Source organism: Oncorhynchus tshawytscha, linkage group LG07, assembly GCF_018296145.1.
Source record: "Oncorhynchus tshawytscha isolate Ot180627B linkage group LG07, Otsh_v2.0, whole genome shotgun sequence".
NCBI classification, from domain to species: domain Eukaryota; kingdom Metazoa; phylum Chordata; class Actinopteri; order Salmoniformes; family Salmonidae; genus Oncorhynchus; species Oncorhynchus tshawytscha.
The window spans coordinates 69,511,062-69,583,150 of NC_056435.1; the positions used below are offsets into that span (position 1 = coordinate 69,511,062).

A 72,089-nucleotide genomic window follows, 5' to 3' on the forward strand; every position below is an offset into this window, starting at 1 on the left:
CAGACTGTCAGTTTTATTTTGAATGTCAATCATATCGGGTTGAACCGTTTAGAGATTACAGCACTTTTTGTACATAATAAAAATATTTTGACAAATTGACTTGTAATATGTATTAAAGAAGTAAAAAGTTAAGTATTTGATCCCATATTAGCACGCAATCATCAATCATCTCACTTGTAACACATTTGTTGAATGCATTTTCTGTTTGATTTGACTGTTTTAGATTATTTTCTGTTTGATTTGACTGTTTTAGATTATTTTCTGTTTGATTTGACTGTTTTAGATTATTTTCTGTTTGATTTGACTGTTTTAGATTATTTTCTGTTTGATTTGACTGTTTTAGATTATTTTCTGTTTGATTTGACTGTTTTAGATTATTTTCTGTTTGATTTGACTGTTTTAGATTATTTTCTGTTTGATTTGACTGTTTTAGATTATTTTCTGTTTGATTTGACTGTTTTAGATTATTTTCTGTTTGATTTGACTGTTTTAGATTATTTTCTGTTTGATTTGACTGTTTTAGATTATTTTCTGTTTGATTTGACTGTTTTAGATTATTTTCTGCACAGTAGAAATGTTAAATATTGTATTGTGCCATTTGAAGTCCCTTTTTATTTTTAAGAATATGATATTTTTCTAAACATATATTAATGTGGATGCTACCATGATTACGGATAATCCTGAATGAATTGTGAATGAAGTATGAGTGAGAAAGTTTGTGACGACAGATGTTCAGGTCGAATACCTGAGGAGAATTCCTGGTGTAGTTGGTACCCGACGTTTCCGTGTTTCAAATGTGTGCAGAAGGACAGAGTATATTGACAAACTGTGTGTAGAAGAACGACGGTGTTGTAATTGTGGTGGGGATCATGATCCTGGGTTCCTGGAGTGCCCTGTAAGAGTGAAGGAGATTGAGGAGGCAAAAGTTAGGGCGGTCAATGGAAGCTCCTATGCGGAGACGATCAAAACTAATTGAGAAAACAAGTGATGGTAGCGGATGGATGCACCACAGCTTGTAGTAAATGTTTGCTGCCAGTCAAAAGATACCCTGTTTGTTAAAATGGTTGATAATGTGATGTTTATTGTCACATTTATTAACTTAGCTGCACAAGTCTCAAAGAAGTCTAAGAAACTAGACTTTATTGTGGTTGTCGTAGAAACGTTCTTGGAACTCAAGGATTTTACATCTGAAGACTTGCCAGACGTACTGGAAGACCAGCCCTCCCAGGTTCCCCTTGAGCCAGTTAATTTTTTTAAATAGAAAAGTTGTTTGATTTAGTTTCGTTTTTTTTTTTTTTTTTTTAAATGGGGGGGGGGGATATTTTGTTCCACGTAAAATAACATTTTTCAACTTCACTTGATTTGCTTTCTTATCTTAACTTTCTACGAATTGCCACTGGCATTCTTGCGATTCTAAACACCATAGTTTCTGTTTTGCAAAAAAAACACAACCATCTGCTCTCCCAAACTTCAAACTGAGATAAATCATATACTTTGCCCAGCACTGTTGAAGTCAGCACGCTGCAAAGTTCAACCATTGTTTCTCGACTATACATTACATGCCTCCCTAATTTGAAAGCCAGCCAACAGCTCCATCCTCAGCGCTGTGCCGCTTAAAATGTGAATTGGAAAGATGAAAATACTTCACTCTATCAGCTTTTTACAGTCCTGTCAGCATGTGCCACACATCAAGAGTACAATGTAACCTGCAACACATCTATCACATCTATGATGGATCGCCAAGAGGGGAGGCAGGTATAAATGGAAAAACACACAACATGGTTTCTGTTCAAAGCAAGGTTAACACCATCCGAGTCCAAGGGCTCATTTCAATCAAACCCACATTGCAGTATTTAATGCAGGAACAATTTTTCCAATGGTCAAATGAACTCACAGACTGGTCACGGGTAACGTATAAAAGCCTACAGTACTACCAGGTGCGACGCCCCTCACAAGTAGTATGCTTTATCTTTTCAGATTTAGAAGTGGACCTGAGATTAATATTGTAAATAAAGGCATAAACATTGCTATGGCAGTTTCAAAAGAATCCGAAACGGCTAATGCCGAAATATTAAAGCAAGAGTTTTTAAATTAGATCATAAATAAATATTAAATTAGATCATACCATAACAATAATAGGTATTTCAAAATACGTTAAATATGAAGGGTAGCTCGGTTCTGCTCTTCACGTTTGGACCAAACATCGGAGTGTGAATGTGTGTTTTGGAGAGGCGTCAGGGCAGATATAGCAGCAGGTGACAGGTCTTAAGCAACAGGCCACCAAGATAAGTGAGGTCGGCGTGAAATATGATTTAAGCACTGCCATTAAAGCACTGCCTTCCATTCGCCTTTATTTTAAAGGAACATGTAGCAAACCATTTATCTTCACAACCCACACACACAGTCAGCTACTTCTGAAGGAAGAAGAAAGGCAGAGAGAAAAAAAGGTAAACAAACTAAAGAAAGAAAATGTCCTCTTCAGCACATCCTAAACTAAAGTATAAAAACACATGTCTGTTTGAATAGATTTGAAGAAATTCTAGAAAAGTGGATTGTAACAATATGTGGTATATTGTAGATTATTAGTGGTTTAGAACCATTAATTGTTTGGCTGACAATGGACTATTTACCAGTCCCACCTAGCCAGGACTGAATAGGGTTGTTCCAGGTCGGCCTTATTGCAGTCCTTATTGAGACCTCAAAACACCTCTTATAATGCAAAGAAAGTACAGAAGTTTCATTACAATAATATAATTTGTAAAGCACATAACAAGCAGATCCGTAATCTTGATCTGACTTGAACTGTTATACTGGCTTCAACTTTAACAGATAAAAAAATCCCAAAAATCAAATAACAACAGGAAGATGATTGGATCATATTGTTTTTGTTTATCATTAATGTCTTTGAACCACTGTTTTAATCTGCTTTGATATAAAAATCCATAAATCAAACCGTCATCTTTCATGGTTTGGAGAATAGTCTGATGCTAATCTGCACATCTATTCACTGGTGGGGTTTCATCAGACATCTCCATTTCTGACCAAGCTTTTAACCCACTGTGTCAGCAGGAATCCACTCTGAGGTAAAAATCCACTCTGAGAATACATCCCAAATGGCACACCTATTCCTTTTGGGCCCTGGTCAAAAGTAGCTCACTACATAAGGAGTAGAATGCCATTTGGTACACAGACTGAGAGTATATATTTCCTGGGTTTAATAGAGTGTTTTACTGGCCCATCTCCTCCTTCCTGCTTCCTGCTCTCTGCTTCTTCCCACGTTGTTGACGTTGACAGACTGTCTAACAACAGGAGGGGTTGGCTGCTGGCAGGCACAGCTAGCTACAACATCTATGGGAACATTAGTTGTTTCTCATACTCATAGAGAATACATGAAGATAACTAATTGGTTGGAATATAAGTACTGTTATACTGTATGTGTCTGCTATGTACAGTGACTTGCGAAAGTATTCACCCCCCTTGGCATTTTGTTGCCTTACAACCTGGATTTAAAATATATTTTGGGGGGGTTTGTATCATTTGATAAACACAACACTTTGAAGTGTTATTGTGAAACAAACAAGAAATAAGTTAAAAAACAGAAAACTTGAGCATGCATAACTATTCACCCTCCCCAAAGTCAATACTTTGTAGAGCCACCTTTTGCAGCATTTATAGCTGCAATTGTCTCTTGGGGTATGTATTTATAAGCTTGGCACATCTAGCCACTGGGATTTTTGCCCATTCAAGGCAAAACTGCTCCAGCTCCTTCATGTTGGAAGGGTTCCGCTGGTGTACAACAATATTTAAGTCATTCCACAGATTCTCAGTTGGATTGAGGTCTGGGCTTTGACTAGGCCATTCCAAGACATTTAAATGTTTCCCCTTAAACCACTCGAGTGTTGCTTTAGCAGTATCCTTAGGGTCATTGTCCTGCTGGAAGGTGAACCTCCATCCCAGTCTCAAATCTCTGGAAGACTGAAACAGGTTTCCCTCAATAAATTTCCTGTGTTTAGCGCCATCCATCATTCCTTCAATTCTGACCAGTTTCCCAGTCCCTGCTTCACTGTGGGAATGGTGTTCTTGGGGTGATAAGAGGTGATAAGAGGTGTTGGGTTTGTGCCAAACATAGTGTTTACCTTGATGGCATAAAAGCTAAATTTTAGTCTCATCTGACCAGAGTACCTTCTTCCATATCTTTGGGGAGTATCCCACATGCCTTTTGGTGAACACCAAAGGTGTTGCCTATTTTTTTCATTAAACAATGTCTTTTTTCTGGCCACTCTTCCTTAAAGCCCAGCTCTGTGGAGTGAACGGCTTAAAGTGGTCCAATCTCCGCTGTGGAGCTTTGCATCTCCTTCAGGGTTATCGTTGGTCTCTTTGTTGCCTCTCTGATTAATTTGCCAGGTCCGTGAGTTCTGCTGGGGGGTCCTCTCTTGGCAGATTGTTGTGGTGCCATATTCTTTCCATTTTTTTAAGAATGGATTTAATGGTGCTCTGTGGGATGTTCAAAGTTTCGGATATCTTTTAATAACCCAACCCTGATCTGTATTTCTGCACAACTTTGTCCGTGGGATGTTCAAAGTTTCAGATATTTTTTTATAACCTAGCCCTGATCTGTACTTCTCCACAACCTTGTCCCTGACCTGTTTGGAGAGCTCTTTGGTGCCGCTTGCTTGGTGGTGTCCCTTGCTTAGGTTTGTTGCAGACTCTGGGGCCTTTCAGAACAGGTGTATATATACTGAGATCGTGTGACACATCATGTGACACGTAGATTGCACACTGTGCACTTTAATGTAATCAATTATGTGACTTCTGAAGGTAATTGGTTGCACCAGATCTTATTTAGGGGGTGAATAGCAAAGGGGGTGAATACATATGCACGCACCACTTTTCCGTTTTTTTTTTGTTACATTTTTTTAAACAAGTTCTATTTTAAATTTCATTTCACCAATTTGGACTATTTGGTGTTTGTCTGCTACATTAAATAAAAATAAAAATGGATTTAAATTACAGGTTGTAATGCAACAAATTTGGAAAAACACCAAGGGTGATGAATACTTTTGCAAGGCACTGTATGTTGTCGTATCACCTGGTTGTTGATTGGCCGTCTTTTGCCCCGCAGTTCCTCCAGGTTTGGGGGAAGGTGTTTACCTCCTGTCCCTGGTATTCACCTCAGACTGGCGATATTCATTTATGTAGAGGGTGTGGAGGTAAAGGGGCTTGTTTGCACAACACCGCTGAATGTAAAGCTGGCGAGTTACTCCAGAGGTCGCTGCATGATCATTTAATGTGGTCACAATGCTGCAGATGTATTATTTATATTTGCTGCAGGATCTTGGAGGCGGGGAAGCCGGCTTCAGATAATCTCCACCAAATCCACGTGACGGCTGATTTTTATGTCTGTTCCACTGAACTATCTTGGCGCCACCTCTGTCCCGGACCAACCGATGTATTTAGATGAGCCATTTTTGCCAAAAAAGGTTGTTTGGCTAAGCTGTGGAGTACTTACAGGCCCGTTTTGAGGAGAAACAAAAACAGGACCAAGCTCTACCCATCCTTTTCCCATGAAAATCCTTTGTGTGGAGGCTCGGCAGTTGCTGAGGCATGAAGGAAAGGGTCCAGGCCAGAGGCGGGTTGCCATGGGCACTGGGGCAGCTTTGAGGTCGGTTTTTGACCATCTTAGGGATTCTGGGCAGCTGCGAACGTCTTGGCACAGGCGCCATGCTCGGCCGTAGGATAGCGGGATGAAAGCAAATTCTTACGCGGCGCAGGGGACGAAGCAGACCTCACGACCTTAGCTTGAGGCCGCGGAGGGGAAGTGTTCTCGACAACCTCATCCCCAAGCATTTACTGTGGCAACGCTGCTCCTAAGTGGCTCGGTCAACGGCCTCAAGTTCCAGAATGAAAAGTATATTGTTTCTACCCAAGGTTCCTCTGTGTTCACAGGTATCGCGAGTGCGGTATCGTCCAAGTGTGGACATAACAAACACAGTTCATTCCCCACATTCAGACATAGGGTTGTCAAGAGTGGGGGATATGAAAACAAACATGACAAAACAAAAATGAATCATCTAAGTCCTCAGGGTGGCTCTCTGCCCCTTCAGGAGATAATGTGTGGGAGACTGGCAACATGCTCTGTCCAATGGTGGGCATGCAAAGTTTCATTATGGGTAATGGGGACGGGGGTGAGGCAGTACGGTCTGCAGTTCATTATGTGTCCTCCTCCTTTTCGTTGTGTCATTACATTAATGGTCCCGAGGTCCTAGCTCCTGTCTTATTTCCTCTCTCCTCCAAAAGCAGGTTACTTTTCAGAAGTACAGAGTGGTTGGTACAGCCAATTCCCATTAGCTTTGTTCCCATTCCCATACAGCTTAGTTTCCATTAGCGCTGGAATGTTGTGTCCCATCCTTGACTTGCTCCTCAAAGTTTGCAAGATTAAAATGCTCCCAGTTTGCTGGCTATTGCAGTCGGTGTGTCCTAGTGATTAGTTCACGCCATAGATCTGAAGGATGCGTATTTTAATGTCGCTGTACATCCTCCCCACAGAATGTTTCCGAGGGTGTGGTTCTTCCTTTCAGACTCTCCCTATCGCCATTCAACTTTTCCATGCTGGTGGGATCAGAGTATTGGCCTATCTGGATGATTGCCCGGCCATAGCGGAGTCGAGGGAACAGGTGGATCTCCACACTCCTAACTGATTTCCCATATTCAGTCTCTGGGGTTCCTAGTGAATCACAAGAAAGGTTTCTGGCTCTCATTCTGGACTCGGTTCTGAATCATGTGTTTTTGTCCCAACAGAGGTGAGTCGTATTCCGGCTCTGTCTGGCACAGTTTCAGCTAGGGCACTCTGTGCTTTTTAGCTTGCACCTGCAGTTATTTTGTCTGATGGCCTCTATGATAGCTGTTGTACCTCTGGGACTTCTGTTGATGCCCCTGTTTCGGTGCTGGGTGATTGTTTAGCGTCTGGACACATCTCATCACTGCTCAAGGTATCCCTGTCATGCCTCAGGGCGTTGACTCCTTCGAGGAACCAGTGACTATTGTTTCAGGGGTTATTAATTTGTCGGGTAGTGTCTCGCAGGGTGATCGCGACAGACGCATCCTCACCGGGATGGGGAGTGCTGTGTCACCCGGATAAGAGGGAATTGGGCAACAGCGCAAAAGTTCACTACATATCAATTACCTAGAGCCACGGACTATTTTGCTAACACTAAGGCATTTCCTTTCGATGTTGGAGGGCCAGCATATGTTGGTAAGGTCCGACAACAGACAGGGGGGTACGCAGTCTATCTCTCTCCTAAACCTGCCTGTTATCTGCTTGTATGGAGCAGTTCGCATTTCCTGTTGCTCAAGGTGACATATCTTCCAGAATCTCTTAAAGTTGGTGCAGATCTACTTTCCAAGAGGGGTTCTATCTCTACAGAGTGAAGACTGTACCCCGAGGTGGTTGGCCAGATATGGGACCGGTTCGGCAGGGCCAACGTAGATCTTTACGCATTGCGAGAAATCACACATTGTCATATGTTGTTCTCAATGAGGGATTTAGGCAACTAGTTGAGAACGGATGCTTTGGACATATCAGTGGCCTCGAACCCTGCACTATGCATTTCCTCTAGGGGACCTTATTCAGAATACTGTGGAGAGGATCCGTCAGGAGGATCTGTTGTTGATTCTGCTCCCCGTTGGCCAAGACAACCCTGATTCCCGGGATCATTTGCATGTTGGTTGAGGACCGGTGGAGGGTTCCGTGTCATCAGAATCTATTGTCGCAGGCACACGGGAGAGTTTGGCACCCACGACCGCAGATATGGGATCTGTGGGTTTGGCCTCTGAAAGGTTGAATTGGATTGGTAGGGGTTTACCTTCAATCGTAATTACGACTATACGGTCGGAGCGTGCACGGTCTCAGAGAAGGTTGCATACATATATATAAGTGCAGTGTGTTTGAGGGTTGGTGTCAGGTTAAATGTATTTCTCCTTTTCAGAGCTCTTTTGTGAAAATGTGGATTTCCTTGCAAGAGATTTTTTTTTTTTTTTTTTTTTTTTTCTTTATCCACATTTAAGGTTTATATGACAGCCATCTCAGCATGCAATGTAGGGATTGACGTCTTTACCCTGGGTTCTCTGGTTGTGCGGTGCCTGACAGACGTGCGTCAGCTCAGACTAGTCTCTAAACCTATGGTACCAACCTGGGACCTGGCGTTTGTCCTGGACACTCTGTGTGAGCCTCCTTTTGAAACCATTGGAGTCTGTGGGCCTGAAGGTCCTTTCCTACAAAACTGGCCTTAGCATCGGCCAAGCATGTTGGGGATCTCCACATGCTATCAGTACACCCTCACTAGAGGTGTGGCAGCTACTTGGGCGTTGTTCAGGGGCCTGACAATTGGGGCAGCGAGTTGGGGTTCCCACATACCTTTGTGAGATTTTATCACTTGAATGTAAGTGTGCCAAGTCTGACTCATAGTGTTCTTATGGCTGGGTCCATGAGAGCGTGTTAGGCAGCGTGCAGGTTGAGCATTTATCCGGGTTACTACAGTTCCCTGTGGGTTTGAGCCTTGGGATGGTTCATTGACTTTGATTGATGCTATGCAGCGTTCCTTTACCAAGTCATGACAGATATTCTGTTGTTTTGGACATGCAGTTTCTTGTATGAGGTCTGACATTTCAGACTCGAAAATATAGTGCATTCAGAAAGTATTCAGACCCCTTGACTTTTTCCACATTTCTTACATTACAGCCATATTCTAAAATTAATTAATTCTTTTTTTTTAATCATCAATCAACACACAATACCCCATAATGTCAAAGCAAAAATAGGTTTTAGACATTTTTTCACATTAAGGGTTCCAAACTTCTTCCATTTAAGAATGATGGAGGCCACTGTGTTCTTGGGGACCTTCAATGCTGCAGAAATGTTTTGGTACCCTTCCCCAGAGCAGTGCCACTACACAATCCTGTCTCCAATCCTGATTTGATCTAATATTCTTCCTTGTGTCTATCATCAGGTACTTTAATTTATTAAATATTGTACTATTGTTGTCATTGTTGTGATGTTTAATTACAAATGTCCAGTCTGATATTGACGTGCAAGCGACAAATCACAAGTCTACTGCACATCTTCAGTTTTCTTCTGGTGATTGGTCATTGACTCCCATAGTATGTAATACCTCGTTCCCTCCTTCAGGGAACAGCAGTTATATTTGGAACTATTTTCCCCTAAAGCTAAACACACATTTGCATCTAAATCTCTACAGTACTCTTGCATAACTGAGGATACTAGGGTAGTATTCACTAGGCATCAAACAGAAGAAAACAGACTGAAAAAGGGGAGGGACATGTGCAATAAGAAACACTAATAACTGTTTTCCGTTGCATGCTAATGAACACGACCCAGGCAATGCTGGCTCCAAAGAGCCAAACCAAACTGCTGGTGAATAGTAGAAAGTTTCTGCCTGTATAGTGTAATGGAATCCCAAGTTCTACAGCTAGGCTAGATAAGCCTCATGCAGCCTGCTCTCTGCTTGCCACAAAACCCTTTCAATTTCAGAAGCCAATATTTCCATATCCAAGGTTTGCAGTATTCTGCAACCTCTGAAACTACTTTGGAAAATTGTAATCTAGCCACAGACAGAAACTGACCTTGTCTAACACAGGGGGTGTCAAAACTAATTTCATGGAGGGCCTAGTGTCTGCGTTTTTTTTCTTATTTCAATGAAGACCTACACAACCAGGTGATAGGAGTTATTTACTAATCAGTGACCTTAATTTATCAACCAAGTACAAGGGAGGATCAAAAACCCGCAAACATTCGGCCCTCCGTGGAGTTTGATACGTGGACTAACAGGACTTCCTCTTTTTTCACTGATTTAAGCCTCGTTCAAATAGCCATTTGACCCGACTGGCTAAGTCTTTTGCTACATGCCATGTGATGTCTACTGTCCAAGCTCTTCTCTGTCCTGGCTGCCCAATGGTGAAATCAGCTGCCCCCATGAAACCAGCACAGCAAAGTTCCTGCCCATCTTCTGAATAACATCTGAAACAATACCTCATCGTATTGTATCTTAAATATTCACCCCCTCCAAAAATAAAAAACACATTTTAACCTTTAGTGAACTAACACTCAAACTTGACTTTTTCCAACCTAACTAGCTAACTGGCTAACTAGACTTTGGTGATAGCTGCTTTAATGAGGAATAATGTACTTACTATGACTGTGCTATGTGGCCATCTTAAGATGAATGCAATAACTGTAAGTCACTCTGGATTAGAGTGTCTGCTATATGACTCAAATGTAAAATTTACTGACCACTGAAGGTCAGGACCTTGGTTGGAACATCTCATCCCAAGGATATTAAAGAGAATATGTTCTCAGTGAAATACTTGTTAGACAATGTTCAATTAATTAATTCTGTAAGCTTTACAGCTACTGAAGTTGTTCTGTTTGTAACATGCAAATGAAAGAACTGAAAATCTTACGTACTTTGGGACATCTTTTTCAAACAAGTTCTCATTTACAATTATCACTGTGTAGATATCAGGTTGACAGACCTGGCCAAGATAAAGCAAAGCAGTTTGACACAAACAACAACACAGAGTTACAGATGGAGTAAAACAAACATACAGTCAATAATAGAAAAATAAGTCTATGTACAATGTGAGCAAATGAGGTGAGATAAGGGAGGTAAAGGCAAGAAAAATATCAGGCTGACATACCATACTACTGTAGATATTAGGTTGACAGACCATATCACTGTATATATCAGGCTGACATACCATACTACTGTAAATATCAGGTGGACAGACCATATCACTATGTAGATATCAGGTTGACAGACCATACTGCTGTAGATATCAGGTTGACAGACCATACTGCTGTAGATATCAGGTTGACAGACCGTACTACTGTAGATATCAGGTTGACAGACCATATCACTATGTAGATATCAGGTTGACAGACTATACTGCTGTAGATATCAGGTTGACAGACCATACTGCTGTAGATATCAGGTTGACAGACCGTACTACTGTAGATATCAGGTTGACAGACCGTACTACTGTAAATATCAGGTGGACAGACCATATCACTATGTAGATATCAGGTTGACAGACCATACTACTGTAGATATCAGGTTGACAGACCATACTGCTGTAGATATCAGGTTGACAGACCGTACTACTGTAGATATCAGGTTGACAGACCATATCACTTCAGATGTCAAGTTGACAGACCATATCACTGTGCAGATGTCAGGTTGACAGACCACACTACTGTAGAGATCAGGCTAACAGACCATACTATTGTAGATATCAGGTTGACAGACCATCTCTCTTCAGATGTCAGCTTGACAGACCATATCACTACTGTAGATATCAGGTTGACAGACCATATCACTGCAGATGTCAGGTTGACAAACCATATCCCTGTGTAGATATCAGGCTGACATACCATACTACTGTATAAATCAGGTTGACAGACCATATCCCTGTACAGATGTCAGGTTGACAGACCATATCCCTGTGCAGATGTCAGGTTGACAGACCATATCACTGTAGATATCAGGTTGACAGACCATTCTACTGTAGATGTCAGGTTGACAGACCACACTACTGTAGATGTCAGGTTGACAGACCATATCCCTGTGCAGATGTCAGGTTGACAGACCATACAACTGTAGATATCAGGTTGACAGACCATATCACTGCAGATGTCAGGTTGACAGACCATATCCCTGTGCAGATGTCAGGTTGACAGACCATATCACTTCAGATGTCAGGTTGACAGACCATATCCCTGTGCAGATGTCAGGTTGACAGACCATATCCCTGTGCAGATGTCAGGTTGACAGACCATATCACTTCAGATGTCAGGTTGACAGACCACACTACAGTAGATATCAGGTTGACAGACCATATCACTGTGTAGATATCAGGTTGACAGACCATATCACTGTGTAGATGCCAGGTTGACCGACCATGCCTCAGGACAGCCCTCTCACTGAACCTTTTATCACTCAGTTATATCCCCAATAGAGTGTTTACATGCTTTATCCTGGAGGATAAGTGTGTGTCACTCTCTCTCCCTCTCAGTTCACTCACCACAGCTAGTCATAATTGAACATTTACTGTATGACAGGCAGACGGGGAGTGAGAAAGAGACGTAAAATCACAGATATATGGAGAACCACAAGAGAGAATCCCATGTTAGCGTACTGTTGGGATGTGAGAAGAGGATACAGGTGAGTGATATAGCCAGAGAATCATATTACCACTCCATGACGGTATGACTATTGGGTAACCTTACATCGAGAACACTGTGGGTGTTCATGTTTTATACAAACACCCGACACTCTTAACTACACCATCTATTTTAGCAAAATTTGTCTGATGCATAAATCTATACAGATTTCATGTACAGGCTGGAAGTGTGTTTTCTGACAGAGACATAGGCCTATGTAACTTTCAATGTCTTCTAATCAAACAGTGTGAGTGGATTTGTCTGTATATTTTTCTCTCCAAGATTGCTACATGTTTTTCTGCACTGCACTAGCCAAGCTAGCCAACAGGGAATCTGTGCTCTACTTGACAGACACGGCGGGGGCCTACTTTGCATTCAAAGCATGGGGATACATCAGATCAAAGTGCCGTGGTCCAAAATATTGGAACTGCTGTTGTCCAGAAATATGCTGCTTCACAGAGGTGCCGGGTTCAGACACACGTCATTTCCATTCAACCCAGTTTTGCATAAGAACCAGCACAATATAGCTAATCTTCTTTTTGTCGTTGTTTTTGTCATAACTTGTTTCTGTTTCCATTTCAACTTCTTCTGCAGTTTAGAATAATTCATATTTTTCATTCAAAGGCTAGTTTTATATTATGAAATTAAAATGTTACTTTTTTGTTATCAAACGTAGGTACAACTCTAAAATATAATTGCTTGCTTGGTATTGTCATTTAAAGGTCAAATGACAATACACCTTTTAAAATGAAGATTTCATTACAATAATGAAGAAATGTATTTATATTTGGGGTCCCGAGTGGTGCAGCAGTCTAAGGCACTGCATCTCAGTGCTAGAGACATTACTACAGATGCTGGTTCGATTCCAGGCTGTATCACAAACGGCCGTGATTGGGAGTCCCATAGGGTGGCGCACAATTTGCCTAGCGTCGGCTGGGGTAGGCAGTCTTTGTAAATAAGAACTTGCTCTTAACTGATTTGCCTATTTAAATTAAATATCATTGTTGAATTTGACATCGAACATGCTTTAAAACATCTTTCAATTAATATAAAAGAAGTCCTATTTTCTATACTCTTCAATGTTACATACTAATAATATCAAACTTTCACCTTTCAACTTTCCAAAAGTTAAATCATACAGATGTAGGGCATTGCAGTCGTTTTGGTGGTGTCGGAGTTGGAACTGCGTTAGAGCTCTCATATCCAAAAGCGTCTCCTGGCTTTATACCTAAAGGCGCTTACAGTCAGGTTGCCGTAAAAAGTCAAAGTGTCATAGACTTCAATGGGAGTAGCATTCGCAAGCAGTTAGCAAGAGGTTGTGAATATTATTCGTTTTTGTATTTTGTATTTTTATTTTATTTAACCTAACCGTCACATGGTTGACCAATGAGCAGAGTTAATCTTATCAAGCAATCAAACAATGGACAACAACCAGGACTGCTGGTCCCTACGCACGGTAGGCTGGTTTTCTTGCTGTTCAGTTGCGTTTGCCTGTCTGTAAGCCCCTTAGAGGGATCATTTGTGATTTTGGCAATGAGGCCAGTTATATACTATGACAGTCAAACGTTGGGACACACCTACTCATTCAAGGCTTTCTCTTAATTTTTTACTGTTTTCTACATTGTAGAATAACAGTGAAGAAATCAACACTCTGAAATAACACATATGGAATCATGTAGTAAACAAAAAACCTGTAAAAAAAATCTAATAAATGTATTTAGATTCTTCAAATTAGCCTTTGCCTTGATGACACCTTCATTACCTTGTAAATGCAGAAAATTGCCAATCAAATTAAGTTCTATCACAGCGAACATGTTATTTTTGGGAATCATATTATTTTCTGAGTTCGGACATATTAGCACACGCACAGAGACAGAGAGAGAGAGATAAAGAGAGAGAGAGAGAGAGAGAGAGAGAGAGAGAGAGAGAGAGAGAGAGAGAGAGAGAGAGAGAAACCTTGAATGGTCGTTCTGTTTGTCTGTTGAAAGAAAATGCCTGATTTAGGGTTGAGCCCTAGCCTTGATCGCATTACTCCTGTCCTTGACACCTTTAGGTAGCAGAGAGCTCCTGGGTTGTGCGGGTTAATGGAATTGAAAGGGATGTGCAGTGAGCACGACCAGATTGTTTGTTTCCCTGCTGAGCGAACTGAGGGGGAGACTAAAAAAATAAATGTCCCAACACATTACAACAACCCACCTCACCTAGCAGCACAGGACAGATAAGAGTAGGTGTGTTCCTGTAGAAAATGTTCAGGACCTCCATCAAATCACAGTCAGCGGTGAATACAATGTTATTCTGTTTTCCTCTGTGCCTGTTGATGGTCTCCATATTGTCCTTTTTACATCCAGTAGACTGATGTAGTGTGTAAATTAACAACACTACAACAATCATTTATTCAAAAATATTTGGTTCATATGAAGTGATTCTCCAAATATTACAACTTGAACAACCAAATGGACAGGATGAGAATGAAACACGATGTAATTAGCATTGTATTATGAAGGGCTCACGGCTTGATTACATTATGAAATAAAAACGTGTCAGAACCCCCCTTGATTGTGGTGTTCATTATGTGTCATCAAACTGTAATAAAATGACGTAAGAAAAATGTCCTCATGTATGCAAAAACAAGAACAAGTGTGTGTGCTTTTGTTATTGTTATTGGGAAGAAAATATCAGAGTCCTCCTAAACTCATTCATAACAAGATGCCCAGATTGTGTCAAGGTCAAGATCAACCTGTGTAATGGGAGTAAGATATGATTTAAATAATTTAGTGGAATAGGAAGCGTCATTTTGCACTATCATTTAGCCATAGTAGGTCAAGATCCTTCTGTTTTGGTAAAAAGCTGAAAGATGGGACTGTAAAAAATGTATCCAGTCTCATATTCACATTGTAGTGGCTTCCTTTCCTCTTTACCATTCTGTCTTTTATACAAATATGTTCAAATCAGCTCTAACACACATCATGGGGGATCTGTAGACTTCTTCTTATTATTATTATTGGTTTATTGGTAGACTATGTTGGGGATGAATCAGAAATAGTTGGGTAACATAGATAAGATGTTTTATTTTCATAATATGCTTGTGAGATACTTGTCATTAGAATGCATCTCTTTGGACTATAGGGTTGGCAGTTTGCAGTTATCCCTTCTCAGCTAGGGCTCAGTCACTTGGGGCCCAGAGAGGGGAGAGGTCAGGTTTGTCTTATCTGTGAATGTGTCTGTAACTATTCCTAAACCATGTGAAGGGATGGCTTGATTAATGGGGAACCAGTTAGTTGGCTCCACAATGTCTGTACGCCAGTCACTCCCTACTTTTCCCATTTGGGGGAGGAGTATGGCAGTGTCTGGAACCATTGTATGTCCCCTCTGATGTTGCCCTTCTCTTGACCTGGTATAAGACCTAGAGGCTCGCTCTCCTCCGTGAGCTTGTACAGGAGGAAGTGTATTTGAAACGGGAGTATCTAGATTTGACAATTGATATATGCCATTGGATTAGGTAATGTTTTGGTAATAGGAAGTATCAAGAACGAGAAGTAGAACCTTGTCTTAGAGAGCAAACTGAACGATAATTTATAGCTAATGCTGTCTGGCTATGGGATACTCCCTGTCAGGTAAAAGTATTCCTTTGTGCAGTTTTCCTAAGACCTGTGGTTTGTCATGTCGACTAGGGGGTGGATCTTTGCTATAAAAGATCTCAGTGGCCATTATGTTGACACTCAGAATTCATTTATAGACACTGAATTGATCTGAGAGTCACAGGGCTATGGTGAAGCTCATATATTATTAAAAGATGAAGTTTAAAATATAACTCTGACTTGTGTGTGGTTTGTATACTCTCTTTTCACTTAGTAATGCAGGAAATTACCACGACAACTACACCCCAAAAAGGTGTATTGCCACCACATTCTGTGTGGGATGAATATAAAAAAAGATCCTACGAAATGGAAACATTGTGTGGTTTGGGGAATAAAAATCCATACAAACTAGCAACACACACAAAAAAATTAAACACTAAACAAAAAACATCCTATTTCTTCTGTTAAAAACAAAATACCCACATCTAATCTCTTCTCAGGCTTAGAGATGACATGAGGTATTCAGCTTCTACTTCCATAGACACCCTGGAGATGGGGGCCCTAGTCCAAAGCAGGGGTTTGAAACAGGGAACAGAACAGAAAACAATAAAATAACTACATTTTTAGAAGAACAGAATCAGAACTTTGTGAACGAAAGTGATCTACACTCAGAAAAAAAATGTCTCTTTAGGGTTCTATGTAGAACCTATCTGAACCTCAAGGGTTATATTCCTACCCGAGCATGTAATGGGAATTTTAGAAATCAACAGCTAATAAAAGCTAACCCAGTCGCATCAAACTCTGAAATGAGAGCTAACATTCACTTAAACAAATTTGAGCTATTTTCCATTGACCATTGTGAATTCCATAAACTTGAATACCCCTCGGTTTTCAAATCACATTGAAGGATTCGGCTGTTGACCGACAGCAACCAAAACCCATGTATGTCTATAACATTCCATCAGTGGTTACTCTGAAAGTAAGTAATATTGCCATTGGCTGTGGCCTAAGGCTAATAGCGAGATACTAAATGGTGCAGTTCTATGCAATCTAATAGCCATAGCAACTATATCAATATTAACCATCAGACAAGGCCTGCATCAGCTTATTGAGCGTAGCTTGTTTGAGTTGGAGATTCAGGTAACTTTAAAAATTGTAAAGGACTTGGGTCGATGCATCGGAACATTAGAAGCTTACTTCCTTAATTGGATTACATCCAGATCTGGCCTTTGCAGACGAATCAAGACGTTCTGGTATTGACTGAAACTTGGATCTCTGGGGACAATCTGGACTCTGATATGACATTTTAAGGGTTATATTGTGTTCAGGGCTGACAGGGTAGAGGTGGTGGAGTGGGCATTTAAAAAAAAAAAATCTGTGTCTTTACTGAAATCCATATCCCTCACCAAAAAATGTAAGCTATTCTCTTTAACCTGGTGAGTGTAGGGGGCAGTATTTGGATGTTTTTGATGAAAAAAGTACCCACTGCCTATTTCTCAGGCCCAGAATATAATTGTCAGATTAGGATAGAAAACTCTAAAGTTTCCAAAACGGTCAAAATATTGTCTGTGAGTAGAACAGAACTGACATTGCAGGCGAAAACCTGAGAAAAATCCAACCAGGAAGTGGCTTCTATTTTGAAAATGCCATGTTCCATAGCCTGCCTTCACTCCATTTAAAGGGATATCAACCAGATTCCCTTTCCTATGGCTTCCCCATGGTGTGAACAGTCTTTAGACATAGTTTCAGGCTTTTATTTTGAAAAATGAGCGAGAAAGATCACATTGCGTAAGTGGATGGCTGGGTGCCAGCAGCTTTTTGCATGAGCAACAGCTTGGAGCTGCCATTTTCTCTCTCTCCTATTGAAGAAACTACAGTCCCGGTTGATATACAGTGGGGAGAACAAGTATTTGATAACCTGCAAAATTGGCAGTGTTTCCTACTTATAAAGCATGTAGAGGTCTGTCATTTTTATCATAGGTACACTTCAACTGTGAGAGACGGAATCTAAAGCAAAAATTCAGAAAATCACATTGTAGGATTTTTAAGTAATTAATTTGCATTTTATTGCATGACATAAGTATTTGAAACATCAGAAAAGCAGAACTTAATATTTCTTACAGAAACCTTTGTTTGCAATTACAGAGATCATACCTTTCCTGTAGTTCTTGACCAGGTTTGCACACACTACAGCAGGGATTTTGGCCCACTCCTTCATACAGACCTTTTCCAGATCCTTCAGATTTCGGGGCTGTCGCTGGGCAACACAGACTTTTAGCTCCCTCCAAAGATGTTCTATTGGGTTCAGGTCTGGAGACTGACTAGGCCACTCCAGGACCTTGAGATGCTTCTTACGGAGCCACTCCTTAGTTGCCCTGGCTGTGTGTTTCGGGTCGTTGTCATGCTGGAAGACCCAGCCACAACCCATCTTCAAAGCTCTTACTGAGGGAAGGAGGTTGGTGGCCAAGATCTCGCGATACATGGCCCCATCCATCCTGCCCTCAATACGGTGCAGTCGTCCTGTCCCCTTTGCAGAAAAGCATCCCCAAAGAATGATGTTTGCACCTCCATGTTTCACGGTTGAGATGGTGTTCTTGGGGTTGTACTAAACCTTCTTCTTCCTCCAAACACGGCGAGTGGAGTTTAGACCAAAAAGCTCTATTTTTGTCTAATCAGACCACATGACCTTCTCCCATTCCTCCTCTGGGTCATCCAGATGGTCATTGGCAAACTTCAGATGGGCCTGGACATGCACTGGCTTGAGCAGGGGGACCTTGCGTGCGCTGCAGGATTTTAATCCATGACGGCGTAGTGTGTTACTAATGGTTTTCTTTGAGACTGTGGTACCAGCTCTCTTCAGGTCATTGACCAGGTCCTGTTGTGTAGTTCTGGGCTGATCCCTCACCTTCCTCATGGTCATTGATGCCCCACGAGGTGAGATCTTGCATGCAGCCTCAGACCGAGGGTGACTGACGGTCATCTTAAACTTCTTCCATTTTCTAATAATTGTGCCAACAGTTGTTGCCTTCTCACCAAGCTGCTTCCATATTGTCCCTGTAGCCCATCCCAGCCTTGTGCATGTCTACAATTTCATCCCTGATGTCCTTACACATCTCCCTGGTCTTGGCCATTTTGGAGAGGTTGGAGTCTGTTTGATTGAGTATGTGGACAGGTGTCTTTTATACAGGTAACGAGTTCAAACAGGTGCAGTTAATACAGGTAATGAGTGGAGAACAGGAGGGCTTCTTAAAGAAAAACTAACGGTGAGAGACGGAATTCTTATTGGTTGGTAGGTGATCAAATACTTGTGTCATGCATAAAAATACAAATTAATTACTTAAAAATCATACAATGTGATTTTCTGGATTTTTTTTTCAGATTTCGTCTCTCACAATTGAAGTGTACCTATAATAAAAAATTTGACCTCTACATGCTTTGTAAGTAGGGAAAACCTGCAAAATCGGCAGTGTATCAAATACTTGTTCTCCCCACTGTATTATTGATCATATATTGTAAAAACAACCTGAGGATTGATTATAAAAAACGTTTGAAATGTTTCTACGAACATTACGATAAGGCAATAAATAGGCCATAGTGGCAAAATAATGACAATATAGCAATTAAACACTGGAGTGATAGATGTGCAGAAGACAAGAGAGCAAGTAGAGATACTGGGGTGCAAAGGAACAAAATAAATAAAATAAATAACAGTATGGGGGATGAGGTAGTTGGATGGGCTATTTACAGATAGGCTATGTACAGGTGCAGTGATAGGTGCGCTGCTCTGACAGCTGGTGCTTAAAGTTAGTGAGGGAGATATGAGTCTCCAGCTTCAGTGATTTTTGCAGGTCGTTCCTTTCATTGGCAGCAGAGAACTGGAAGGAATGGCGGCCAAAGAGGAATTGGCTTTGGGGGTGACCAGTGAAATATACCTGCTGGAGTGAGTGCTATGGGTGGGTGCTGCTATGGTGACCAGTGAGCTGAGAAAGGGCGGGGCTTTACCTAGCAAAGACTTATAGATAATGCCAGTGGGTTTGGCGACGAATATGAAGCGAGTGCCAGCCAACGAGAGCAGACAAATCAAAATCAAATCAAATCAAATTTTATTTGTCACATACACATGGTTAGCAGATGTTAATGCGAGTGTAGCGAAATGCTTGTGCTTCTAGTTCCGACAATGCAGTAATAACGAGCAAGTAATCTAACTAACAATTCCAAAAAAAACTACTGTCATACACAGTGTAAGGGGATAAAGAATATGTACATAAGGATATATGAATGAGTGATGGTACAGAGCAGCATAGGCAAGATACAGTAGATGATATCGAGTACAGTATATACATATGAGATAAGTATGTAAACCAAGTGGCATAGTTAAAGTGGCTAGTGATACATGTATTACATAAGGATGCAGTCGATGATATAGAGTACAGTATCAACGTATGCATATGAGATGAACAATGTAGGGTAAGTAACATTATATAAGGTAGCATTGTTTAAAGTGGCTCGTGATATATTTACATCATTTCCCATCGATTCCCATGATTAAAGTGGCTGGAGTAGAGTCAGTGTCATTGACAGTGTGTTGGCTGTAGCCACTCAATGTTAGTGGTGGCTGTTTAACAGTCTGATGGCCTTGAGATAGAAGCTGTTTTTCAGTCTCTCGGTCCTAGCTTTGATGCACCTGTACTGACCTCGCCTTCTGGATGGCAGCGGGGTGAACAGGCAGTGGCTCGGTGGTTGATGTCCTTGATGATCTTTATGGCCTTCCTGTAGCATCGGGTGGTGTAGGTGTCCTGGAGGGCAGGTAGTTTGCCCCGGTGATGCGTTGTGCAGACCTCAGTACCCTCTGGAGAGCCTTACGGTTGAGGGCGGTGCAGTTGCCATACCAGGCGGTGATACAGCCCGCCAGGATGCTCTCGATTGTGCATCTGTAGAAGTTTGTGTGTGCTTTTGGTGACAAGCCGAATTTCTTCAGCCTCCTGAGGTTGAAGAGGCGCTGCTGCGCCTTCCTCACGATGCTGTCTGTGTGAGTGGACCAATTCAGTTTGTCTGTGATGTGTATGAGGAACTTAAAACTTGCTACCCTCTCCACTACTGTTCCATCGATGTGGATGGGGGTGTTCCCTCTGCTGTTTCCTGAAGTCCACAATCATCTCCTTAGTTTTGTTGACGTTGAGTGTGAGGTTATTTTCCTGACACCACACTCCGAGGGCCCTCACCTCCTCCCTGTAGGCCGTCTCGTCGTTGTTGGTAATCAAGCCTACCACTGTTGTGTCGTCCGCAAACTTGATGATTGAGTTGGAGGCGTGCATGGCCACGCAGTCGTGGGTGAACAGGGAGTACAGGAGAGGGCTCAGAACGCACCCTTGTGGGGCCCCAGTGTTGAGGATCAGCGGGGAGGAGATGTTGTTGCCTACCCTCACCACCTGGGGGCGGCCCGTCAGGAAGTCCAGTACCCAGTTGCTGAGACCCAGGGTCTCGAGCTTGATGACGAGCTTGGAGGGTACTATGGTGTTGAATGCCGAGCTGTAGTCGATAAACAGCATTCTCACATAGGTATTCCTCTTGTCCAGATGGGTTAGGGCAGTGTGCAGTGTGGTTGAGATTGCATCGTCTGTGGACCTATTTGGGCGGTAAGCAAATTGGAGTGGGTCAAGGGTGTCAGGTAGGGTGGAGGTGATATGGTCCTTGACTAGTCTCTCAAAGCACTTCATGATGACGGATGTGAGTGCTACGGGCGGTAGTCGTTTAGCTCAGTTACCTTAGCTTTCTTGGGAACAGGAACAATGGTGGCCCTCTTGAAGCATGTGGGAACAGCAGACTGGTATAGGGATTGATTGAATATGTCCGTAAACACACCGGCCAGCTGGTCTGCGCATGCTCTGAGGGCGCGGCTGGGGATGCCGTCTGGGCCTGCAGCCTTGCGAGGGTTAACACGTTTAAATGTCTTACTCAGGCTGCAGTGAAGGAGAGACCGCATGTTTCCGTTGCAGGCCGTGTCAGTGGCACTGTATTGTCCTCAAAGCGGGCAAAAAGTTATTTAGTCTGCCTGGGAGCAAGACATCCTGGACGCAGTGGTGGGTAGTATATGGGGCTTTGGTGACAAAACGGATGGCACTGTGATAGACTGCATCCAGTTCGCTGAGTAGGGTGTTGGAGGCTATTTTGTAAATGACATCCCTGAAGTCAGGGATTGGTAGGATTGTCAGTTTTACGAGGGTATGTTTGGCAGCATGAGTGAAGGATGCTTTGTTGCGAAACAGGAATCCGATTCCAGATTTAATTGGAGATGATTAATGTGAGTCTGGAAGGAGAGTTTACAGTCTAACCAGACACCAAGGTATTTGTAGTTTTCAACATATTCTAAGTCAGCACCATCCAGAGTAGTGATGCTGGACAGGCAGGCAGGTGTGGGCACCGATCGGTTGAAGAGCATGCATTAAGTTTTACTTCCATTTAAGAGCAAATGGAGGCCACAGAAGGAGAGTTGTAGTATGGCATTGAAGCTCGTCTGGAAGTTAGTTAACACAGTGGCCAAAGAAAGGCCAGAAGTATACAAATTGGTGTTGTCTGCATAGAGGTGTATCAGAGAATCACCAGCAGCAAGAGCGACATCATTGATGTATACAGAGAAAAGAGTTGGCCCGAAAAAAGAACCCTGTGGCACCCCCATAGAGACTGCCAGAGGTCCGGACAACAGGCCCTCCAATTTGACACAATGAACTCTGTCTGAGAAGTAGTTGGTGAACCAGGCGAGTCAGTCATTTGAGGAAACAAGACTTGAATCTGCCAATAAGAATGTGGTGATTGACAGAGTCGAAAGCCTTGGCCAGGTCGATGAATACAGCTGCACAGTATTGTCTCGTATCTATGGCGATTATTATATCGTTTAGGACCTTGAGCGTGGCTGAGGTGCACCCATGACCAGCCGGAAACCAGATTGCATAGCAGAGAAGGTACCGTGGGATTTGAAATGGTCGGTGATCTGTTTGTTTACTTGGCTTTCGAAGTCTTAAAAAGGGCAGGGTAGGATGGATATAGGTCTGTAGCAATTTGGGTCTAGAGTGTCTCCCCCTTTGAAGAGAGGGATGATCGTGGCAGCTTTCCAATCTTTGTGGATCTCTGGCGAAACAAAATAGAGTTTGAACAGGCTAGTCATAGTTGTTGCAACAATTTCTGCGGATAATTTTAGAAAGAGAGGGTCCAGATTGTCAAGCCGAGCTGATTTGTAGGTGTCCAGATTTTGCAGTTCCTTCAGTACATCGTCTATCTGGATTTGGGTGAAAGAGAAACGGGGGAGGCTTGGGCAAGTTGATCTGGGGGGTGTAGGGCTGTTGACAAATGTAGGGTTAGCCAGGTGGAAAGCAAGGCCAGCCGTAGAAAAATGCTTATTGAAATTCTCAATTATCATACATTTATCGGTTGTGACAGTGTTTCCTAGCCTGGGTGCAGTGGGCAGCTGGGGGGGGGGTGCTCTCAATATTGATGGATTTAACAGTGTCCCAGAACTTTTTGGAGTTTGTGCTACATGGATGCAAATTTCTGTTTGAAAAGCTATCCTTAGCTTTCCTAACTGCCTGTGGATTTGGTTCCTAACTTCCTTGAATATTTGCTTATCGCGGGGGCTATCTGATTCTAATGCAGTACGCCACAGGATGTTTTTGTGATGGTCAGTCAGGTCTGGAGTGAAGCAAGGGCTGTATATGTTCCTGGTTCTACATTTTTTGAGTGGGGCATGCTTATTTAAGATGGTGAGGATTGAACTTTTAAAGAATAACCAGGCATTCTCTACTGTTGGAATGAGGTCAATATCCTTCCAGGATATCCGGGTCAGGTCGATTAAAAAGGCCTGCACGCTGAAGTGTTTTCGGCAGCATTTGACAGTGATGAGGGGTGGTCGATTGACCACAGACCCATTACGGACGCAGGCAATGAGACAGTGATCACTGAGATCCTGGTCGAAAACAGCAGAGGTGCATTTGGAGGGCAGGTTGGTTAGGATGATATCTATGAGGGTACCGTGTTTATGGATTTGGGGTTGTACCTGGTAGGTTTGTTGATAATTTGTATGAGATTGAGGGCATCAAGCTTAGATTGTAGGATAGCCGGGGTGCTAACCTCTCTGCGCACGGAACCCACTAGCGGGCTGAAATTCCACAACATATGGCGATCGCTACATAAATAGTCATATTAAACATTCATGAAAATACAAGTGTCTCACATGTATCGAAAGCCTAGAATCTTGCATTAAAATAAATAGTTTACCTTTGACGATCTTCGTCTGTTTGCAATTCCAATGCTCATTGTTACACAATGAATGATCTTTTGTTTGATCTAATCCGTTTTTCTAGCCTAACACAAAACATTTTGTGAACCGCTTGTGTCGTGAATTCCGTCTCATTCCATTTTCGACCACACATTCCAGGCAAATAACCCACACAGAACGTGACTTTTCCAGTCATGTTTGTTTTCACTGCAATCAACTGGTTTGTTTGTAACACAATCAAACCTGATGGGCCATTTCGCGGGACGTATTGACTGAAAGAAATTTGATTCGATTTGAAGATAAGTCATGACATCATTGTGCACCAATGATTTGCCCGCTGTTTTGTTTATTGACTGTCTTTTAACCCATAGAATAAATTGATTGGGAAGGTGAGACAGATTGTTGTAGGATGCTTCTGTGATTGTGGAGGAATATTTTTTGAACGGGAGAGGACAACGTTTTGGACTGGTAAGTTCTTATCATGCTAATGCCCTTGTTTGAAATTAATAATATAAAATATTATTGTGATTTTTTTTCTTTTTCGAAGCAATATATAAACATGTAATGTCATGAAATGTGAGATGCGTGTGTGCCGCCCCACCCCAACCCACATGAAATAGCCTATTTGAGGCTGTTGAGGAGAGGGCAGGACCACAGCAATGGCCAAAGTGAAATGGAGACAGTAGATACAGCTGGTGTTACGGTTTTCTAGTGGTGATGAAGGAGAGTCGGACCAAACTGCAGCGTGTCGATTTAGATTCATGTTTAATCAAACAAAGAAACACGAACACTACACAAAACAATAAACGTAATCGAAACAGCCTATCTAGTGCAAACTAACCGAGAGTACACATAGGACACTAAGGACAATCACCCACGACAAACTCAAAGAATATGGCTGCCTAAATATGGTTCCCAATCAGAGACAACGATAAGCATCTGCCTCTGATTGAGAACCACTCCAGACAGCCATAGACTTTGCTAGATAACCCACTAAGCTACAATCCCAATACCACCACCAAAACCCCAAGACAAACACACCACAATTACAAAAACCCCATGCCACACCCTGGCCTGACCAAATACATAAAGATAAACACAAAATACTTTGACCAGGGCGTGACAGAACCCCCCTAAGGTGCGGACTCCCGAACGCACAACCTAAACCTGTAGGGGAGGGTCTGGGTGGGCATCTGTCCGCGGTGGCGGCTCTGGTGCTGGACGTGGACCCCACTCCATAATTGTCTTAGTCCACCTCCTTAGTGTCCCTTGAGTGGCGACCCTCGCCGCTAACCTTGGCCTAGGAAACCTAACAACGGGCCCCACTGGACTGAGGTAGCTCGGGACCGAGGGGAAGCTCGGGACCGAGGGGAAGCTCGGGACCGAGGGAAGCTCAGGAGTGAGAGGGAAGCTCAGGCAGGTTGATGGATCTACCAGATCCTGGCTGGCTGGTGGTTCCGGCAGATCCTGGCTGACTGGCTCCTCTGGCGGATCCTGGCTGACTGGTGGATCCTGGCAGACTGGCGGATCCTGGCTGACTGGTGGATCCTGGCTGACTGGCGGATCCTGGCAGACTGGCGGATCCTGGCTGAATGGCGGATCTAACTGATCCTGGCTGACTGGCAGATCCTGGCCGACTGGCAGTTCCTGGCGGATCCTGGCTGACTGGCGGATCCTGGCTGACTGGCGGATCCTGGCTGACTGGCGGATCCTGGCAGACTGGCGGATCCTGGCAGACTGGCGGATCCTGGCTGACTGGCACTTCTGGCGGATCCTGGCAGACTGGCGGATCCTGGCAGACTGGCGGATCCTGGCTGACTGGCGGATCCTGGCTGACTGCCGGATCCTGGCAGACTGGCGGATCCTGGCTGAATGGCGGATCTAACTGATCCTGGCAGACTGGCGGATCCTGGCTGACTGGCAGATCCTGGCCGACTGGCAGATCCTGGCCGACTGGCAGATCTGGCGGATCCTGGCAGACTGGCGGATCCTGGCGGATCCTGGCCGACTGGCGTATCCTGGCCGACTGGCGAATGGCGGATCCTGGCCGACTGGCGGATCCTGGCAGACTGGCGGATCCTGGCTGACTGGCGGATCCTGGCAGACTGGCGGATCCTGGCTGACTGGCACTTCTGGCAGATCCTGGCCGACTGGCGGATCCTGGCCGACTGGCGGATCCTGGTCGACTGGCAGTTCTGGCAGATCCCGGCTGACTGGTGGATCTGGAAGAGTCTGGTTGACTGGCAGATCTGGAAGAGTCTGGTTGACTGGCAGATCTGGTGGCGCTGGGCAGACTGGCGGCGCTGGGCAGACTGGCGGCGCTGGGCAGACTGGCGGCGCTGGGCAGACTGGCGATGCTGGGCAGACTGCCGGCGCTGGGCAGACTGGCGGCGCTGGGCAGACTGGCGGCGCTGGGCAGACTGGCGACGCTGGGCAGACTGGCGACGCTGGGCAGACTGGGCAGACGACGCTGGGCAGACTGGCGACGCTGGGCAGACTGGCGACGCTGGGCAGACTGGCGACGCTGGGCAGACTGGCGATGCTGGGCAGACTGGCGATGCTGGGCAGACTGGCGGCGCTGGGCAGACTGGCGGCACTAGCTGCTCCATATAGGCTGACAGCTCTGGCGGCTTCTTACAGACTGACCGCTCTGGCGGCTCCGTGCTGACTGGCAGCTCCTTGCAGACTGGCAGCTCCTTGCAGACTGGCAGCTCCTTGCAGACTGGCAGCTCCTTGCAGACTGGCAGCTCCTTGCAGACTGGCAGCTCCTTGCAGACTGGCAGCTGCATGCAGACTGGCAGCTCCATGCAGACTGGCAGCTCCATGCAGACTGACAGCTCTGGCTGCTTCATGCAGACTGACAGCTCTGGCTGCTTCATGCAGACTGACAGCTCTGGCTGCTCCATGTAGACTGGCTGCTTCATGCAGACTGGCAGCTCTGGCTGCTTCATGTAGACTGGCTGCTTCATGCAGACTGACAGCTCTGGCTGCTTCATGCAGACTGGCAGCTCTGGCTGCGCTGAACAGGCGGGAGACTCCGGCAGCGCTGTAGAGGAGGAAGGCTCTGGCTGCGCTGAACAGGCGGGAGGCTCCGGCAGCGCTGTAGAGGAGAAAGGCTCTGGCTGCGCTAAACAGGCGGGAGACTCCAGCAGCGCAGGAGAGGAGAAAAGCGCTGGCTGCGCTGAACAGGCGAGGCACACTGAAGGCCTGGTGCGTGGTGCTGGAACTGGTGGTACTGGATCGAGGACACGCACAGGAAGCCTGGTGCGGGGAGCTGCTACCGGAGGACTGGAGTGTGAAGGTGGCACAGGATGGGCTAGACCGTGAAGGCGTACTGGAGATCTTGAGAGCAGTGTTGGCACAGGACGTGCAAGGCTAGGGATGTGCACAGGAGGCCTGGTGCGTGAGGCTGGCACCAACTTCACCAGCCGACTAACACGCACCTCAGGAAGAGTATGGAGCGCTAACCCAGGTGCCATCAAATCCCCAACACGTTCCGTCGGGCGAATTCCATGCAAAAAGCACCAACACAGCAACTCCCTCATTTCTCTCTCCTCCAATTTCCCCATTAACTCCTTCACAGTCTCTGTTTCGCTCACCTCCAACACTGGCTCTGGTTCTGGTCTCCTCCTCGGCTCCTCACGATAAACAGGGAGAGTTGGCTCAGGTCTGACTCCTGACTCTGCCACACTCTCCCTGAGCCCCCCAAGAAATTTTTGGGGCTGATTCTCAGGCTTCCATCCGCTACGCCGTGCTGCCTCCTCATATCTGCGCCTCTCAGCTTTCGCCGCCTCCAGTTCTTCCTTGGGGCGGCGATATTCTCCAGGCTGATTCCAGGGTCCTTTACCATCCAGTTCTTCCTCCCATGTCCATTTCTCCAGGTGGTGCAGCCTCTCCCACTGCAGCTGCTGCTGCTCCTGCTGCTGCTGCCTCTGTTGCCTCTCCTGTGGCTCCTGCCTGTTAACACGCTGCTTGGTCCGTTGGTGGTGGGTGATTCTGTTACGGTTTTCTAGTGGTGATGAAGGAGAGTCGGACCAAACTGCAGCGTGTCGATTTAGATTCATGTTTAATCAAACGAAGAAACACGAACACTACACAAAACAATAAACGTAATCGAAACCGACACAGCCTATCTAGTGCAAACTAACCGAGAGTACACATAGGACACTAAGGACAATCACCCACGACAAACTCAAAGAATATGGCTGCCTAAATATGGTTCCCAATCAGAGACAACGATAAGCATCTGCCTCTGATTGAGAACCACTCCAGACAGCCATAGACTTTGCTAGATAACCCACTAAGCTACAATCCCAATACCACCACCAAAACCCCAAGACAAACACACCACAATTACAAAATCCCATGCCACACCCTGGCCTGACCAAATACATAAAGATAAACACAAAATACTTTGACCAGGGCGTGACAGCTGGTCTGTTGTAATATAATAAAGACAGTAGATCTAGCTGGTCTGTCATAATATAAGAGACAGTATATGTAGCTGAAATGTCAATATAATGAGACAGTAGATCTAGCAGGTAATAATAATATAATATATTCACCTTCAACTCTCTATATATATATCGGTTTGTTATACCTGTTGAAACAGGGCTCATATGTGAAACTATTCTAACTGAACATTTTCATTCACAGTGACACTGTCTCCGAATGGGAGTCTTATCCGGTGTCCTGTGTGAATTTAAGTATGCTCTCTCTAATTCTCTCTTTCTCTCTCTCTGAGGACCTGAGCCCTAGGACCATGCGTCAGGACTACCTGGCATGATGACTCCTTGCTGTCCCCAGTCCACTGGCATTGCCGCTGTTCCAATTTCAACTGTTCTGCCTGCGGCAATGGAACCCTAAACTGTTCATTTTTACTCGAGGTGCTGTCCTGTTGCACCCTCTACAACCACTGTGATCTCCACCCAGCACAGCCAGAAGAGGACTGGCCACCCCTCATAGCCTGGTTCCTCTCTAGGTTTCTTCCTAGGTTTTTGCTTTTCTAGGGAGTTTTTCCTAGCCACCGTGCTTCTACACCTGCATTGCTTGATGTTTGGGGTTTTAGGCTGGGGCTATATAAATAGATTTGATTTGATAGAGGGTCTTCCAAATATTGAAAGTGTGTAAATAGTTACCCATGTTATTTTGTATATGTATATACACTGCTCCAAAAAAATTAAGGGAACACTTAAACAACACAATGTAACTCCAAGTCAATCACACTTCTGTGAAATCAAACTGTCCACTTAGGAAGCAACACTGATTGACAATACATTTCCCATGCTGTTGTGCAAATGGAATAGACAACAGGTGGAAATTATAGGCAATTAGCAACACACCCCCAATAAAGGAGTGGTTCTGCAGGTGGGGACCACAGACCACTTATCAGTTCCTATGCTTCTTGGCTGATGTTTTGGTCTCTTTTGAATGCTGGCGGTGCTTTCACTCTAGCGGTAGCATGAGACGGAGTCTACAACCCACACAAGTGGCTCAGGTAGTGCAGCTCATCCAGGATGGCACATCATTGCGAGCTGTGGCAAGAAGGTTTGCTGTGTCTGCCAGCGTAGTGTCCAGAGCATGGAGGCGCTACCAGGAGACAGGCCAGTACATCAGGAGAAGTGGAGGAGAACGTAGGAGGGCAACAACCCAGCAGCAGGACCGCTACCTCTGCCTTTGTGCAAGGCGGAGCAGGAGGAGCACTGCCAGAGCCCTGCAAAATGACATCCAGCAGGCCACAAATGTGCATGTGTCTGCTCAAACGGTCAGAAACAGACTCCATGAGGGTGGTATGAGGACCCGACGTCCACAGGTGGGGGTTGTGCTTACAGCCCAACACCGTGCAGGATGTTTTTCATTTGCAGGAGAACACCAAGATTGGCAAATTCGTCACTGGAGCCCTGTGCTCTTCACAGATGAAAGCAGGTTCACACTGAGCACATGTGACATACGTGACAGTCTGGAGATGCCGTGGAGAACGTTCTGCTGCCTACAACATCCTCCAGCATGACCGGTTTGGCGGTGGGTCAGTCATGGTGTGGGGTGGCATTTCTTTGTGGGGCCGCACAGCCCTCCATGTGCTCGCCAGAGGTAGCCTGAGTGCCATTAGGTACCGAGATGAGATCCTCAGACCACTTGTGAGACCATATGCTGGTGCGATTGGCCCTGGGTTCCACCACCTCATCAGGAGCATGCCCAGGCGTTGTAGGGAGGTCATACAGGCATCTGGAGGCCACACACACTACTGAGCCTCATTTTGACTTGTTTTAAGGACATTACATCAAAGTTGGATCAGCCTGTAGTGTGGTTTTCCACTTTAATTTTGTGTGACTCCAAATCCAGACCTCCATGGGTTGATAAATTTGATTTCCATTGATAATTTTTGTGTGATTTTGTTGTCAGCACATTCAACTATGTAAAGAAAAAAGTATTTAATAAGAATATTTCATTCATTCAGATCTAGGATGTGTTATTTCAGTGTTCCCTTTATTTTTTTGAGCAGTGTATATATATTTTTTTCATATTTTTGAATCAATAATTTAAAAAATCATTTTTTTTTCTTTTTTTTGGGGGGGGGGTGTTAGAATACCATTTTGCTATTTTGTATATAGTTATTTGTTTCAAAATGTATACATTCACCAATTTGGCCACTTGGGTACATTTGGGCTACTTGTGTGGGACACCTGGGTGACTTCATGATAAATGTCATGTAGCACACTCGTTTTGGAAGTTATCATTCACAAACTAGTACTGTTGCCCTCTGATATTTTTCACTAAAATTGTCCCCATCATCCTATCTGAATGTTTGTTTTATCTTGTTCATTTTAAAGATGATGATTCAAAAATAAAAATATCTAAACCAGATCTATTGTGTTATATTCTCCTACATTCAATTCACATATACACAAACTTCAGCGTGTTTTCTTTCAAATGGTACCAAGAATATGCATATCCTTGGTTCTGTGCCTGAGCTACAGGCTGTTAGATTTGGGTATGTCTTCAGGCGGAAAATGCACAAAGTAGGGTTGGAGCTGTGAGAGGCTAACCATGTCCCAGTTTAGGTCACCTAACAGCACGAGCTCTGAAGATAGATTGGGCAATCAATTCATATATGGTGTCAAGGGCACAGCTGGGGACAGAGGGTGGTCTGTAGCAAGTGGCAACGGTGAGAGACTTGTTTCTGGAAAGGAGGATTTTTAAAAGTAGAAGCTCAAATTATTTGGGCACAGACCTGGATAGTTAGACAGAACTCTGCAGGCTGTCTCTGCAGTAGATAGAACATCCAAAGGGGGCGGAGTTTCAGTCTGTTAGAAAATGTTATAGTTAAAAATGGACATTTCAGGGTTCTCGGAAATATTCCTAAGTCAGGATTCAGACACGGCTAGGACATCCGGGTTGACAGAGTGTGCTAAAGCAGTGAATAAAACAAACTTAGGGAGGAGGCTTCGAATGTTAACATGCATGAAACCAAGGTTTGACGGTTACAGAAGTCAACAAATGAGTGGGGAATGGGAGTGGAGCTAGCCACAGCAGGGCCTGGGTTAACCTCTACATCACCAGAGGAGGAGTAGGATAAGGGTACGGATAAGTGCTATAAGAACTGGTTGTCTAGTACGTTCGGAACAGAGAGTAAAAGGAGCAGGTTTCTGGGCACGGTAGAATAGATTCAAGGCATAATGTACAGACAAAGGTATAGCAGTATGTGAATAGAGTGGAGGTAAACCTATGCATTGAGTGACGATGAGAGAGATATTGTCTCTAGAAACATAATTTAAATCAGATGAGGTCGCCACATGTGTGGGAGGTGGAACTAAAGGGTTAGCTAAGGCATATTGAGCAGGGCTAGAGGCTCTACAATGAAATAAGGCAATAATTACCAATCAAAACAGCACTGGACAAGGCATATTGACATTAGGGAGAGACATGCGTAGCCGAGTGATCATTGGGTCCATTGAGTAGCTGGGCGAGCTGGAGGCACAGTGATTCAGACTGCTTGCGGGCCTGGGCTTGCAGGCTAGCAGAAGGGCCTTAGAGGGACTTTGCGATGGACGAAGTCATTTGTAGCCCCTTCGTGCGGTTACGTCGGCAGATCAGTCATGATGGATCAGCAGGACTCCATGTAGAAAAAGGGTCCTGGCCAATTGTCAAAAAATGTATAGTAGCCCCCAGACGGGCCGACCTCGGGTGTGAACGTAGGCAACAACACATCCGCCACTCTGATCCTCAAGACTGTGGAACAACAAGGGTGTGATCTAAGCTTCCTCCTGTCCTCCCTGTTCACCCACGACTGAGTGGCAACTCAATAATCAAGTTTGTTGACAACAGTGGTAGGCCTTATTGCCATAGATGGCTATTTTAAAATGTTGGAAGACCTCAATGGCAATGTTCATGCCAACATGGATTTCATCCATCTAGAGTCCTCTATCTAACTCCATGAGACTCCATGAGACTGACTCAATAGCCAGGTTTTGACGAGCAAACACTGGCCCCTAATTGCAATGAGGTGCACCTGGAGACAAATAGATGCACCTGGGTAAATTAAGACATGTCACATAACATAAATACCAGGTATATTGGATCTTGTTATCATCAGTTGCATTTTTTCTGTTAGTACCACTCCTGTACCTGGCATCATGCGCATGTTGAGACTGACGGTGGTCACATGAGTAAAATCTGTATCTGATGCAGATTATAATTGAAATATATATGACCAAATGTTTGTATTTGTGAGTAAAAAGAAGTACATGTAATATGATTTGAGGGACTTTCAGTTCCTTTTCGGCAAAAAGGTATTCAAAGCATGGAATATGAGACCAAATGCTGAACTTGACTACAATACACTTAGTATTAACTGAAATGCTTGAGTATAGAGACCAATGCTGAGTTGTAGCTTCATGGTCCAAGTGCATATGATGTTGAATGTTGCTGAACTAGCTGTGTGATGTTGTTTCAGTGCTGGCTACAGCTTGCTGCACACTAACAGATGGAGGTACTGTTATGTAATAATGATGATACTACTTAACCAAGCTAATGTGAGTGGTGTTTAATTCCTGTTTATTTGTCCTGGCAGCAATCAGCATCACATGTGAAGGCTCTGATGCTTGGCTGCAATGTGGTAAGCTAGTCCACACTGCTGAACAGTATACTCACCGACCACCTATGATTGTTTATTCTGTAGATTAGCGTCACTAGCCCACACTATAGAGACCCATACTTGGCTCTCCTTCGTGCCTCACTGTTCTCCATCTCCCTCAGTTGGAGGTAAGATCCATATCAAGCGTGCGAACTACGGTCGTCGTCAACACGATGTTTGTTCTATTGGGCGCCCTGATAACCAACTCACTGACACCAACTGCCTCAGCCAATCCTCCACCAAATACAGGAGTATTTGGTGTCCAGGGACTTATAAGTCCCGACACAGGGGTCTCCAAAAACGAAATTGGATGCAGGGACAATACACTCGCTCTTTCCACCGCATCTGTGTGTTTCAAAGACAGGTTGAGGTCATGAGTTCATACAGGTAAACACAACATGTTCCAGCACATTTCTGCCATCTTGCTGGTGGTGGTTTACACTACCGCCAAGGAGTTACAGGTTCTAGTACCTTTCTGCCATCTTGCTGGTGGAGGATTGGCTGAGGCAGTTGGTGTCGGTGAGTTGGTTATCAGGGCGCCCAATAGAACACACATCGTGTTGACGACGACCGTAGTTCGCACGCTTGATATGGATCTTACCTCCATCTGAGGGAGATGGAGAAGAGAGAAAAGGAAAACAGTGAGGCACGAAGGAGAGCCAAGTATGGGTCTCTATAGTGTGGGCTAGTGACGCTAATCTACAGAATAAACAATCATAGGTGGTCGGTGAGTATACTGTTCAGCAGTGTGGACTAGCTTACCACATTGCAGTAAAGCATCAGAGCCTTCACATGTGATGCTGATTGCTGCCAGGACAAATAAAACAGGAATTACACACCACTCACATTAACTTGGTTAAGTAGTATCGTCATTATTACATACAGTACCTCCATCTGTTAGTGTGCAGCAAGCTGTAGCCAGCACTGAAACAACATCAAGCAGCTCATTCAGCAACATATGCACTTGGACCATGAAGCTACAACTCATGCTTTGTATACCTTTTTGCCCAAAAGGAACTGAATGTACCTCAAATCTTATTACATGTATTTCTTTTTACTTAAAAATACAAACATTTGGTCATATACATTTAAATTCTAATCTGCATCAGATACAGATTTTGTATACTCACATGTGACCACCGTCAGTCTCAAAATGCGCATGATGCCATGTAAAGGAGTGGTACTAACAGAGATACAACTGATGATAACAAGATCCAATACACCTGGTATTTATGTTATGTGACAAGTTTTAATTTACCCAGGAGTATCTATTTGTCTCCAGGTGCACCTCATTGCAATTAGGGGCCGGCGTTTGCCGGTCAAAACCTGGCTATTGAGTCAGTCTAATGGAGTTAGATAGAGGACTCTAGATGGATGAAATCCATTTTGGCATGAACATTGCCATTGAGGTCTTCCAACATTTTAAAGTAGCCATCTATGGCAATCAGGCCTACCACTGTTGTCAACAAACTTAATTATTGAGTTGCCAATCAGCCATGGGTGAACAGGGAGGACAGGAGGAGGCTTAGATCACACCCTTGTTGTTCCACAGTCTTGAGGATCAGCGTGGCGGATGTGTTGTTGCCTACCTTCACTCCCGAGGTCGGCCCATCTGGGGGCTACTATACATTTTTTGCAAGTGGCCTGGACCCTTTTACTACACGGAGTCCTGCTGATCCATCATGACTGATTTGCCGACGTAACCGCACGAAGGGGCTACAAATGACTTTGTCCATCGCAAAGTCCCTCTAAGGCCCTTCTGCTAGCCTGCAAGCCCAGGCCCGCAAGCTGTCTGAATCGCTGTGCCTCCAGCTCGCCCAGCTACTCAATGGACCCAATGATCACTCGGCTACGCATGCCTCTCCCTAATGTCAATATGCCTTGTCCAGTGCTGTTTTGATTGGTAATTATTGCCTTATTTCATTGTAGAGCCTCTAGCCCTGCTCAATACGCCTTAGCTAACCCTTTAGTTCCACCTCCCACACATGCGGTGACCTCATCTGGTTAAATTATGTTTCTAGGGACAATATCTCTCTCATCGTCACTCAATGCACAGTTTTACCTCCACTGTATTCACATATTGCTATACCTTTGTCTGTACATTATGCCTTGAACCTATTCTACCGTGCCCAGGAACCTGCTCCTTTTACTCTCTGTTCCGAACGTACTAGACGACCAGTTCTTATAGCACTTTTCCGTACCCTTATCCTACTCCTCCTCTGTTCCTCTGGTGATGTAGAGGTTAACCCAGGCCCTGCTGTGGCTAGCTCCACTCCCATTCCCCAGTCACTCTCATTTGTTGACTTCTGTAACCGTCAAAGCCTCGGTTTCATGCATGTTAACATTGGAAGCCTCCTCCCTAAGTTTGTTTTATTCACTGCTTTAGCACACTCTGTCAACCCGGATGTCCTAGCCGTGTCTGAATCCTGACTTAGGAATACTTCCAAAAACCCTGAAATGTCCATCTTTAACTATAACATTTTCTAACAGACTGAAACTCCGCCCCCTTTGGATGTTCTATCTACTGCAGAGACAGCCTGCAGAGTTCTGTCTAACTATCCAGGTCTGTGCCCAAATAATTTTAACTTCTACTTTTAAAAATCCACCTTTCCAGAAACAAGTCTCTCACCGTTGCCACTTGCTACAGACCACCTTCTGTCCCCAGCTGTGCCCTTGACACCATATATGAATTGATTGCCCCATCTATCTTCAGAGCTAGTGCTGTTAGGTGACCTAAACTGGGACATGGTTAAAACCTCTTACAGCTCCCCCCCTACTTTTTGCATTTTCCGGCTGAAGACATACCCAAATCTAACAGCCTGTAGCTCAGGCACAGAACCAAGGATATGCATATTCTACTCTGAAGTTTGTGTACATGTGAATTGAATGTAGGAGAATATAACACAATAGATCTGGTTTAGATATTTTTATATCATCATCTTTAAAATGAACAAGATAAAACAAACATTCAGATAGGATGATGGGGTCAATTTTAGTGAAAAATATAAGAGGGCAACAGTACTTGTGCAAAGTTTCAGAATGATAACTTCCAAAATGAGTGTGCTACATGACATTTGTCATGAAGTCACCCAGGTGTCCCACACAAGTAGCCCAAATGTACCCAAGTGGCCAAATTGGTGAAGGTATACATTTTGAAACAAATAACTATATACAAAATACCAAAATGGTATTCTAACACACCCCCCCCCCAAAAAAATGGAGATTTTTTTTTTTTAATGATTTTTTAAAATTATTGATAAAAAAATATGAAAACAAATATATACACTGCTCAAAAAAATAAAGGGAACACTGAAATGACACATCCTAGATCTGAATGAATGAAATATTCTTATTAAATACTTTTTTCTTTACATAGTTGAATGTGCTGACAACAAAATCAATGGAAATCAAATGTATCAACCCATGGAGGTCTGGATTTGGAGTCACACAAAATTAAAGTGGAAAACCACACTACAGGCTGATCCAACTTTCATGTAATGTCCTTAAAACAAGTCAAAATGAGCCTCAGTAGTGTCTGTGGCCTCCACATGCCTGTATGACCTCCCTACAATGCCTGGGCATGCTCCTGATGAGGTGGCAGATGGACTCCTGAGCGATCTCCTCCCAGACATGGACTAAAGCATCTGCCAACTCCTGGACAGTCTGTGGTTTAACGTGGCGTTTGGTGGATGGAGCGAGACATGATGTCCCAGATGTGCTCAATTGGATTCAGGTCTGGGGAACGGGCTGGCCAGTCCATAGCATCAATGCATTCCTCTTGCAGGAACTGCTGACACACTCCAGCCACATGAGGTCTCGCATTGTCTTGCATTAGGAGGAACCCAGGGCCATCCGCACCAGCATATGGTCTCACAAGTGGTCTGAGGATCTCATCTCGGTACCTAATGGCAGTCAGGCTACCTCTGGCGAGCACATGGAGGGCTGTGCGGCCCCCCAAAGAAATGCCACCCCACACCATGACTGACCCACCGCCAAACCGGTCATTCTGGAGGATGTTGCAGGCAGCAGAACGTTCTCCACGGCGTCTCCAGACTGTCACGTCTGTCACATGTGCTCAGTGTGAACCTGCTTTCATCTGTGAAGAGCACAGGGCTCCAGTGACGAATTTGCCAATCTTGGTGTTCTCTGGCAAATGAAAGACGTCCTGCACGGTGTTGGGCTGTAAGCACAACCCCCACCTGTGGACGTCGGGCCCTCATACCACCCTTATGGAGTCTGTTTCTGACCGTTTGAGCAGACACATGAACATTTGTGGCCTGCTGGAGGTCATTTTGCAGGGCTCTGGCAGTGCTCCTCCTGCTCCTCCTTGCACCAAGGCGGAGGTAGCGGTCCTGCTGCTGAGTTGTTGCCCTCCTATGGTCTCCTCCATGTCTCCTGATGTACTGGCCTGTCTCCTGGTAGCGCCTCCATGCTCTGGACACTACGCTGACAGACACAGCAAACCTTCTTGCCACAGCTCGCAATGATGTGCCATCCTGGATGAGCTGCACTACCTGAGCCACTTGTGTGGGTTGTAGACTCCGTCTCATGCTACCGCTAGAGTGAAAGCACCGCCAGCATTCAAAAGAGACCAAAACATCAGCCAGGAAGTATAGGAACTGAGAAGTGTTCTGTGGTCCCCACCTGCAGAACCACTCCTTTATTGGGGGTGTGTTGCTAAATGCCTATAATTTCCACCTGCTGTCTATTCCATTTGCACAACAGCATGGGAAATGTATTGTCAATCAGTGTTGCTTCTAAGTGGACAGTTTGATTTCACAGAAGTGTGATTGACTTGGAGTTACATTGTGTTGTTTAAGTGTTCCCTTAATTTTTTTGAGCAGTGTATATACAAATACAAAATAACATGGGTAACTATTTACACACTTTCAATATTTGGAAGACCCTCAGTCCTCTATCAAATCAAATCTATTTATATAGCCCCAGCCTAAAACCCCAAACATCAAGCAATGCAGGTGTAGAAGCACGGTGGCTATGAAAAACTCCCTAGAAAGGCAAAAACCTAGGAAGAAACCTAGAGAGGAACCAGGCTATGAGGGGTGGCCAGTCCTCTTCTGGCTGTGCCGGGTGGAGATCACAGTGGTTGTAGAGGGTGCAACAGGACAGCACCTCAAGAGTAAAAATGAACAGTTTAGGGTTCCATAGCCGCAGGCAGAACAGTTGAAATTGGAACAGCGGCAATGCCAGTGGACTGGGGACAGCAAGGAGTCATCATGCCAGGTAGTCCTGACGCATGGTCCTAGGGCTCAGGTCCTCTTCCGAGAGAAAGAGAGAATTAGAGAGAGAGTACTTAAATTCACACAGGACACCGGATAAGACTCCCATTCAGAGTCAGTGTCACTGTGAATGAAAATGTTCAGTTAGAATAGTTTCACATATGAGCCCTGTTTCAACAGGTATAATAAACAGATATAGATAGAGAGTTGAAGGTGAATATATTATATTATTATTACCTGCTAGATCTACTGTCTCATTATATTGACATTTCAGCTACATATACTGTCTCTATTATATTATGACAGACCAGCTAGATCTACTGTCTTTATTATATTACAACAGACCAGCTGTATCTACTGTATCCATTTCACTTTGGCCATTGATGTGGTCCTGCCCTCTCCTCAACAGCCTCAAATAGGCTATTTCAAGTGGGTTGGGGTTGGGCGGCAGACACACGCATCTCACATTTCATGACATTACATGTTTATATATTGCTTCGAAATTTAAAAACAAAATCACAATAATATTTCATATTATTAATTTCAAACAAGGGCATTAGCATGATAAGAACTTACAGGTGCAAAACGATGTCCTCTCCCGTTCAAAAAATATTCCTCCACAATCGCTAAATGAAGCATCCTACAACAATCTGTCTCACCTTCCCAATCAATTTATTCTAAAATTGTATGTATGTACATCTGTATATCTAGACTTAGATTTAGCTTTCCCTGACTTAGTCGCCATAATGATTGATATATAAACAGTTGAATCTGCGTGTTTACCGAACAATACAGTGCGTAATATGCGTAGCTCCTTCCGGTATGAAACTTCAATAGCAAATGACTCACTTTACGCTGGAGCTTACTACATGGGTTGGTCTTGCAGCACATAATCATGGTGTATTGCCGTTTAGCTCAGCTCATTGGCTATCTACCCAGCTAGATTTCAAGACGATCAGAGGTCATTGGGTTAAAAGACAGTTAATAAACGAAACAGCGGGCAAATCATTGGTGCACAATGATGTCATGACTTGTTGTCTTCAAATCGGTTTCTTTCAGTCAATACGTCCCGCGAAATGGCCCATCAGGTTTGATTGTGTTACAAACAAACCAGTTGATTGCAGTGAAACCAGACATGACTGGAAAAGTCACGTTCTGTGTGGGTTATTTGCCTGAAATGTGTGGTCGAAAATGAAATGGACTTTACGACACAAGCGGTTCACAAAATGTTTTGTGTTAGGCTAGAAAAATGGATTTTATCAAACAAAAGATCATTCATTGTGTAACAATGAGCATTGGAATTGCAAACAGACGAAGATCGTCAAAGGTAAACAATTTATTTTAATGCAGTTTGTGATTACGTTACGCCTGTGCTGGTTGAAATAGTTTTTTTTTTTAATGGGCTCTGTTCTCAGATAATCGCATCGTATTCTTTTGCAGTAAATCCTTTTTTAAATCTGACAACGCAATTGGATTAGCAAGATTCTAGGCTTTCGATACATGTGAGACACTTGTATTTTCATGAATGGTTAATATGACTATTTATGTAGCGATCACCATACGTTGTGGAATTTCAGCCCGCTAGCAGGTTCCGTGCGCAGAGAGGTTAACACCCCGGCTATCCTACAATCTAAGCTTGATGACCTCAATCTCATACAAATTATCAACGAACCTACCAGGTACAACCCCAAATCCGTAAACATGGTAGCCTCATAGATATCATCCTAACCAACCTGCCCTCCAAATGCACCTCTGCTGTCTTCAACCAGGATTTCAGCGATCACTGTCTCATTGCCTGCGTCCGTAATGGGTCTGTGGTCAATCGACCACCCCTCATCACTGTCAAACGCTCCCGAAAACACTTCAGCGTGCAGGCCTTTTTAATCGACCTGACCCGGATATCCTGGAAGGATATTGACCTCATTCCAACAGTAGAGAATGCCTGGTTATTCTTTAAAAGTTCTGTCCTCACCATCTTAAATAAGCATGCCCCACTCAAAAAAATGTAGAACCAGGAACATATACAGCCCTTGCTTCACTCCAGACCTGACTGACCATCATATGCAAGGAAGTTAGGAACCAAAATATACAGGCAGTTAGGAAAGCTAAGGCTAGCTTTTCAAACAGAAATTTGCATCCCTTGTAGTACAAACTCCAAAAAGTTCTGGGACACTGTTAAATCCATCGATAATGAGAGCACCCCCTCCCAGCTGCCCACTGCACCCAGGCTAGCAAACACTGCCACAACCGATAAATATATGATAATTGAGAATTTCAATAAGCATTTTTCTACAGCTGGCCTTGCTTTCCACCTGGCTACCCCTACATCGGTCAACACCCCCCAGATCAACTTGCCCAAGCCTCCCCAATTTCTCTTTCACCCAAATCCAGATAGCTGATGTACTGAAAGAACTGTAAAATCTGGACCACTACAAATCAACTGGGCTTGACAATCTGGACCCTCTCTTTCTAAAATTATCTGCAGAAATTGTTGCAACAACTATTACTAGCCTGTTCAAGCTCTATTTCGTATCGCCAGAGATTCACAAAGATTGGAAAGCAGCCGCAGTCATCCCTCTGTTCAAATGGGAGACACTCGAAACCCAAAAAATTGCTACAGACCTAAAAATCCAATCTGGAAGTGACTAGTCTTTTGAATGCTCTGCGTACCAATGCTTCCCTATTGAGCAGTGAATGGGATATAAACCAGATTACTTTTTCTCCGTATTCCCCAAGGTGTCTACAGCATTGTGACGTTGTTTTACGCATTTATGTTGAAGAATACCCGTAAGCGGCTACATTGCGCAACTGGTCACCTGATGGCTCCCAGAGTGATTCCCGAGCAAAATACAGAGGTAGCCATTATTCCAATCGGTCCTACTGAAAAACCAATTGTCCCGGTGGATGTATTATCGAATAGATATTTGAAAAACACCTTGAGGATTGATTATAAACAACGTTTGCCATGTTTCTGTCGATATTATGGAGCTAATTTTGAATATTTTTCGGCGTTTTCGTGACTGCAATTTCCGGGCGATTTCTCAGCCAAACGTGAAGAACAAACGGAGCTATTTCGCCTACAAAAATAATATTTTGGGAAAAAAGGAACATTGGCTCTCTAACTGGGAGTCTCATGAGTGAAAACATCCGAAGCTCATCAAAGGTAAATGATTTAATTTGATTGCTTTTCTGATTTCCGTGACCAAGTTACCTGCTGCTAGCTGGACAAAATGCTATGCTAGGCTATCGATAAACTTACACAAATGCTTGTCTAGCTTTGGCTGTAAAGCATATTTAGAAAATCTGAGATGACAAGGGTGATTTTAACAAAAGGCTAAGCTGTGTCTCAATATATTTCACTTGTGATTTTCATGAATAGGAATATTTTCTAGGAATATTTATGTCCGTTGCGTTATGCTAATTAGTGTCAGTCGATGATTACGCTCCCTCACCCGGGATGGGTAGTCACTAGAGGTTAAGCTCGTCTGATAGGGAGGGTTTGGTGGGCATCAAGTCCTTATTATTATGCAGTAATTTGTGGACGAAATTAGGGCAACAGTTTCCTTCCAGAGAGACATCAGACATTGTAACATTTTATGTTTTCCAGAAACATTGCTCACTCGGGATATGTTGTCAGAGTCGATACAGCCATCATGTTTCTTCGTGCAGACAAAAAAAAAACGTCTCTCTGGTAAGTGGAAGGGCGGGGGTTTATGAACATACAGTAACTCAAGTCCTTTTGTTCACCTGATCTAGAAATCCTTACAATCAAATGCCGACCGCATTATCTCCCAAGACAATTCTCTTTGATTATAGTCACAGCTGTGTATACCCCCCCTTCCCCAGGAAACCAGATATTCTCAGGCTGCATTTATCAAATCCAAACCAAGACTCCATTTTTCTCCATTTTTCTCATACCGCCCTATAGGCAGAAACTCAAGCAGGATCTACCCGTGACTAAAACCATTCAACACTGGTCAGACCCATCGGAATCCACGCTTCAAGATTGTTTTGATCAGGTGGACTGGAAAATGTTCCGGGAAGCCTCAGAAAATAAAATCGTTTAAAATCGTTTTAAACGCCGACTCTGTGAGTGAGTTTATTAGGATGTGCATTGGAGAGGTGTGACTATTAAAACCTACCCCAACCAGAAACTGTGGATAGAATGCAGCATTTGCGCAAAACTGAAAGCGCAAACCACCACATTCAACCATGGAAAGAGGTCGGGAATAAAGCTGAATATAAACAGTATAGTTATTCCCTCCGCAAGGCAATCAAACAAGCGGAATGTCAGTATAGGGACAAAATGGAGTCGCAATTCAATGGCCCAGACAAGATACGTATATGTGGCAGGGTCTACAGGCAATTACGGACTACAAATGTATAAAATGCCTGGATGTTTACAATTTTGGTGATTCTCGGACAGAGATGGCCGCCTCGCTTCGCGTTCCTAGGAAACTATGCAGTTTTTTGTTGTTTTTTACGTGTTATTTCATACATTAGTACCCCAGGTCATCTTAGGTTTCATTACATACAGTCGAGAAAACTACTGAATATAAGATCAGCGTCAACTCACCATCAGTACGACCAAGAATATGATTTTCACGAAGCAGATCCTGTGTTCTGCCTTTCAACCAGGAGAACGGAATGGATCCCAGCCGGCGACCCAAAAAAACAACTCCGTATAAGAGGGAAACGAGGCGGTCTTCTGGTCAGACTCCGGAGACGGGCACATCGTGCACCACTTCCTAGCATTCTTCTCGCCAATGTCCAGTCTCTTGACAACAAGGTTGATGAAATCCGAGCAAGGGTAGCATTACAGAGGGACATCAGAGACTGTAACGTTCTTTGCTTCACGGAAACATGGCTCACTGGAGAGACGCTATCGGAGGCGGTGCAGCCAGCGGGTTTCTCCACGCATTGCGCCGACAGAAACAAACATCTTTCTGGTAAGAATTCTCTTCGATTATAATCACAGTCGTATATATTCCCCCCCAAGCAGACACATCGATGGCTCTGAACAAACTTTATTTGACTCTTTGCAAACTGGAATCTATACATCCTGAGGCTGCATTCATTGTAGCTGGGGATTTTAACAAGGCTAATCTGAAAACAAGACTCCCTAAATTGTATCAGCATATCGATTGCGCAACTAGGGCTGAAAAAACCTTGGATCATTGTTACTCTAACTTCCGCGACGCATATAAGGCCCTGCCCCGCCCTCCTTTCGGAAAAGCTGACCACGACTCCCTTTTGCTGATCCCTGCCTACAGACAGAAACTAAAACAAGAAGCTCCCACGCTGAGGTCTGTCCAACGCTGGTCCGACCAAGCTGATTCCACACTCCAAGACTGCTTCCATCACGTGGACTGGGGTATGTTTCGTATTGCATCAAATAACAACATTGACAAATACGCTGATTTGGTGTGCAAGTTCATTAGAACGTGCATTGAAGATGTTGTTCCCATAGCAACGATTAAAACATTCCCTAACCAGAAACTGTGGATTGATGGCAGCATTCGAATGAAACTGAAAGCGCGAACCACTGCTTTTAATCAGGGCAAGGTGACTGGTAACATGACCGAATACAAACAGTGCAGCTATTCCCTCCACAAGGCTATCAAACAAGCTAAGCGTCAGTATAGAGACAAAGTAGAATCTCAATTCAACAGCTCAGACGCAAGAGGTATGTGGCAGGGTCTACAGTAAATCGCGGACTACAAGAAGAAAACCAGCCCAGTCACGGACCAGGATGTCTTGCTCCCAGGCACACTAAATAACTTTTTTGCCCGCTTTGAGGACAATACAGTGCCACTGACACGGCCTGCAACGAAAACATGCGGACTCTCCTTCACTGCAGCCGAGGTGAGTAAAACATTTAAACGTGTTAACCCTCGCAAGGCTGCAGGCCCAGACGGCATCCCCAGCCACGCCCTCAGAGCATGCGCAGACCAGCTGGCCGGTGTGTTCACGGTCATATTCAATCAATCCCTATACCAGTCTGCTGTACCCACATGCTTCAAGAGGGCCACCATTGTTCCTGTTCCCAAGAAAGCTAAGGTAACTGAGCTAAACGACTACCGCCCCGTAGCACTCACATCCGTCATCATGAAGTGCTTTGAGAGACTAGTCAAGGACCATATCACCTCCACCCTACCAGACACCCTAGACCCACTCCAATTTGCTTACCGCCCAAATAGGTCCACAGATGATGCAATCACAACCACACTGCACACTGCCCTAACCCATCTGGACAAGAGGAATACCTATGTGAGAATGCGGTTCATCGACTACAACTCGGCATTCAACACCATAGTACCCTCCAAGCTCGTCATCAAGCTCGTCGACCCCGCCCTGTGCAACTGGGTACTGGACTTCCGGACGGGCCGCCCCCAGGAGGGTAGGCAACAACATCTCCACCCCGCTGATCCTCAACACTGGGGCCCCACAATGGTGCGTTCTGAGCCATCTCCTGTATTCCCTGTTCACCCACGACTGCGTGGCCACGCACGCCTCCAACTCAATCATCAAGTTTGCGGACGACACAACAGTGGTAGGCTTGATTACCAACAACGACGAGACGGCCTACAGGGAGGAGGTGAGGGCCCTCGGAGTGTGGTGTCAGGAAAATAACCTCACACTCAACGTCAACAAAACTAAGGAGATGATTGTGGACTTCAGGAAACAGCAGAGGGAACACCCCCACTATCCACATCGATGGAACAGTAGTGGAGAGGGTAGTAAGTTTTAAGTTCCTCGGCATACACATCACAGCCAAACTGAATTGGTCCACTCACACAGACAGCATCGTGAAGAAGGCGCAGCAGCGCCTCTTCAACCTCAGGAGGCTGAAGACATTTGGCTTGTCACCAAAAGCACTCACAAACTTCTACAGATGCACAATTGAGAGCATCCTGGCAGGCTGTATCACCGCCTGGTACGGCAACTGCTCCGCCCACAACCATAAGGCTCTCCAGAGGGTAGTGAGGTCTGCACAACGCATCACCGGGGGCAAACTACCTGCCCTCCAGGACACCTACACCACCCGATGTTACAGGAAGGCCATAAAGATCATCAAGGACAACAACCAACCAAGCCAATGCCTGTTCACCCCGCTATCATCCAGAAGGCGAGGTCAGTACAGGTGCATCAAAGATGGGACCGAGAGACTGAAAAACAGCTTCTTTCTCAAGGCCATCAGACTGTTAAACAGCCACCACTAACATTGAGTGGCTGCTGCCAACACACGGACTCAACTCCAGCCACTTTAATAATGGGAATTGATGGGAAATGATGTGAATATATCACTAGCCACTTTAAACAATGCTACCTAATATAATGTTTACATACCCTACATTATTCATCTCATATGTTTACGTATATACTGTACTCTATATCATCTACTGCATCCTTATGTAATACATGTATCACTAGCCACTTTAACTATGCCACTTTGTTTACATACTCATCTCATATGTATATACTGTACTCGATACCATCTACTGTATCTTGCCTAAGCTGCTCTGTACCATCACTCATTCATATATCTTTATGTACATATTCTTTATCACCTTACACTGTGTATAAGACAGTAGTTTTTGGGGGGAATTGTTAGTTAGATTACTTGTTGGATTATTACTGCATTGTCGGAACTAGAAGCACAAGCATTTCGCTAGACTCACATTAACATCTGCTAACCATTTGTATGTGACAAATACATTTTGATTTGATTTGATTTGAAATGGTTAAAAGTACTGTATAGCAACCCCAGGTGTAAAATTATAAATAGCAGCTACTCAGAGAGTTTTGAATTGTCAAGAAGAGGTAAACAAGGGTGTCCGCTGTCACCATATCTATTCATTATGGCCATCCAAATGCTAGCTATTAAATCATATCAAATAACAACATTAGAGGATTAGAAATCCATGGCTTAAAAACAAAGGTGTCCATGTATGCTGCTAACTCAAATTTAATATTTCATCTGCTTGCTAGTTCCCTGCAATGTCTCATTGAAGATGTAGATAACTTTTCTGTACTCTCTGGACTAAAAGTGTAAAATATTACGTATTGGGTCTTTAAAAAATACAACTTGTACATTACTATGCAGTTCATATTTAAAATGGGCTGACGGTGAAGTAGAAATGCTTGGTATTCATTGAAAAAAATATTAAATGTAGAGGTAGAGGTAAATACCTGTCTATTTATGGAAAATTTGCCCTGATTAACTCCTTAGTCATATCTCAGTTTACTCACTTACTTATGGCTCTGCCTACTCCTGATGATTTGTTTTTCAAATCGTATGAGCAAAACATATTTAGCTTTATCTGGGATGCTAAACCAGACAAGATACAGTGTGCCTATCTATATTTATACATTTGTATATTTTTATTTAAACTGGTAAGTTGTCTGAGAACACATACTCATTTACAGCAACAACCTGGGGAATAGTTACAGAGTAGAAGAGGGGGGATGAATGAGCCAATTATAAACCGGGGATGATTAGGTGGCCATGACGGTATGAAGGACATATTGGGAATTTAGCCAGGACATTGTGGTTAACACCCCTACTCTTGCGATCAGTGTCATGGGATCTTTAGTGACCACTGAGAGTCAGGACACCCATTTAACGTCCCATCCAAAAGACGGCACCCTACTGCCTTTGGTCATTGGGATATGTTTTAGACAAGAGGAAAGGGTGCCTCCTACTGACCCTCCAACACCACTTCCAGAAGCATCTGTTCTCCCATCCAGGGACTTAACAGGACCAACTCTGCTTAGCTTAGCTTCAGAAGTAAATCAGCAGTGGGATGATGGGTGGTATGCAGGACTAGCTGGCTATATAATGAATATGAATTGGGTGTTGTGAGATTATTAAATATAAAATCACTAAACATCTCTAGAATCTTCACTTATTCAAAAGTTTCACTTGAACCCTAAATGGTTCTCAAGTAAACTACTAAGAAAAGCTAATTCACTGTTTAAATAGCCTTTTGCCTGTGTACAGATTTCGATGTCTCATGTTTGATTGACTGCAAATGATACCTTTTTCAAAGTATCTCTCTTTTTCAAACAAGCATTGCAGAGCTGGCTACAATTTAAATTTCATCCCCCTGAAAAGATAGAACAAATATTATGGCTGAATATAAATGTGCTGGGTGATGAAAGACCTGTATTTATGGGAAACAAGTTTGAAAAGGGTATTTTGTTTTTAAATGATATTGTAAATTGGAACGGTTGAGTTGTATTTTATGGAGTTATCAGAATTATATGGAAAGGTCTGCTCAGTCCAAGATTATAACCAATTGACTACAGCATTACCCCCAAAATGGAGGCAGGTGGCAGCAGAAGGAGGTAGTGAAGTGGTCTGTCTGCCCAATATAAATGATCAGAACTTGCAGAGGAATAAAAATATCATAAATAGGAATGTATACCAGTTTCATTTGAGGACCAGGATGTTGTCATTTAAAATGCAAAATAGTTGGGAAGAGATATTTGATTTACCGATTCCATGGTGTATGAGTTGATTCAAGACTTGTCCTTTTCAGCTAATGCAGATTTGTGAGAATACAGAATCAATTGACCATTTTAATATTACCCTCAAGTAGCTTCTCAGGAATGGTTGAAAATGCAAAACATTGATCTAAAATTGACCCTAGATATAGTACTGGAGATCTTTTTCTTCAACCTGTAGAGTATTCAATAGAAATGGTATGTTAATCACAGCATATTTGAAATAAATGCTGCGTAGAAATCCAAAGTGTGTGGCCAGCAGAGACAGGTGGGATGGGCTAAGGGAAGCTGAAGTTTGGGATGTGGAATTGGAGTTGCTGGGCAAAGGATAGAATGAAAGATGTAAAATAAATTCCAAATTAAACAGTTGCATGACACTGAGGGGCTTTGTTGATACAGTTGAGGCTGATGCCATGCAGGTGTTTGTACAAATGCATACTCTCATTAAAATGCTCATAGATGGACATGGTTCCATACATCGTTGGCCTTGCTGTTATATTGGCCTGGATGTTTGTTGGAATTAAATGGATTTCTCCTCAGGGTGGAATCTGATGCTTGAGGGCAGCTCTTGGAGGGCTGTATCGGTCAGGTCCCCATTTGACATCGTGGGAGATCTGTCGATGTGCCGTTGAACCTTTGTGTCTCTGGATTAGAGGCTGTTAGATGACGAATGTGTGGTAGTTGGGCAGCTTCCCTGCAAGTATATGTTTATTACGAGATGAAATCTCTGGCTGAATTTACACATCACAGGAACATTTGGTTCTTGAGCCAACCACTTAGCGAGCAAGGTTTGTAGGGTCCACACATTGTATAAAAATGTCTTACCCAACCTGCTTTGTGACCAGATTAGCTGGTGATGCATACAAATTACAACCATTAAGGCTGCTGGTGTCATAAGTACTACCGGTCAGTGAGTTGAGACTCAAGTACAATTGATTTAAAAATAGTTTGACCATCCAGATCATACCACCTGAGGTGGTCAGGAAAGTGATCACAATGAGTATTTAACTTGTCTACAATTGCCCAGACATCAAGACAAAGGCACGTTAGCCCCAGGTACAAATGAGTCCGGTGAAAAGCTTGTAAGAGAATAAAGGACAGATGTTCAGTAATATTGGTATGACATTTATTAATGTACAAGAGGCAACTAGTATCGTCTTCCTGCCCGCTTCGTTTAATTCAGACAACCCCAGTTCAGAAATTGTTTAAGAAATGCTTCAGCACAATATACAAAGGTTTACAATGGTCATTGAAGTTGATTTAGAGGTTGGAGGAAAACAGCAAGACCCGATGAAGATATCCCAGAAGCCTTGCACATCTTCAGGTTCACCAGGAAGATATCCTGCAAGACAAAATCGTCAGCAGGGTAGCCTAGTGGTTAGAGAGTTGGACTAGTAACCGAAAGGTTGCAAGTACAAATCATGAGCTGACAATGTACCAATCTGTCGTTCTGCCCCTTAACAGTGGGTTGTCATTGAAAATAAGAATTTGTTCTTAACTGACTTGTCTAGTTGGATAAAGGTAAATGCAAATTCTAGTTCCCAGTCATGTGCACATACACAAAACTCACATTCAGTCACAGGTGTAAGCCACATCCAAGTACTTATAGGTTCCGACACAGGGGTCACCGAACACAGAGTTGGATACCTTGACGATACACTGGCGCTCTCCATCACACCTGTGTGTCAACAGGTAGAGGTTAACACCACAGCCAATGACTTCCTACAGCGAAATGCACACTGAAGGTTTCAGTACCTTTCTGCCATTTTGCTGCTGGTGGATTGGCTGAGGCAGTTGGTGTTTTTGAGTTGTTTATGTGGGCGCCCAATGGAACACACATCGTGTTGACGACGACCATAGTTGGCACGCTGAATACGCATCTCACCTCGATCTGAGAAAGAGAAAAGACAAACCTGGGTGTTGGTGTGGGCTAGTGACTAATATACACGGCACCACATGATTAAACTGTACAGTAGTGTTGACCAGCTTACCACATAGTAGTTGAGAATCAGAGCCTTCACATATGATGCTGCTTACTGCAAAGACAACACAGGAGTTACCACTGGCCAGACAAATTAAGACATACATTAGCCTGGTGAAGTGTTAGTGATGGGCACTAAAAGGGAATGTTGATTTCAGGTGCATTTTTATAAGTCATTATAAACTTGTTAGCATGAACCAAAGTACAAAAAGTTAGGCTTGTCATCTGCCACCTTTACCTTGTTTCACTTCCTTATGAGCAGTTCCCGAAATTCTAACATTTTAAGCACAGGCTGGCGAGACCTAAACTGGTGAAAAAAAGTCGACCCGCTACACCTAATCTGTATTTCTATGCAGTTTGCGCCAGCTGTCAGATTGGCTATAAACCCTGCAAAAATGTGAGTTGCGCTAGCTAGTTACCGTTCACTGAAACAGTCAGTGGTAAACCAGATTAAGTGCACAAGCATCAAATAAACTTGAGACACTTCCCTTCCATGTTCTTGCTGGCTAATTGAGTTAGATATGTAAATATAACTAGTAACAGCAGCAGCATATGAGACAAGTCAAAAAAGTAACAGCAAATCGGGTAATTCAGCAGTTATGGCTTGGGGGAAGTAGAGGCCGTTCAAGGTCCTGTTGGTTCCAGACTTGGTGCATCCGTACCATTTGTTATGGCGTAGCAGAGACCAGTATAACTTGGGTGGTGCGAGTCATTGACAATGTAGGGCCTTCCGACACACGTGGTGTCGAAATCCTGATGGCAGGGATGTGCGGCCTCTGATGTACTGGGCCGTACGCTATACCCTCTGTAGCACCTTGTGGTCAGATGCCATACCTAGTGGTGATGCAGCCAATTCAAAAAGCTCTCAATGGTGTAGAATTCAGGATCGGAGGGCTGATACCAATCCTTTTAGCCTCCTGGCAGGGAGGGGCTCGGCCCTCCGTTTCCTGTAGTCCACTACCAGTTCCTTTGGCATCACACTGCCAGGTCTCTGACCTCCCTATAAGCTACTCAAACTAAACAAGTTGCATATCCACAGCTTGCTAGGGTTAGTTAGCAGGTGAGGGTGGTTTACACTAGGAGAAACATACGTTAACAAGCTGGGGAACCAACCCATTATATTCCTTTTTTAGCAATCAGCTGAGCTTACTTTTTTTTTTTTTTTACAAGATTAAAAGTGGGTAGGAGAATTAAACAATATCCCAACATGCCACAGTCATAGCGACACTACGTTGAATCCAAATATGGATATCGGTGCCCACCACTAAGATTTATTAGCACACATTCAGAGACTGACTTGTTTCTTGCTGTTGGACACAGGAGTATTTGGTGTCCAGGTACTTATAAGTCCCGACACAGGGGTCTCCAAAAACGAAATTGGATGCAGGGACAATACACTCGCTCTTTCCACCGCATCTGTGTGTTTCAAAGACAGGTTGAGGTCATGAGTTCATACAGGTAAACACAACATGTTCCAGCACATTTCTGCCATCTTGCTGGTGGTGGTTTACACTACCGCCAAGGAGTTACAGGTTCTAGTACCTTTCTGCCATCTTGCTGGTGGAGGATTGGCTGAGGCAGTTGGTGTCGGTGAGTTGGTTATCAGGGCGCCCAATAGAACACACATCGTGTTGACGACGACCGTAGTTCGCACGCTTGATATGGATCTTACCTCCATCTGAGGGAGATGGAGAACAGTGAGGCACGAAGGAGAGCCAAATATGGGTCTCTATGGTGTGGGCTAGTGACGCTAATCTAAAATAGAAACTATCATAGCTTGTCGGTGAGTATACTGTTCAGCAGTGTGGACTCTTACCACATTGCAGTAAAGCATCAGAGCCTTCACATGTGATGCTGATTGCTGCCAGGACAAATAAAACAGGAATTACACACCACTCACATTAACTTGGTTAAGTAGTATTGTCATTATTACATACAGTACCTCCATCTGTTAGTGTGCAGCAAGCTGTAGCCAGCACTGAAACAACATCACACAGCTAGTTCAGCAACATTCAACATCATATGCACTTGGACCATGAAGCTACAACTCAGCATTGGTCTCTATACTCGTGCATTTCAGTTATACTAAGTGTATTATAGTCAAGTTCAGCATTTGGTCTCATATTCCATGCTTTGAATACCTTTTTGCCTAAAAGGAACTGAATGTCCCTCAAATCATATTACATGTACGTCTTTTTACTCACAAATACAAACATTGTCATATATATTTAAATTCTAATCTGCATCAGATGCAGATTTTGTATACTCACATGTGACCACCGTCAGTCTCAACATGCGCATGATGCCAGGTACAGGAGTGGTACTAACAGAGAAAATGAAACTGATGATAACAAGATCCAATACACCTGGTATTTATGTTATGTGACATGTCTTAATTTACCCAGGTGTATCTATTTGTCTCCAGGTGCACCTCATTGCAATTAGGGGCCGGCGTTTGCCGGTCAAAACCTGGCTATTGAGTCAGTCTCATGGAGTTATATAGAGGACTCTATATGGATGAAATCCATTTTGGCATGAACATTGCCATTGAGGTCTTCCAACATTTTAAAGTAGCCATCTATGGCAATCAGGCCTACCACTGTTGTCAACAAGCTTGATTATTGAGTTGCCACTCAGCCATGGGTGAACAGGGAGGACAGGAGGAGGCTTAGATCACACCCTTGTTGTTCCACAGTCTTGAGGATCAGCGTGGCGGATGTGTTGTTGCCTACCTTCACTCCCGAGGTCGGCCCGTCTTGGGGGCTACTATACATTTTTTGACAAGTGGCCTGGACCCTTTTACTACACGGAGTTCTGCTGATCCATCATGACTGATTTGCCGACGTAACCGCACGAAGGGGCTACAAATGACTTTGTCCATCGCAAAGTCCCTCTAAGGCCCTTCTGCTAGCCTGCAAGCCCAGGCCCACAAGCTGTCTGAATCGCTGTGTCTCCAGCTCACCCAGCTACTCAATGGACCCAATGATCACTCGGCTACGAATGCCTCTCCCTGTCATCACTGTCAAACGCTCCTGAAAACACTTCAACATGCAGGGCTTTTTAATCGACCTGACCCGGATATCCTGGAAGGATTTTGACCTCATTCCGACAGTAGAGAATGCCTGGTTATTCTTATAAAATTCTTTCCTCACCATCTTAACTTCTTAGCGATAGGGGGCAGCATTTTCACTTTGGATGAATTGCGTGCCATAGTGAACTGCCTCCTACTCTGTCCCAGATGCTAATACATGCATATTATTATAACTATTGGATAGAAAATACTCTGAAGTTTCTAAAACTGTTTGAATTATGTCTTTGAGTATAACAAAACTCATAGGGCAGGCAAACTTCCAAACAGGAAGTGTAAATTCTGGGGCTGGTTGATATTCAACTCATCGCCTATTCACATCCCAGTAAGATATGGATGTGTTCGCACTTCCTATGCCTTCCACTAGATGTCAACAGTCAGTAGAACATGGAATGAAGCCTCTAGTGTGATGTGGGTCCGGATGGCAGCTATTTGAGTCAGTGGTCTGGCAGAATGCATTTCTCATGATATCGCCATGCGTTCCATTACTCTGTAGACAACAACGAATGCTTCGGTTGGAAAGTTATTGGATATATATGATAATAACATCCTGAAGATTGATTCTCTACTTAGTTTGACTAGTTTATTCAACCTGGAATATAACTTTTTGAAGTTTTCGTCCGAGTTCGCCTGGACCGGCGCCAACTTTTGGACATGTGAAATAAACGTGCTAGCAAAAGTAGCTAATTGGACACTAGTAATTGACATTATCGAACAAAACAACAATTTATTGCGGAACTAGGATTCCTGGCACTGCATTCTGATGAAAGATCATCAAAGGTAGGGGAATATTTATGACATAATTTCATATTTCTGTTGACTCCAACATGGCGGAGAAATGTTGTGTATTTCTGAGCGCGTCTCAGATTATTCTGTTATATTTTTTCGAAAATTTAAAAAAATCTGACACAACGAACAAGTGTATCTTTATTTATATGTAAAACATCTTTCTTCAAAGTTTATGATGAGTATTTCTGTTATATGACGTGGCTCTCTGTAAGTACTCCAGATATTTTGGAGGCATTTCTGAACATGGCGCCAATGTAAAACAAGATTTGTGGATATAAATATGCATATTATCGAACAAAACATAAATGTATTGTGTAACATGATGTCCTATGAGTGTCATCTGACGAAGATTATCAAAGGTTAGTGATTCATTTTATCTCTATTTCTGCTTTTGTGACTCTCTTTGGCTGGGAAAAATGGCTGTGTGTTTTTTTGGATTTGGTGGTGCATCTAACATAAATATATGTTGTGTTTTCGCTGTAAAACATTTTAAAAATCAGATAAATGGGTAGATTAACACGATGTTTATCTTTCATTTGCTGTATTGGACTTGTTAATGTGTGAAAGTTAAATATAAAAAATTTCCCGCACTGCCTTTCCAGCAGAATGTTGGGGGTTAAAGGTTAAAGGTTAAATAAGCATGCCCCACTCAAAAACATATACAGCCCTTGCTTCACTCCAGAATTGACTGCCTTTGACCATCACAAAAACATCCTGTGGTATACTGCATTAGCATCAAATAGCCCCTGCGATATGCACATATTAAGGGAAGTTAGAAACCAAAATACACAGGCAGTTATGAAAGCTAAGGCTAGCTTTTCAAACAGAAATTTGCATCCATGTGGCACAAACTCCAAAAAGTTCTGGGACACTGTTAAATCCATCGATAATGAGAGCACCCCCTCCCAGCTGCCCACTGTACCCAGCCTAGCAAACACTGCCACAACCGATAAATATATGATCATTGAGAATTTCAATAAGCATTTTTCTACGGCTGGCCTTGCTTTCCACCTGGCTACCCCTACACCCCCCAGATCAACTTGCTCAAGCCTCCCCCATTTCTCTTTCACTCAAATCAAGATAGCTGAGGTTTTATTTTATTTTACCTTTATTTAACTAGGCAAGTCAGTTATTAAGAACACATTCTTAGTACTTAGTACTGAAATAACTGTAAAATCTGGACCCCTACAAATCAGCTGGGCTTGACATTCTGGACCCTCTCTTTCTACAATTATCTGCAGAAATTGTTGCAACAACTATTTCTAGCCTGTTCAAGCTCTATTTCGTATCGCCAGAGATCCAGAAAGATTGGAAAGCATCCGCGGTCATCCCTCTCTTCAAAGGGGGAGACACTCGAGATCCAAATTGCTACAGAACTATATCTATCCTACCCTGCCCTTTTAACCTCTTGAGCTTATGGCTGAATACTGCCCCCTTTGGAGGAAGTGCGTGCCCATAGTAAACTGAAAATATTTTTTTCCAAAATTGCTAATATATGCATATAATAATAATTATTGAATAGAAAACACTCTAAAGTTTCTAAAACCGTTTAAATTATGTCTGTATGTAAAGCAGAACTCTCAGGGCAGCCTTTCTCCCAAACTCTCTCTTGTCAAGAGAAAAGTTGGGTCAACTTTGACGTCATCGCCCCCACCCTTCCCAGGCAGCTACCGATCTGGGAACAGTATGTATTTGTTCAGCGCGATGTCTGCTTTCAATTGGCACGTTCATTGTTTGAATTTCGCGCTCCCTCATCCTTTGGCGGGCGAAAATGCCCGGGTCACTCTCAAATACATGCACTCTATTGCGCGCGGCCGATTTGGATAACGTTCTTTTCCAATAGACACCAGTTGAAGCCGGTTCGTTTGTTCGCGATTATCATTGTTTTACATGATAAAAACATAATTTTGCTCGATTCTGCACTTAGTTTGACCAGTTTAGTCGACATATAATATGTAATTTTGAAGTTTTGATGCGCAATAGTGCGGGACCAGAAGGAGCAGAAGTTATTTTGGGTGCATTTCAGCTGAAGCTGTTAGCATATGCTAATACAAAGACGCACAACTTGAAACCAAACGATGTATTGGGTAAGTATGACTCCTTCTACGTCTTCTGATCGAAGAACATCAAAGGTAAGGGAATATTTATGTGGTTATTTTGGGTTTCTGTGGACTCCAAACGTAGAGGAGACACTGCTAATATCTGAGCGCCGACTCATAGCATAGACTAGTGAACGAATTCTGTAACGTTAAAAATAAATGTAACACAGCGGTTGTATTAAGAAGAAGTGTATCTTTGTAACTATATGTAGAACATGTATATTTAGTCATGTTTATTGCTTGTTATCTGACGTTATCTGTCGGAGCTATCATAATTTCTCCGGACATTTTGAGTAGCATTTTTTGAAATGTCGTCATTGTAAACAGAGATTTATGGATATTAATGGCATATTATTGAAAAAAAAAAAAGTACTGTGTAACATGTAATATTACTGTCATCTGATGAAGATTTTCAAAAGGTTAGTGAATTATTTATTTTTTAATCCTACTTTTAAATTTTATATTTTCTGGGACAAAATGGCCGCCGCTTGCCTTTTGTTTCGGTGGTGGTCTAATATAAATGTGTGCTATGTTTTCGCCGTAAAACATTTTAGAAATCTGACTTGCTGGGTAGATGAACAAGGTGTTTATCTTTCATTTGAGCTATTGGACTTGTGTAGGTGTGGAGGTTAAATATGTCTAAGAATATTTTTTCGCATTTTGCATTATGCTAATGAGCTTGAGCCGTAGTCACGATCCCGGATCCGGGATGGCTGCAAATAGTGTCTCCTGACCCCTCCTGTCTCAGCCTCCAGTATTTATGCTGCAGTAGTTTATGTGTCTGGGGGCTAGGGTCAGTTTGTAATATCTGGAGTACTTCTCCTGTCTTATCCAGGGTCCTGTATGAATTTAAGTATGCTCTCTCTAATTCTCTTTCTCTCTTTCTTTCTCTCTCTCGGAGGACCTGAGCCCTAGGACCATGCCTCAGGACTACCTGGCATGATGACTCCTTGCTGTCGCCAGTCCCCCTGGCCGTGCTTCTGCTCCAGTTTCAACTGTTCTGCCTGTGGCTATGGAATCCTGACCTGTTCACCGGACGTGCTATCTGTCCCAGACCTATTATTTAACCATGCTAGTGATTTATGAACATTTGAACATCTTGGCCATGTTCTGTTATAATCTCCACCCGGCACTGCCAGAAGAGGACTGGCCAACCCTCATAGCCTGGTTCCTCTCTAGGCTTTTTCCTAGGTTTTGGCCTTTCTAGGGAGTTTTTCCTAGCCAACGTGCTTCAACACCTTAATTGCTTGCTGTTTGGGGTTTTAGGCTGGGTTTCTGTACAGCACTTTTAGATATCAGCTGATGTAAGAAGGGCTATATAAATATATTTGATTTGGTTTGATATGCAGTTCAGGACACATCTAGAATGATATCATAATCTCATTCAACTTCTGTGTGAAGTGGACTAGAGTAGGTGTCAACCAATTTCTTTGGAATTACTGTACTACAATCAAATGTTTTTACATTTTGAAGTATTATCTAGGCCTCAACAGTTGGTCATATTACTGACACTTGTAATGTTGTCAGGGTAATAATGTAATGTTTGACATGGTAATAATGTAACGGTTGTCAAGGTAATAATGTAATGATTGTTGGGGTGATAATGTAATGGTTGTCAAGGTAATAATGTAACGATTGTTGGGGTAATAATGTAACGGTTGTCAGGGTAATAATATAACGGTTGTCAGGGTAATAATTTAACAGTTGACAGGGTAATAATGTAACAGTTGTCGGGGTAATAATGTAACAGTTGTCAGGGTAATAATGTAACGGTTGTCAGGGTAATAATGTAATGGTTGTCGGGGTAATAATGTAGCGGTTGTCAGGGTAATAATGTAACAGTTGTCAGGGTAATAATGTAACAGTTGTCAGGGTAATAATGTAACGGTTGTCAGGGTAATAATGTAATGGTTGTCGGGGTAATAATGTAGCGGTTGTCAGGGTAATAATGTAATGGTTGTCAAGGTAATAATGTAACGGTTGCCAGGGTAATAATGTCATGTTGTACCACAGATTTTTTTCCAAAGCAATATAACATGTCATATTTTACCAGAACAATATAGTGTAAAACAGATACAGTGGTGATATTAGCATGCAATTCTTACTGGAATAGCTCAACTTTTGTTTAGGGGGGGATGCATGTCAGCAACATGGAGTGAATCCTTACAACCGCTAATCCTGGCTATCAGAGGAGTCTTGTCTGGCAGTGAAACAGCTCATTTTGCATAATTTACTGCCTTTTTAAAAACCATAGCTGATTTCTAAAAACAAATGTGTTTAACACAAACTCCTTGTGGCTTTGAGTAAGTCGAGAAAAACTATTTCTCCTTCACTAATAACGAACGCCAAAATTAGTTTTGAAACATACAGAAACATTATGTTCAGTAAATTCATAATGTTTATTCTTATATTATTAACACTTAGCTCTAAGACATCTCCCTGCCATATTACATAATTTATGCATACATTATGTAATATGTCAGGGAGATTTGTATACTGTAGCTAAGAATGTAATACTAAGTCTAGGTTGTGTTGTAAGCTGTTAGTAGCCCATGTGACTCACCCTTATTATGTAGCCTATTTTTTCCCTCATAATTTAGCCTACTGTTCTGACTTTGTGGTGCACATGTAGCCTATAATCTGTTTTAAATAAATGTAATTAACCAGATATGGTAAGAGCTGTCCTTGTCTGCTTATGCGCCCCCTTTATTTATTTACGTCCTATGGTTCTGACTTGGTGTACAGGGAGAACACTGTAAGAACGGACAATGTTCGGAATTCCGTCGCTGTACATTTCAAAAGTGCTGAACAAGTAGTTATATTGACTACGTCCATCCTAGCTCGCTCATTAATATCTTAATCTAAAATTACGGACTGTCTCTTATCCGCTCGTCTTCCCCTTAAGCCAAAGTTTGTAGATTTCAATTGTTCAGTAGAAAACACATCAGACATATCAGCTATGTTTTTTGAAAAGGCATTAAATGAGGCTGAATGAGGCTGAATGAACTGTTTCCCTGCCAGACAAGGCTCCACTGATGCCTGGTGCAGCAGTGGTAAGGTGTCGGGACTCTGATGTTGGGACAGCTTTATGTAGGCCCTAACAGTTTGTGGGCACCATTTGTCTCCATTATAGTCCAATTAATGCATTGTTTAGTGTTGTGTTGTGGCTTTGCTCGCAATCATCAAAAACGTTTGTTTTGAGTTTGCCCCATCAAGATGTACATGCTAAAATCACCACTGGTCTCTTCACAGTGCTCCTTCTAACATAAGTTGTTATTTGAGGTACTTGGGTTGGCAGAGAATTCCGTTTAGTCATGGCTCTATTAAATACGGTTAGTTTCCCAGCCTGTTCTGGACCTGGGGACTCTGAAGAAACCTCTGGTTGCATGTCTTGTGTTGTACCTTCTTGTGTTGAACCAGCTCGCACAAAGACAAGATTGCCATGCATATTCCTGACATTCGCACCAGTCACATTCGCACGTCTACATCAAAGTGCAAAAAACTAGGGCCTGTAGGACCTGTCTGGTCGATTGAGATGTCAAGAAAGCAGAGCAACGCCTTATCCTGGACAGATCTCTTCCCATTTTAGCAACATTGAGTCTATATGTTTAGACCAGCTTGCTATCTAGGGTTACAAATGCCACAATATTCAATAATAGATCTAAATGAGATTTAGAGTTGAGCGAGTGATTTTTTTTCCCCAACAACAATACTTTTGGTTTTTGAGATATTTTTTGTCATGTGGGCAAAAGACTGTTAAAACTGTTAAGGCTCCATGGATTGATCAACTGTACGGTTAAAAGAGATGGGGCAAAATGAGTGGATAATAAGTCTGGGTGCACATCTGACTGGCTGACTTACTGCAAACTGATCAATTATGTGACTAAACTCAACAACAATACCTTTGGTTTTTGAGATATTTTTGGTCATGGAGTGTATGTGGACATATGGACACCTGCTCATCGAACATCTAATTACAAAATCATGGGCGTTAATATGGAGTTGGTCTCCCCTGTAACAGCCTCCACTCTTCTGGGAAGGCGTCCACTAGACGTTGGAACATTGCTGCGGGACTTGCTTTCATTCAGCCACAAGACCATTAGGCCTGGCTCGCAGTAGTCGTTCCAATTCATCCCAAAGGTGTTCGATTTGGTTTAGGTCAGGGCTCTGTGCAGACCAGTCAAGTTCTTCCACACTGATCTTGACATTCCATTTCTGTATGGACCTCTCTTTGTGCACAGGAAAGGGCCAAAACAGGGAAGGGCCTTCCCCAAATTGTTGCCACCATGTTTGAAGGACAGAATCATCTAGAATGTCATTGTATGCTATAGCATGAATATTTCCATTCACTGAAACTAAGGGGCTTAGTTCGAACTATGAAAAACAGCCCCAGACCATTATTCTTAATCCACCAAACTTTACAGTTGGCACTATGCATTCGGGCAGGTAGCATTCTCCTGGTGTCCGCCAAATCCAGATTCGTCTGTCAGACTGCCAGATGGTGCAGCATGATTCATCACTCCAGAGAACGTGTTTAGACTGCTACAGAGTCCAGAATATTAATCAACCTATCAGGGTTTGTTTACAAACACTACAGGAACAAGATCATCCACATGTATTGATCACAAGATCAAATAGAGCTCTGTTCTAAAGCTGTATCCATACCCATTGGATGCAGTGATCACAATATCGTGGTTAAATCTAGGAGAGCCAAGGTTCCAAAAGCTTGGCCTAAAATAGTGTATAAGAGATCGTCTTATGTGCATGATGTAAGTAATATTTGTTGGTCTTATGTGATTAATAAGGAGCATCCAGACACTGCACTTGATGCATTTATAAAATGGATTCTTACAATTAGTAATAAAAACCTGTTATGAAACAGACTGTTAAAACTGTTAAGGCTCCATGGATTGATAAACTGTATGTTTGAAAGAGGCAAAATGAGTGGATAATAAGTCTGGCTGCACATCTGACTGTCTGACTTACTGCAAACTGATCAATTATGTGACTAAACTCAACAAAAAGTAGAAGAAATTGTATTATTATATTATATGTATTATGAAGCCAAGATCAATGACATACTTTAAAGAATGATGAAAAAAAAACCTTGAGTACTTTAAATGAAATGAAGGGCAGAAAGACAAATTCAACTCCATCTTTCATCAAATCAGATGGCTTATTCATCACAAAACAATTTGATGTTGGCATTTATTTGAATTATTACTTCATTGGCAAAGTGGGCAAACTTAAGCAGGAAATGCCAACAACGAAGAGTGAGCCATCATATTCATGCATAAAAACAACTAATAATGAAAGAATAGAGTTAGTGTAAAGTTAGTGTGGGACAGGAGGAAAAATGATTGTTATCGATCAATAATGACAAACCACCTGGCATTGAAAACTTTCAATGGCTTCGGAAAGTATTCAGACCCATTAAATCCTTCCACATTTTGTTTTGATCCAGTCTCATTTGAAAATGAATTAAATTGTTGTTTTTTTCATCAATCTACAAACAATTCCCAATAATATTTTGTTATTTTTTATTGTTGCAAATGTATTACAAATAACAAACAGAAAATGACATTTATATATTTTTGTTGTTTTTTGTTGTTTTGAGACCCTTTACACAGTACTTTGTTGAAGCACCTTTGGCAGCGAATACAGCATCGAGAGTTCTTGGGTCTGACGCTACAAGCTTGACACACCTGCATTTAGGGAGTTTCTCCCATTGTTCTCTGCAGATCCTCTCAAGCTCTGTCAGGTTGGATGGGGAGTGTTACTGCACAGCTATTTTCAGGTCTCTGCAGAGATGTTTGATCGGTTTCAAGTCCAGGCTCTGGATGGGCCACTCAAGAACATTTAGAGACTCGTCCCAAAGACAGTCCTGCGTTCTCTTGGCTGTATGCTTAGGGTTGCTGTCCTGTTGGAAGGTGAATCTTCTCTCCAGTCTGAGGTCCTGAGCGCTCTGGAGCAGGCTTTCATCAAGGATCTCTCTGTAATTTGCTCCAAGTGAGCTGGCATGTGCATTTTATTGAGGAGTGGCTTCCACCTGGCCACTCTACCATAATGGCCTGATTGGTGGAATGCTGCAGAGATGGCTTTCCTTCTGGAAGTTTCTCCCATCTTCTCTAGAGCAACTCTAGAGCTTTGTCCGATTGACCATTGGGTTCTTAGTCACCTCCCTGACCAAGGCCCTGCTCCCCGATTGTTCAGTTTGGCCAGGTGGCCAGCTCTAGGAAGAGTCTTGGTGGTTCCAAACCTCTTCCATTTAAGAATGATGGAGGCTACTGTGTTCTTGGGGAATTCAATGCTGCAGACATTTTTTGGTACCCTTCCCCAGATCTGTGCCTCAACACAATCCTGTCTCGGAGCTCTACTGACAATTCCCTCAACCTCATGGCTTGGTTTTTGCTCTGACATGCACTGTCAACTGTGGGACCTTATATAGACAGGTATGTGGCTTTCCAAATCTGTTCAATCAGTTGAATTTACCACAGGTGGACTCCAATAAAGTTGTAGAAACATCTCAAGGATGATCAATCGAAACAGGATGAACCTGAGCTCAATTTTGAGTCTCATAGCAAATAGTCTGAATACTTATGTAAATAAGGTATTTCTATTTCATTTTATTAATACATTTGCAAAATTTTCAAAACACCTGTTTGCTTTGTCATTATTGGGTATTGTGATGCCATGATGCGGTATTATGATGTCATTATTGGGTATTGTGTGTGGATTGATGAAGAAACACCATTTTAGAATAAGGCTGTAACGTAACAAAATGTGTAAAAAGTCAAGTGGTCTGAATACTTTCTGAATGCACTGTTTACAACTAATGAAGTCACTGAAACCCTTAAGAAGGAGTTTCAATCAGTTGTAATGGGTGGCCAGTAATAAACTGGTCCTGAACATCTCTAAAACTAAGAGAATCGTATTTGGTTCAAATCATTCCCTAATCTCTAGACCTCAGCTGTATCTGGTAATGAATGGTATGGCTGTTGAACAAGATGAGGAGATTCATTTACTTTGTGTTACCTTAGATTGTAAACTGTCAAAATATACATATTCAATGGTTGTAAAGATGGGGAGAGGTCTGTCTGTAATAAAGAGATGTACTTCTTCACTCCACAAAGCAAGTCCTGCAGGCTCTAGTTTAATCGTATCTTGATTATTGTCCAGTTGTGTGGTCAAGTGCTGCAAATAAAGGCCTAGTTAAGCTGCAGCTGGTCCCAGAACAGAGCGGCACATCTTGTTCTTCATTGTAATCAGAGGACTAATATAAATACTAAGCATACCAGTCTCTCTTGGCTAAGAGTTGAGGAGAGACTGATTGATTCACTTCTTCTTTTTATAAAAATTATCAATGCGTTGAAAATTACACTTTTTTGCATTGTCAACTTATGCACAGCTCTGAAACACACACTTACCCCACCAGACCTGTCACCAGGGGTCTATTCACAGTCCGCAAATCCGGAACAAATTCAAGAAAATGTACAGTATTATATAGAGCCATTCTTACATATCATATGATGTTAAAATGAACAGCAAACCTGGTTTCAAAAACAGCTAAAGCAACACCTCAAGGAACAATGCCTCTCCCCTTTTTGACATAGATAGCTTGTGTGTATGTATTGATATGTAGGCTATGTGTGCCGTTTTTAAATGCTTGTTATTCTGTTCTGTCCTTAAGCTGTTCTTGTCTATTAATGTTCTGTATAATGTCATGTTTCATGTTTTGTGTGAACCCCAGGAAGAGTAGCTGCATCTTTTGCAACAGCTTATGGGGATCCTAATAAAATTCAAAAAAATACCAATTACCAATGGCGGCTAGCTTTACACCACTCCAGCCAATGCTTGGTCATGGAAACCCATTTCATAAAGCTCCTGACAAACAGTTATTGTGCTGACGTTGCTTCCAGAGGAAAAACCATTTTTACATGCTGCGTACTTCAGCACTCGGCGGTCCCGTTCCGTGAGCTTGTGTGGCCTACCACTTCACGACTGAGACGTTATTGCTCATAGACCTTTCCACTTCACAATAACAGCACTTACAGTTGACTGGGGCAGATCTAGCAGGGCAGAAATTGACAAACTGACTCGTTGGAAAGGTGGCATCTTATGACATTGCCACGTTAAAAGTCACTGAGCCCTTCAGTATGGAGATCGCATGGCCGTGTGCTTGATTTTATACACCTGGTTGGTATTGAAAGGGCTTGCTGGATCTTAACATAAACAACATCTGTGATGTGGAATCAAACAGTAAAACAAATTATTTGTAGAAATAAAGAAAGGGCTTGCTGATCAGATTTGAAGATGTCTGAAAAACAGAAGTTGTGTATTTTTATATACAAGTGGGACACATTCTATAGCTGAGGTATTATGTAACAAAAAAAAGAAGAGAATAAAAGCCAATGGTAGTCTTTTTCCGAAGCCTGGTGTGGGAGTATGGAAGCCACACTGAATTATCCCAAAAAGAGCAAATCTTATGAGGGGGTGACAGTCTCAGAAAACCATGAACCGCTCCTCTTCACCAAGCCTTATGGAAACCTCTTATCTAGACGAGATAATGTGCTTATTTTCTATACGCTTACGTAAACACACCATAAACAGTCCACAGTTTCGAAATGTAGAAATGTACTGTCATCTGTAGAGCAATGGTTTCACCTAGAACATATCCCACTTTGGAAAGTACATGCAGTAGGTAATTTAGACTGAAAGTCTGTTGGTATTCTTCCTAATCTTGGTTAACACGGAACAAATAACTTGCGTAATTTGGTCAGCTGTGTGATTTATACACAAAATCTGTCCACGAGAGATTATATTCTTCCTGATGTGTCCAAAGTGGAAATAATAGTTTAATTTCAGGCTATAGAGATTCACGGATCTCCTAACAATAACAACAAAACAAAACTCTGAAAATTCCACCTTTCTCTTGAAACAAAAAATGAGACCTCAGAGTTGCCAGGACAAATACTTTTTACGCCACTTCAATACAGCCGGAAGTGATTTTTGTAGCAGGTTAGAACAGCATTTTTGCTAACCCCAACCCTTTTCCTAACCTTAACCTCAGTCTCCTAACCTGCTATGTTAATTATCATAAACTGCTCCTTAAATTCTCCTAACATGCTATGGAAAAGAGCTGTATCGAAGTGGTGTGAAAAGAGTGTTACTCCTATAGAGATAGATAGAGGACTCTTCTTTGTTTCTGTGACTGCATGGGCAGTGCCATTGAGGCAAGCTCCATTTTGAAGTAGTAATTTTTCTTCTTCCTGATTGGCTGATCCTTCCTGATAACCCGGTTGGACATGACTCCAACAGGGTCACCAGGAGGGATCAGCTAATGATGTTGGAAGTTCCACCTAGTTGACTACATATAAAATGGTAGATGCCCTCGATGGCGCTGCCCATACTAAATATAGCCTTTTGGCCACTAGAGGCCTCTATCATTCTCTATGGTTTCTCAAGAGTTGCCTCCTCAGAGCCACATTTTCCTGTTCCTGGTTTGGGTTCATAGAGCCTCTCTGTAACTAGAGTGCTGAATGCTGTGGAAATGAATTGTAGGAGGGATATGCTTAAGTTCTGCTTCTATCACTGACCTTTATGTACTGTGCTTTGTATTCAGTGGAGCGGAACGGAGTAAATGGAATGGCATCACACCATATGCCACTGCCACGAGCCTGTCCTCCCCAATTAAGGTGCCACCAACCTCCTGTGGTAGTATGCTGTTCAAAGGATCATCCCTGGACTCTAGCATTACTTTCTCAAAATGTATTTCACCATAGCTGCCAGGGTAGATGCGATTTACACAGACAAACACACACACACACACACACACAGACACACACACACACATACACACACAACATCTGGTATGTATTATTTTCCCAGTTGCTTTAGAATATGTAGGGCATAGAAATGAGGGCAGCATGCAATTCATATCGGAAGTTAAACATGGCCTTGACTCACAGAGGAGAATTTTCTGTTTCCCAAAGCAACATTTCCCAAAGCAAATATCTCACCACTCACTGCATTGCAGAAATCTTCAAGGCATTTTGTGACTTAAAAGCAAGTGTGAGCTTGAAAAAGAATAACTAGTCACACAAACCACAAAACTCAAATATACTGAACAAAAATATAAACGCAACATTTTAAGTGTTGGACCCATGTCAAATAAGCCAAAATAAAACATCCCAGAAATGTTCCGTTTACACAAAATGCTTATTTTTCTCAAATTTTATGAAAAAATGTGTTTACATCCCTGTTAGTGAGCATTTCTCCTTTGCCAAGATTATCAATGCACCTGACAGGTGTGGCATATCAAGAAGCTGATTAAACAGCATGATCATTACACAGGTGCACCTTGTGCTGTGGACAAAAAAAAGTCCACTCTAAAATGTGAAATTTTGTTTCACAACACAATGCCACAGATGTCTTAAGTATCGAGGGAGTGTGCAATTGACATGCCGACTGCACGGATGTAGCTGCTTCCAGCCTCCAGCCAGTGGCTGCATGTGAAGTGACAACTGTCACTGTTGTCATTATAAGCCAACTTTAAACACTGATGACAATCAACAGGCTCTAGTCAATATTTGTTCCTGTGAGAAAAGATTGAGAAAGATTATATATAAAAAGTGATCATTATATATTTGTTTATACAATAGAAACTTATTGGAGAAATTACTCACCGAAAAAAAAAGTCTCACACTTCACTGATCTGTCGTAATGCTTTAAACTACAAAATCATTCAACTCTAAAAGTAGTTTCAATTGAAACCACAGAATTATGTCTGGCATTTTAAGATAAGCAGTAAAAAGATAGCGAAACTGTTGCTGGTCTTCAGAATGCGTTGGAAGCCTGTGGTTCCTTCCTGCCTCCAGGCAGTGAGTGCGTGTGATGTGAAGTGACTGGTGTTGCCCCGTCATCATCTCTGAAGATACTCTGTCTGTGAGGTCCACCATACATCACCTGCCGGAGCAGGACATCTGGGTGCTCCGGCGACATTGTGTTTATGCAACTTAAAGAGCTCTCCGCTCCAGTGCTACAGTGATGAATGGCCTGCTGCAGCAAAACAGATGATGTGAGCAGCCAGTGGGAGGATAGGAGAATAGACTGGCTAGCTAGAGAAATGGATAGGAAGAGGCCACTGAATCACAGGAATAGGCTCGCTAGAGGAACAGATGGGTGAGGCCACTTTATCACGGGTATAGGCTAGCTAGAGGAATGGATGGGATGAGGCCACTGCATCACGGGTATAGGCTAGCTAGAGGAATGGATGGTTGAGGCCACTTTATCACGGGTATAGGCTAGCTAGAGGAATGGATGGGATGAGGCCACTGCATCACGGGTATAGGCTAGCTAGAGGAATGGATGGGATGAGGTCACTGCATCACAGGTATAGGCTAGCTAGAGGAGGAACAGATGGATGAGGCCACTGTTATCACGGGTATAGGCTAGCTAGAGGAATGGATGGGATGAGGCCACTGCATCATGGGTATAGGCTAGCTAGAGGAATGGATGGTTGAGGCCACTGAATCACAGGTATAGGCTAGCTAGAGGAATGGATGGGATGAGGCCACTTTATCACGGGTATAGGCTCGCTAGAGGAATGGATGGGATGAGGTCACTGCATCACAGGTATAGGCTAGCTAGAGGAACAGATGGATGAGGCCACTGTTATCACGGGTATAGGCTAGCTAGAGGAATGGATGGGATGAGGCCACTGCATCACGGGTATAGGCTAGCTAGAGGAATGGATGGGATGAGGCCACTGCATCACAGGTATAGGCTAGCTAGAGGAATGGATGGGATGAGGCCACTGCATCACGGGTATAGGCTAGCTGGAGGAATGGATGGGATGAGGTCACCGCATCACGGGTATAGGCTAGCTAGAGGAATGGATGGGATGAGGCCACTGCATCACGGGTATAGGCTAGCTAGAGGAATGGATGGGATGAGGCCACTGCATCACGGGTATAGGCTAGCTAGAGGAATGGATGGGATGAGGCCACTTTATCACGGGTATAGGCTAGCTAGAGGAATGGATGGATAAGGCCACAGCGTCAGGGGTATAGGCTATCTAGAGGAATGGATGGATAAGGCCACAGCGTCAGCGGTATAGGCTAGCTAGAGGAATGGATGGATGAGGCCACTGTGTCAGGGGTATAGGCTATCTAGAGGAATGGATGGATGAGGCCACTGTGTCAGGGGTATAGGCTAGCTATAGGAATGTATGGATGAGGCCACTGCGTCAGGGGTATAGGCTATCTAGAGGAATGGATGGATGAGGCCACTGCGTCAGGGGTATAGGCTAGCTAGAGGAATGGATGGATGAGGCCACTGCGTAAGGGGTATAGGCTAGCTAGAGGAATGGATGGAGGAGGCCACTGCGTAAGGGGTATAGGCTAGCTATAGGAATGGATGGATGAGGCCACTGCGTCAGGGGTATAGGCTAGCTAGAGGAATGGATGGATGAGGCCACTGTGTCAGGGGTATAGGCTAGCTAGAGGAATGGATGGATGAGGCCACTGCGTAAGGGGGCTATAGGCTAGCTAGAGGAATGGATGGAGGAGGCCACTGCGTAAGGGGTATAGGCTAGCTATAGGAATGGATGGAGGAGGCCACTGCGTAAGGGGTATAGGCTAGCTAGAGGAATGGATGGAGGAGGCCACTGCGTAAGGGGTATAGGCTAGCTAGAGGAATGGATGGAGGAGGCCACTGCGTAAGGGGTATAGGCTAGCTAGAGGAATGGATGGAGGAGGCCACTGCATAAGGGGTATAGGCTATCTAGAGGAATGGATGGAGGAGGCCACTGCGTAAGGGGTATAGGCTAGCTAGAGGAATGGATGGAGGAGGCCACTGCGTAAGGGGTATAGGCTAGCTAGAGGAATGGATGGAGGAGGCCACTGCGTAAGGGGTATAGGCTAGCTTGTCCTTACAAGCTAGTCCTAGTCCTTCTCAACTACCTGGTTAAATAAATGTGAAAAAAAACAAGTGTATTAACGCACCCATGTGTCAATTTAATGAACATAATACAAAAATCCCCATCAAAATCTGTCAGATGAATCTAAAAGGAAGGATGGATGAGGATTTCTCTATCTGTTTTGTATGTGCTGTGTCTCAATCCACTTCATTTGCCTATGTCAGTTTTCAAAATCTGCGGTGGAAAGTTACACAGCTACAGTATTGTTTTTCAGACGTCTGCAGCGTCCGAATGGCCAAGTTTGTATATTCCTTCTTGTGAATCTGCGTTGGTTTGTGGCAGACGTCTTATTTGTTTTGCACATTTTTTTTTTAACGTGCTGACCAATAACACCAATTCCTATAGAAAACTGAGCCCGTTTTGAAACTCTTGTTAGACCAAAATGAAATACCAATACAAAATCCCTTATTAGAGTTAATGCAAAAGCCTGTGTGTGATGAAATGCCAGTCATTAATATAGCACGGCGTCCATCCCAAAATAACACCCTATTCCCTATTTGCCCTGGTCAAATATAGCTGACTATATAAGGAATAGGGTGCCATTTGGGATGTAGGTGTACAGTGTGTGTCTCTCATAATCTTCCTTCTATACCATGGAATCCCCTCTCATCTCTTTACAAGTAAATGAAGAGGCCAAGTGCCACGTAGTAGCCCAGAATCGGTCACAAAATAGTAGCCTATTCCCTATACAGTAAACTACTTTTGACCAGGGCTCTGCAGAGAAGAGAGTGCCATTTGGAACACAGGGCGCACACAATCCTAGTCAGACAGGTTAATAACTTGCCTGTGGCTAGCTCAAATTGTGTTCTATTGACACCTGCTTTCTGCCTCAAGATAGAAGCCAAAGACCTCATCAGACAACAAGATAGGCTCCAGGAGGTAAATCTCTGTCTCTCTCTCTCTCTCTCTCTCTCTCTCTCTCTCTTTCTTTAGAAGTGTTGTTGACCATGTTAGTCATGATTCCTGGGCGTGTTTAGCCTCTCTCTCTCTCTCTCTCTCTCTCTCTCTCTCTCCCTCTCTCTCTCTCTCTCTCTCTCTCTCTCTCTCTCTCTCTCTCTCTCTTTAGAAGTGTTGTTGATGATGTTAATCATGATTCCTGGGCTTGTTTAGCCTCTCCCTCTCTCTCTCTCTCTCTCTCTTTCTCTCTCTCTCTCTCTCTCTCTCGCTCTCTCTCTCTTTCTGTTTCTCTCTCTCTTTGTTTCTCTCTCTCTGTTTCTCTCTCTGTCTCTCTCGCTCTCGCTCTCGCTCTCTCTCTCTCTCTCTCTCTCTCTCTCTCTTTAGAAGTGTTGTTGACCATGTTAATCATGATTCCTGGGCTTGTTTAGCCTTTCCCTCTCTCTCTCTCTCTCTCTCTCTCTCTCTCTCTCTCTCTCTCTCTCTCTCTCTCTCTTTAGAAGTGTTGTTGACCATGTTAGTCATGATTCCTGGGCGTGTTTAGCCTCTCTCTCTCTCTCTCTCTCTCTCTCCTCTCTCTCTCTCTCTCTCTCTCTCTCTCTCTCTCTCTCTCTCTCTCTCTCTCTCTCTCTCTCTCTCTCTCTCTCTCTCTCTCTCTCTCTCTCTCCCTCTTTAGAAGTGTTGTTGACCATGTTAGTCATGATTCCTGGGCTTGTTTAGCCTCTCTCTCTCTCTCTCTCTCTCTCTCTCTCTCTCTCTCTGTCTCTCTCTCTCTCTTTAGAAGTGTTGTTGACCATGTTAGTCATGATTCCTGGGCTTGTTTAGCCTCAGCTACTCATTCTCTGGTCTTCTTTATTGTACTATTTTCTACTTTGCAGAATAATAGTAAAGACATCAAAACTATGAAATAACACATATGGAATCATGTAGTAACCAAACAAGTGTTATTATATATTTTACATTCTTCAAAGTAGCCACTATTTGCCTTGATGACAGCTTTGCACACTATTGTTCTTCTCTCAACCAGCTTCATGAGGAGGTCACATGGAATGATTTTCAATGAACAGGCGTACCTTGTTAATTTGTGGAAATTCATTACTTCTTAATGCGTTTGAGCCCATCAGTTGTGCTGTGACAAGGTAAGGGAGGTATACAGAAGATAGACATATTTAGTAAAAGACCAAGTCCATATTTTATCAAGAACAGCTCAAATAAAAGAGAAACAACAGTCCATCATTACTTTAAGACATGAAGGTCAGTCAATGCGGAAAATTTCAAGAACGTTGAAAGTTTCTTCAAGTGCCGTCACAAAACCCATCAAGCGCTATGATGAAACTGGCTCTCATAAGGATTGCAACAGGAAAGGAAGACCCCGAGTTCCCTCTGCTGCAGAGGACAAGTTCATTCGAGTTACCAAGCCTCAGATTTCAGCCCAAATAAATGCTTCACAGAGTTCAAGTAACAGACACATCTCAACATCAACTGTTCAGAGGAGACTGACAGAATCAGGCCTTCATGGTTGAATTGCTGCGAAGAAACCACTACTATAGGACACAAATAACAAGAGACTTGCTTGGGCCAAGAAACAATCCTGTGGACCTCTGTCCTTTGTTCTGATGAGTGCAAATTTGAGATTTTTGGTTCCAACTTCTGTGTCTTTCTGAGACGCATAGCAGGTGAACAGAAGAGATCCGCATGTGTGGTTCCCACCATGAAGCATGGGAAAGGGGGGTACCTAGTCAGTTGTCCAACTGAATGTATTCAACTGAAATGTGTCTTCCACATTTAACCCAATCCCTCTGAATCAGAGAGGTGCAGGGGGCTGCCATAATTGACATCCACAGCATCCAGGGAACAGTGGGTTAACTGCCTTGCTCAGGGGAACAGTGGGTTAACTGCCTTGCTCAGGGGCAGAACAACAGATTTTTACCTTGTCAGCTCAGTGATTCGATCCAGCAACCTTCTGGTTACTGGCCCAACGTTCTAACCACTAGGCTACCTGCCGCCGATCCACTGGCACAACGCTCTAACCACTAGGCTACCTGCCGCTCCGGCATAGAGGAAGTGTGATGGTGTGGAGGTGCTTTTGCTGGTGACACTGTCTGTGATTTATTTAGAATTCAAGGCACACCTAACCAGCATGGCTACCACAGCATTCTGCAGTGATACGCCATCCCATCCGGTTTGCGCTTAGTCCCACTATCATTTGTTTTTCAACAGGACAATGAACCAACACACCTCCAGGCTTTGTCAGGGCTATTTGACCAAGAAGGAGAGTGATAGAGTGCTTCATCAGA

General features: G+C 43.3%; 2 protein-coding genes across 2 annotated transcripts; both read right to left on the reverse strand.

Moving 5' to 3' along the window:
* Positions 1-33,439: 33,439 nt before the first annotated feature.
* LOC112255543 (L-rhamnose-binding lectin CSL3-like) lies at positions 33,440-34,399 on the reverse strand. Its single transcript, XM_042323734.1, has 5 exons — positions 34,346-34,399; positions 34,104-34,139; positions 33,978-34,022; positions 33,687-33,822; positions 33,440-33,560 (listed from the first exon to the last, which is right to left on the reverse strand). The coding sequence occupies exons 1-5, from the start codon at positions 34,374-34,376 to the stop codon at positions 33,440-33,442; spliced, it is 369 nt and encodes a 122-aa protein (XP_042179668.1). The 5' UTR covers positions 34,377-34,399.
* Positions 34,400-49,074: 14,675 nt separating this feature from the next.
* Positions 49,075-52,298, reverse strand: LOC112255544 (L-rhamnose-binding lectin CSL3). Its single transcript, XM_024428521.2, has 9 exons — positions 52,214-52,298; positions 51,886-51,921; positions 51,760-51,804; positions 51,486-51,621; positions 51,241-51,359; positions 49,954-49,998; positions 49,718-49,853; positions 49,533-49,640; positions 49,075-49,304 (listed from the first exon to the last, which is right to left on the reverse strand). The coding sequence occupies exons 1-8, from the start codon at positions 52,242-52,244 to the stop codon at positions 49,535-49,537; spliced, it is 654 nt and encodes a 217-aa protein (XP_024284289.2). The 5' UTR covers positions 52,245-52,298; the 3' UTR covers positions 49,075-49,304; positions 49,533-49,534.
* Positions 52,299-72,089: the final 19,791 nt, after the last annotated feature.

Coding starts and splice junctions, on each gene's coding strand:
- LOC112255544 (XM_024428521.2), bottom strand. CDS start 52,244: ATGCGCATGTTGAGACTGACGGTGGTCACAT. Junction 51,805..51,885: donor CTGCACACTAACAGATGGAG/GTACTGTATGTA, acceptor TTGTCCTGGCAG/CAATCAGCATCACATGTGAA. Junction 49,641..49,717: donor AGCAGCAAAATGGCAGAAAG/GTACTGAAACCT, acceptor GTTGACACACAG/GTGTGATGGAGAGCGCCAGT.
- LOC112255543 (XM_042323734.1), bottom strand. CDS start 34,376: ATGCGCATTTTGAGACTGACGGTGGTCACAT. Junction 34,140..34,345: donor GAGACTGACGGTGGTCACAT/GTGAGTATACAA, acceptor ATGTTGTTTCAG/TGCTGGCTACAGCTTGCTGC. Junction 33,823..33,977: donor TGATGCTTTACTGCAATGTG/GTAAGCTAGTCC, acceptor CATCTCCCTCAG/ATGGAGGTAAGATCCATATC.